This window comes from Silene latifolia, chromosome 4 (genome assembly GCF_048544455.1).
Source record: "Silene latifolia isolate original U9 population chromosome 4, ASM4854445v1, whole genome shotgun sequence".
Taxonomy (NCBI): domain Eukaryota; kingdom Viridiplantae; phylum Streptophyta; class Magnoliopsida; order Caryophyllales; family Caryophyllaceae; genus Silene; species Silene latifolia.
The window spans coordinates 10,202,118-10,272,190 of record NC_133529.1 but is presented as its reverse complement, the minus strand read 5'-3'; the positions used below and the strand labels follow the sequence as shown (position 1 = coordinate 10,272,190).

Sequence of the window (70,073 nt, the reverse complement as noted above, 5' to 3'; positions counted from 1 at the left end):
GGTTCGACCGACATTTTTGATGCTTGAACTGGCAAGTTTTGAGAGAGCGTCGGCTCGGTTGTTCTCGGACACTGGGATGCACTTTGTATTTGGAAAGATTTCAATTTTGAGGTGTCAGCTTTTACCCTCTCTAGGTACTTTACCATCCCATCGTCTCGAGTCTCATACTCTCCTCGAATTTGATTAGTCACTAAGAGCGAGTCTGTTTTCAACACAATATGCTCCGCCCGAGCAACTCTAGCTAACTCGACTCCTGTTATCACCGCCTCATATTCGGATTCGTTATTTGAGGCCGAGAAGGTAAACTTCAAGGCGTACTCAAACTCGTTTCCGTTAGGGTGATGATAAGGATGCCGCTCTCGAGCTGTTCGCCGTGGAGGACCCGTCGGTATACACTTCCCACACGCCGGATGTGATTCTTCTTGATACGTGCACTCGGCCGGAAGTCTCGCCGCGCTTGCCCCTTTATCGAAGGCCTCGGCTTGTCTTGACCAACGCCAAAGCGGAGAGCTCCACGCCCATTTGATAAGTCTGCCGGATTTTTCGAATTTTTCTAATGCTTTCTCCAAGGGCTGGTCGGTTAAGACCGTCACGGGATGTGCGTCGAAGTAGGGTTTCACTTCCTTGCGGCAACGACGACGGCGAGGGGTCGCCTTTTTTATTAGTGGGTAATTTCTTTCGGCGGCCAGCGGTGTGTATGGTGATAAAGTAAATTGGGTATTGCTTTGCTTATTTTCTTCCCGACGATTACGACATCGACCGTGGGCCGAGGTAATCTGCTAAATATAGATATAGCGTCTCCCCAAATAAGCGTCGGCCTGGATAGGGTCGGCGGTGTCGAAGGTGGGCTTTCGATTGCACAGCCGTGCTCTGTTCCTCCCCCCAGCTAAAGTTTTTATTCCCCTTCAGCACTTTAAAGAATGGAGTGCTCTTGTCGGCCGACCGAGAGATGAAGCGGGCAAGAGCCGCCATCCTTCCGGTCAGCGTCATAACCTCTTTTCGATTTCTCGGCTCCGGTAGGTCTAGTATTGCTTTGACTTTCTCCGGATTGGCATCAATTCCCCAGCGCCGACAAGCACGCCGAGGAACTTGCGGCCCGGACACCGGGTTACATTTCTTTGGGTTAAGCTTCATTTTATATATCCTTAGTGAACAAAATGTCTCGCCCAAATCGGCTAAGTGCTCGCTGTCAGACTTGCTTTTTACAATAGCATCGTCGACGTAAGCCTCGATATTTCGCCCTTTTTGATTTTGGAACACTTTATCCACCAACCTAGTGTAAGTTGCGCCAGCGTTCTTCAAACCGAACGACATCATTTTATACATGAATGTGCCGTGACTGGTGATGAATGCGCATTTAGGCATATCTTCCTCGGCCATAAATACCGATGATACCCGAGAAGGCGTCTAGCGGCTTAGCATAGTGTAGCTGCCGCCGTGGCGTCAATTAAACCATCTATTCGAGGCAAGGGATAGCAATATTTAGGGCACGCTTTATTAAGATTGGTAAAATCAACACACATCCTCCACGCCCCTGACAATTTCCTCACCATTACAACATTTGCTAGCCACTCAGGGTAAGTACAAGGCATGATAAAGCCCGCCGCTAATAATTTGTCTATTTCAACTTTGATGGCCTCATCCTTCTCGGCCGAGGAGTTCCTCATCTTCTGCTTGACCGGCCGAGCGGTGGGGAGTACGTTCAGCTTGTGAACGATCACCTCCCGGCTCACGCCTGGCATCTCGGCAGGTGAGTATGCGAAGACATCTTTGTTCTTCCTCGGTAGGTCTAGGAGATCGACCCGAATTTTGGCTCCAGTTGACACCGACGATTCGGTGCGCCCTGGGTTAATTTCCACTTCCTCGGTCTCGGCTCCTTCGACCATGCCGACATTAGTATTCATCGGTTCGCCCTCCTACTGCAAGGATGGGCTCTTCCCTTTCTCCGATTTCTTCGCCACTTTGAGGGATTGCATGTTGCACCCCCTGGCAGACACTTGGATATTGACTATTTCATCTTTCTCGTCCTTTGAGACGAGCTTTTGTGCTTCCCCCCGGTCCGAGACGTACATCAATGTCAGGGCCCGGATGGACATCACTTTATCGGCCTCGCTCAAAGTGACCCGGCCTATGAGAACATTGTAGGCAGACGAACCATCGATAACCACGAACTCGGATAAAACATTTTTAGCCGCATCCCCTTGGCCGAACATCACCGGAATCGATTGACCCCTGGGGTACCAGTAGCCGGCCCAGAGAAGCGTATAGCGGGTTAATGCGAGGGCTCGGGTCTCCAATCTTCAGACCGAGATTAAGAAAGCACTCCCCGAACATGATGTTCGTGTAGGCGCTGTGTCAATCGTGCACCTTTTGACCAAGTGGTTGGCTATATCCGGGTGGACTACAAGCGGGTCGTTTGTGCGGGGCGACGACTTCCTCGTAGTCCTTCTTTCCAATGGTTATATCGGGGATGGTGGAAGCGGGGATCGCTGTTTTAGGCACAAAGTTGATGGCTTGGTATAACTCATTTAGGTGCCGTTTGTGCCCATTAGCTGACCCACCGTTCTCGTTTCCCCCGATGACAACCTGGATTACTCCCATCCGTTGGAAAACTGATTTTCTATTCGCCCCGTCGGCGCTTGTTCCTGGGCTACATACTTGCTGAGGCCCCCTTTCGGATTAGCTCTTCGATGGCGTTCCTTAGATGTCGACAGTTGTCGCTTTATATGGCCGGTGTGGCCGTGGTACTCGCAAAATCGGCTTGTGTCACCGTCCCCCTCGCCTTGGGGGCCTTGCCCACTGGCCATCATTCTTGCTTAGGGTAAAGACCTTGGCTGGAGAGGCGACCGGGGGGTGAGACTACTGCACCGTTTCGGTAGTATGGTCCCGAACTCCCCGGCGCCGCCGAGTGCCGCTCCTATTAGATCTCTCAGGCCGTGACCTATTCCCGTCACGACGACCTTCATCTACGTTGTCCCGGCGGCTCTTCCTCTCGGGTGCCCACTTCACTGTGGCCTACCCAGGTTTTGTGATAGTCTTCCACCTTTACGGCTCGGTCGGCCATCTTTCCGCGAAGTCTAAGTTGAGGTCTTCGCACTTGATCGGCTCGTTTTTAACTCGCCTTTCGGAAGGCCTTTCATCGCGCGAAGGCCGCCGGTTCGGTGTTCACTCACGGATCTGCTGAACCTTAGCGTCGAATCTTTTCACGTAGCCGGAGGGACTCGTCCTCCCCGCTTCGGATAGTTAGGAGATCGATGTTTCCACGACCCTTCTCTTGTTGCAAGCATCTTGGGCTATGAAATTGTCTCTCGGTCGGCATAATCAAGATACCGAGCCATTAGGTAGCCCCTTGTACCAACTCGAGCCATCCCATGCGGGGTCGTTGGGAAGACTCGGCACCACACCTCATCAGTCGCTCCCATACCGACATGTACGACTCGAAAGCCTCGGCATGGTCGGTCGGGTCGCTATCCCCTTTGTATGATAAGGGCGGCGGCTTCAAACTAGTCGGCACGGGGATCTCGAGGACATAGGTGCGAGGGGTGTCGACCACGTGTCGAATGACACGCGGCGATCGGCTCCTCGCAACCTTAGTCCGGCTTTTGTCCCTCTGGCGGGAAGGGCTTCTTGTCCGACTTTGGTGAGTCGGACTTCTTTCATTCCTTCGGTGGCCCTCGTTGTTGCCGCGGCGACGCTGTCCTCCCGCGAGTGGGGAAGGACTCGGTGTCTGCCCCGGCACCACGGGCTCTGCTGGCGTTCTAGCACACCCAGCTCCTTGTATCGCTCCGGACAAGTTGTTCGGAGTCACTCTATGGGCCCTGGTCACCTGTGGATGCGCTGCCGTCCCCGTCGTCGTGACAGGGGTAATCGGCGTACTACCCATCAGGTCCAGGAATAGCTTTAATTTGGCCGCATCGACCACATGTCGCATGACAATGACTTGGTCGGTAGGCGCGGTGTTTCGCTCTTTCGGCATCCGGGCGCCGTGCCGTGACTCGGCCGGTGGGGGGATCGCCCGATCTCGGAATTACGGAACGTGTCATCCTGGAAGAATGCGGTTCCTTCACTCTGCTTTCTTGTTGCTTTGACATCTTCTTAGCTCGCTGAATGGTTTTTTTTTTTTTTTTTTTTTTGGTAATGTAGGTGACTAGCTTTTAGTACGTATCCCCACAGACGGCGCCAATTGTTCCGGGTGTAATTCCGTAGCAGGATTGTGACCACTTGAGCTTGTAGAATGATGTCGTTGCTCGTCTCTTCCTTTCACTCTTTCCTGTAAAGATGAACAAACTGAGGGCTCGGCTTGGTGCCGAGCGTACTCACTCCGACGCTCAAGTCAGTAAACTTATAGAGATAAGTTGTATGTTTAACTTGGCAAAGTATATTGTAGAGAGATAAGGGAGTTTTATACCAGATTTTCCAGTTTATTTCTCAATGAGAGATGTGGAGTATTTATAGACTTTCACCTTTTGTCACGTAGTGCCAAGTGGCGTAGCGGTGGAAAGATGTCTTACCCTCGGCCGAGGGACCCATGACAGGCGGCAGCCTGGTTGACTTCATGCCGAGGGGACCGGATGCGAGTATACGGATATGCCTCTCGGCCGCTAGTTGTCGGCCGAGACCAATGACAGCCGACAGGCTTTGTCGGTTAGGCCGTTTTTCTTTTGACTTGTTGTCTTTTAGCTTTGACCTTGGTCAATATGTTGACTTGGTCAGCGGGTGCAGAATATGCCCCATCAATTGGCATGTTACATATTCATTTATCATGTTGTGTCTTAAATGTATTTATTGAAACTGCGTGTTGTGTGTCTGTGTAATTGTCACCTATTTTTAGGGTGGCCTGTGTCGATCCATATGATATTTCCGATCATATGGGGAGCAGGTTGAGTTGGTGTTACGTTGGAGACGGGACGAGCTTTGGATTTGGAGTCGAGTGTCACCTCACTAGCTAGAGTAGTATAGTAGTCATGAGTTGTATTATTTATTTTATTCATTCGGTTATGGTTATGTAATTCACTAAATACTTTAATTATATTAATCTTTTCTTAATTGCAACTCCGATTTCACCGCCTCGGGAAACCGCTCTTCCAATTACCTTGGCCGGATAAGAAGGGGGTGTTACAATACCATCCTTCAATTCATGCACCTTCCTACTACAATTACAAATTAACACCGCCTCGGGAAACCGCTCTCCCAATTACCTTGGCCGGATAAAAAGGGAGTGTAACAATACCATCCTTCAATTCATGCACCTTCCTACTACAATTACAAATTAACAAAGCACATGCCAACTTTTCAACCAACAATTCCAAACCGCTACGGTTCAAGTGATGTACTCCCTCCGATCCCCACACTAAAGGTAACATTCACTTTTTCGTAGTCAAACATTGAAAACCCACCACGAATTCCGTTAAAAATATGAAATTTTGAAAGACGAAAATTATATATATAGATTTGGTATGAAAACGCCTTTCATAAAATTTTTTTTACAAAAAAGTCACGTATAGGTGAAGAAAAATACGATCAAAGTACCGTTCGAAGACCACTCATAAGCAAGTGTTACCTTTGGTGTGGATCGGAGAGAGTATTATGTCATCAAATACTTAAAATAGTAATTTAAAGTGCGGGTTCCTAATAGAACATGCTTAATTACAACTTAGGAAAAAATAGAGGAGATGATCTTAAACTCTCAACTCTAATACCATCGAAAACATAAGGGGAAGGATGTACATTGTTCCATAGATGTTGGGGCTAGACCTGGTAAAACCCGATCCGATTGACTCAACCCAAAAAAGCTTACCCAAGACCCGAAATTGACCCGAACAGCAGCCCTCGACTTTGACCCGAAACTCGAATTGACCCGAACCAACCCGAACATGACCCGAATTTTATTGACCCGAAACTTACCCGTCCGAAATGACCCGATCCGAAACCACCCGACCCGAAAATGACCCGACAAAACACAACTCTAATTGAACAAAAAAGACTTAAAATGATTAATTTAAAAGCATACATAATGTTTTAATTTTGAAAATCAAGAATCAATTATCAGAGTTGAACTAAAAATAAATAATAACACTAAGACCACCCCAAGCAGAAGGTCGAGTTAATCGGGTCACCAATATTTTTCCTCATTATCACACCTTAATTATCTTGACCCACTTTCATCCTCCCAAGCAGAAGGTCACGACCTAGGTCACCAACCCAATTATTTTTCACTTTTTAACCAATGAGAGAGTGCCACCTACCACTCAACCAAATGTCACCTTCTCTTTATTTTGACGGTTGTCCTTTTTTTTGTTTTCAGCCAATGGGAGTATGCCACCTAATGGTCACCAACAAGTCACTAACTCAACTCAAGGTCACCAATTGACCCTGAGTAGTTGAAGGTCACCAAAATTAACCCCTTAATCCTAATTTAAGGTGTCATTAAGGTGACCCAACAAGGTCACGACCCAGTCGGTGACCTTGCTTGGGGATAGTCTAAAGGTACTTTTTTTTCTGTCTTAATCGTTGGCCCAAAATAACCCGAACCCGAAATAAGGGGGTCCGCTTGACCCGAAAAATGACCCGGCCAACATACCCGAAAAACACCCGAAATGACCCGGCTCAACCCGAAATAACCTGATAACATGAGAGACCTGAACTAACCCGGCCCGACCCGACCCAAATGACCCGGACTTACTTAAGGAATTATTCTACCATATCAAAAACTTGAAACTTGTATTGTATATGTATATATGTCAATGCTTCTGAAACTCTGAAACTGTTTCTGGGTGGAAATGGAAGCAGAGACTCACAAAAACTTGCCAATATGTTGGGACATAATTTTCGACAAGCTTAACAATCCAAGCGATCGGGACTCGATCTCGTTAGTCTGCAAGGAGTTTCTGTCAATCACTAATTTAATCCAGGAAAGCTTAACTGTTATCAGTCCATCAATCAATGTCCTGGTTAATCTACTCCATAGATTCCCAAATTCGAAGAAAATACAACTTATGAACTTCCAAGGAGACCTAAACAGGGCTATTCAAGTAATTTCACAATCCGGGTTAAACTTGGAAGAGTTGGATCTCTCCCACAATGAAAATTTACCTGATGTTTGCCTGCAGAATCTGAGTTCAGCCATGAAAAATTTGAAAATACTCGACTGTTCGCATTCGTCCATGAAAGATCCTGACCTTCTAAAAATAGCAAACTATTTTCCGCAGCTTGAGGACATAAACATCAGCTACTCTTGCGTTGACTTGACCGATCAAGGGATCGAGTTTTTGGCATCAAATCTCAAAAGACTGCGTAAAGTTGATGTTACAGGAAATACATGCATTACAGATAAGTCAGTCATTTCATTATCATTAAATTGTCATTTTCTCGAGCAATTTATAGCTGATTCTCCTGGTAATAGTATAACAGAATATTTCCTTTCTTTTTCGTAATTGTCCTCGATTGACGTCCTTGTGTATAGTGGCAAAATTTGAGATTGGATCATTTGGTGTTGAAAATTCAATTGATCTTCCAAAAAACTTAGTCTCGTTGAAATTCACAAATCTGAAAATCTCCGATCAGTTTCTGCAGTCGGTTGCTAAAGCAGAAATCCCTTTGACAGAACTCAGTCTATTATTCTGCAAAAGTTATACGTTTTCAGGGATCTCATCGCTTCTTCGCTCACACCCGTGTTTAAAATCATTAGCACTATTTGGAGCTGATTTCCTCACAAATGAGCATATAGATTATTTGTGCCAGTTTCTTGCAAACTTGAAAACGATAAAACTGAATTGCTGTCCGCTTCTATCAGATTCAGCTTTTGTTACGCTCTCAGAAAGATGTAATCTTTTAAGTCGGCTTGAAATTGGTAATACCTGCCTAGGAAAAGAAGAATTGATCAATGATGACCATCCTGTGAAGAACTACGCAGTTCGTTTCTTGAGGTTATGGTCTATTCAATTCCTGTGCAGTGCTTATCTCAGAAAGGTCCTACTGATTTGCCCTAATCTAGAGAAACTTGACCTTTCTAATTGTTTTCGCGGTACTGAACTGCTGGATGTTGCAGACATCCTTGATTACAGTCCTAGAATCAATAGTTTGGTGTTGAATCAATGCCGTCATTTGAGGTTTTGTAGAGAACAGGCGAAGGCATCAAAACTAGAAAAGCTGGTTGCAATGTATTCGGGGATAAATGATGAAATTCTTGCTATGATCGGAAGAAACAGCCCTGGCCTGCTTTACTTGGATTTGGAAGAGTGCAAAAACGTCACAGAGAAGGGGGTAAAGGCGGTGATAGAATCGTGTAAAAGACTGAGGTACTTGAACTTAAGTGGCTGTTTAAATGTCAATGTTGATGTCTTGGAGTATATAGTACAAAATGAGCCGTCTTTGAGAAGATTAGTCTCGCCATCCTGCAAGTATCCCAAGGAAGACGATCAGAAATACTTCTTGCAACGGAATTGTCTAGTAACTAGAGCGGTGGACATTATGGAGAGTTTACCTAAGTGTTTGTTTGTATATCGGTGAAGCTTACACATCATCGGAAAACAATCTCTTAGCAGTCACAAGAGCCTGGGGTCAGCACGGATAAGATATCGAATCAGAAGTGTCTGTTCGGATCACATACAATATTACTCCCTTTGTGCTAGTCGCTTATTTACCTTTTTTTTTTACATCAAATTTACTTCGTATATGTCTTTTACTGTTTGATATAGCTGGATGTAATGGCTGATTATGAATTTGATACTGTATAACTTATGCTTGGTTTATTGATTGTGTGGTTTGTATATCACTATAGGCAATTGATTTTTGCTATAGAAGGGAGTCGTTGATGCATTGGGATAAATGTTCGGAAAGTAACACACAATTGTACATAAACACGTAAACTTATTTTTAAAAGTTGCACAAAATGGCTTAATATACAGCACAAATATTCATTGGTCCGCACCCGTTATTGGGTTATAGTATCATTCATCTCCAATTGTATTAATGTTGTATTAATGTGCGTCTAATTTGTGAAAATGAATGATAACAGCTATTTACTTCTGATTTCTGAATGAGCGGTCCGGAGAGAAAATTGAGAGACAGTAATAGAGAGGATCCAAATTTGCATTAGTGTTTCACTCCGCAGAATCACTCTGCAAAAGGAAATCTCCATTTTACTCCCAGTCACCTCTATCCTTCGAGATACGACACTCGACACTCAAATAAGGGTATGACACTTTATTTCAAACCAAAATCATAAGGATTTTTCATAAAATAATTGGTTCCGTCACTGGACCCACTAGTGTACAACACATCTAACCAAGTCTGGTTAACATAGTATAGCTAATACTAGCAACTCGAACTGGACAATGCACATGAAAACACTTCTACAACTAGTCTCGACTCTTGGAAGTATCCCAAACCAGCTTCAGCTTGACAGTTGACAATAACAGAACAACGCTGCTCCGTTTGAAGCGTCTTATAATTAGATCTTCTTGATAATTTGAACCACATCTTCATCCTCAAGTTCATGTTCCTGAAGCAAAAGAGATGATTAATATAATACCAAAAGATTTCAGATGTACGAGATATTTACCATTGTTTTAAGGAAATGCATAACGTAGACAAACCTTGCCCACTTTTTGTGGCTTATGCTTCACACTTGATCCCCACACAAGTGCACTGTAATAGAAATCAAAATCATTCTCACTTTCAATTATTTGTTTTCAGATAATTCACAAATAATAGAAGCAACTTGGACATAGAAGAATAAACTACAGGCGAGACGGATAGAACACCTACGTCCCAGGGAAGTTAAGTCACTCGAAGATATACTCATGACGTGGGATTGGAAACTATTACATGAAAAAAAAATGATCACGAAGTACCTATGAATACCATTTACTATTTTTGTCGATAGGTACCCAGCCGGCCAGCCGGACTTTTCTGTCAAAAAAGTCAACTCTGTCTTTGACGAACAGAAGAGGCTCTTATTTCCATTTTTAATATTAACATGAATTTGTATATATAAAGCAGTAGGTCTCCCTTGCGACAGGTTGGATATTGCGACGGGTATTATGTGAGTGGAAATGGGTAGAGGGGACAAGGTGGGCATCCACCCCATGTGGTTTGTCTCTCACCCTTATGGGTTTTTTGTGAGATGATATGGTATCCGTCGCAAGTTTGCGACGGATACCCTCCGTCATAAGGGAGAATTTGTGTATATAAAGATGGTCTTAACTCTGACATCTTCTTCCCTATTATTTATATTTCCCAACAACTCCAATCCAGGCTTCCACCATAACTAAGATATCACCTCCATTCTCCAACCTCTTTTACTCAACCAAGACAATCATCATTATTGACATAAAGGATACAACACCATCACTCACTGCTCACTACTACTCCCTTTTCTTTTATCTCTATACCACTCACCGACTAAAGGTATTAATTTCATCATTGAATATAACACCCCTAATTATTTATTCAAAGGATTCTCACTTTAACATTGATTTGATGAAACCCCTAGCCAAGTGTAATCATTTTAGCGTTGCTTTGATAACCCAGTAAAAAAAAGCTTTCTAATTACCGTTCACCTATTAGACCATCAAAGTCGCCATCATATTTAAGATACTTCAAAGTTCAAACCACCAAGAAAAAGGAAGAAATGGCCAAGGAAGGAGAAATGGAAGACAGGGAATAAGAGAAAGACATGGAATAAAATGAGAATAGCCAAGGGAAGAAATAGAAAACATTAAGAATGGGAAAGAGGAGGAAGACAACAATGAGGATAAGAATTGTTCTTGATGCCACAATTGCATCTCTTTCTACTTTTTGTGATTTTTTTGCAGAGGAGCTTGAGGTTGATCTGATGGGTTAACCGAGGCTGGATAAAGGAAGGATGGAGTAAATTGGGAAAGGATTGTTCTTTGCCATGCTTGAAAAAAAAAAAAACCAAAGCATGCAGAATCAAAATTGACCAGGCAAAATTTGTCTAGTCTCATCTTCCCAGACTACCAATCTAGCTCTGTTATGCTTGCAAGTGACGAACAAAGCTTCAAGAAGACAAGGAGAAATGTGATTATAACAGTCATAACATGAAAGCAAATATGAAAATGAAACTTACTACTTGAATTGTTTGATGAAGTCTTTGTGAATTCGACAACAGAAGTCTTCTATAGTTCTTGTCCTAGATGAAAGGATGACAGGGTCATTATAATCTGGATTCATTCCCTTTGGTTTTGTGTAAATACGAGTAAGATTTAGGTATTCCCAGATCTTCTCCAGCAGACCATCAAGGTTCCACTCTAGATGAGCACTGCAAACGATATGGATCAGTTCGTCAGAAAATATAGACAATAATAAAAACATTCACTTACAATTTAAAAAGGGGATTATAGCCTTCAGACTTTTTCCCACTTTCCATTTGAAGGTCAGGACCCAGGGGGGTAGTAGAGCAAGCAACACAGTATACTGCCACCTTAGTAGTTTCATCTCAGAGCATCCGCAAAGGAGAGAAATCACCTCCCCTTTTGCCTTCTCTTTCCTCAAATGAGCAACCCCATTGTTGCACCAACCTCCCCATTATTTGGGGCTCCACTGTTTTTAGGGGAGGTCCCCAAAAAAAAGGCAATTTGTATTACTTTGGGGAGGTTCCCAAATTTTTGTGTGTGAATTGGGGAACCCCATTGTTGCATAGATGTAGTTATGAAATGGGGAGGGTAAATGGAAAAGTCAGTGGAAATTGAGGTGGACGAAGAAGAAAAGGAAAGAGAAAATATGGGGAGCCTCACCTTTGTGGATGCTCTCAAATTCTACATTGAGGTATATAGAATGGCAAATAAAGAACCATAGAATAGTCTTAAAAGAAAACCCAGTCAAAAATAGTAAAACACAAAAATCTGAAACTGATCGTGAAAATAATACAAATGTGCCCCAGTTGGCCAGTTACCATTTTAATCAATTTGGTTACTCATCTTTTTGAAGCTATGCATCACCAGAAGTCCAGAATAACTACTTCAGAATATTTTTGTTCTCTTTCTTGATAAGATTTTAGAATACCGTCTAGGAAATCACCAAATAGGGATAAAGCAGTCGGCTACAATTACGTCACCATTATGTTAGCTTAACAGTTGGTCCAAAATCCTATGCGCAAATGATGTATAAATGTATAACTACTGAGTGCCAAAGCAAATAATGGTGAAAATGACGATTACAAATGGTAGAATCAGAAGCAGCCCAAATAACAAAAAGAACACAAGCACGCTTCAAAAATTATAAACCTTGCAAACAAAATAAACAAAACAAGACTGATTTCCAGTAATGAGGCATACCTGATAGGGCAATAATGCGGAAGCCTATCTAGAATCTCCAATTCCTCCAGAGTAATCTGATCAATTTTGTTTAGAACGTATATGCAAGGAATATAAACTCTACTTCCCTCAATCACATCAATAAGATCATCCGCGGTTGCATCCATTCGAAGAGTGATATCAGCGTTGTGAATTCTGTATTCGCTACAAATTGCCTTCACTGTTTCCAGATCTAGATGAGTATTAGGCACTGTCGATGTGAAATTAATACCACCCTTTTCTTTCCGGCGAAAGGTTAAATTCGGAGGTTCCTTATTCAGCCTGATTGAAAGTAAAATATATTTAAGAGAAAAAAAACATAATATATACAGCAGGAACATAGGAAAGCTAGAAATAAAACCAGACCGTATAAAGTATATATGGCGTAAATACCCAAGACTAGTCCCCCACTAAAGAACCAGGATTGTGACAAATATATGATACTCACTCCATCAATTTATATTGTCTCTATTTGACTTTAGCAGTCAACCAACATTAACTCTGTCCGATGCTTTCTCGTAATGTACACTATTACATATATTTTCAAAAAAGACAATATGAAAACACACTTTCTTTTTACATTTTATTATTTTAACATGCCAATTAATGATAATTTTACAAAATATCTTCAAATATACACTAGCTAATAACGTTCAGGTAACGAAATCTAAGATTACACTAAGTGTCACTAGATAAATGGACTTTAGCTACATGTTAACCCCTGTATTTCGTACAATATCTTGCTTATGTTAGCTAAGAATCATGAACAAAGAGAATCTTTTATGTTAGCTGCGAATCATGAACCAACATATGACAACACTACACTGGAAGCCGAAAGCCTGTTGCCAGGCTTCAAACTTACAGAGCAACCACTGGTTGCTCGCATACTCCTCCACCACAAAGGCAGGTGAAGGGTAATACCCACTGTATATGGCCATCACTCATTAGTCACCCAGGGAAAAAAATGATAACGTGGGATAGAAAGGAAGCCATACGTTAGCTTAATGCACATGGTTCCGAATATAGAGGTCACAAATACAGCACAATAAGCCCTCATTTACCACTTAAAAGGAGTTTTTATCATTTTTTTTCTTATGATCAACTAAAAAAGTCACCCAGTAAAGAAAACACCGCAACCAAGCAAAAAGCAGGGCCATAATCCTCATCTGCCAAAAATAAATAGATACTGATAAATGAAGAAATTTTACCGAATGCCAAATCCTTCCAGCTCTTTTTCTATCAGACGCTTGTGAGTAATTGGTTTTATTGCATCAAGAACAATTAAAATGCAGTTGCAAGTTCGTGCAGTGCTGATAACCTGGAGAAAAAAGAAAAACAAAGCAACATTTACAACTCCTACAGTCACTTTCAAGGGACAATAGAATTAGATGCCGAGCCAACTTCAGGTTTGTTGGGCTCCTGAAAAACGTAGCACAACATGACATTACACACTGGACAGTTTTTAAAGGACCCAGAGGCACCAGGAGAGCGAGTACCCGCGACCACAAGGCCCAAGGTCAAGGCACCCATAGATGCATATCACACATTTATCTTCTCCTAATCTATTATTTAATTCCAAAAAGGACATTTTCAGGTTATTCAAAGAGAGTTAACATTTAAGGTTGGCCAAAATCCTGAAGAATTCAAAGGCAACATGACAGTATATACCAAATAAGGTTTTCAAAGCAGCAAGATGCACGAAGAGAATGAGTAACAAAAAAAATCCACTCTTCCTTGCCAAAAATATAAAAGGGGCAATTAACTTGGACAAAGTTGAGAGGATAACGGGGAGAATAAAATTGGAACAGAGGGAGTGGTTATTGCCAAAAAAATCATACTTCCACTTCATTGTAAAGAGAATAAATGGGCAGATGGAAGTATAGAATAATAGAATAAGAAAATTAGGCTGCAACATCTGCAGGCCTCCACCTTGGCTATGCCTAGTGTGGACAGTAACGCTTGAGTTTCAACTCAGACACCCTGTAATCAGAGGTGCTCCAGACATTTTTGCTAGTTCCTTTGCGCATTGCACTTGGGTATGCCCAAGGGTTGTTTTTCAAAACTAAGATACACAAGCTAATGAAAGGCTGGGTTAGCCGCATCACCCACATGGCCACATGTAGTACAAGCTACTTGTCCAAGTGCTCCTTGTGAACTTCTAAAACATGGAGATCACTTAAACCTCGTGGATAATAAGGTGGACTGCAGTCTGGAGTCTAGACTCTAGAGCTCGTATTTGCATTATAATACTCCCTCCATTCTATTGAATTAGAATCATTGGCCCACTTTTGCCCTCACAAGAAGTAGTCAACGGGCTATTTCAGTAACATGGAGATAGTAATTGTAAGCCTATAAGATATGATTTGTAAGCTTTTGAAACTCGTTACCCCTTCCATCTGTAAACTTACTGGACCTCTTGCAGATGTAAAACATGTCCAATCATGTAAAATTCCTTCTAAATAGTGATAGTTGATAAAATAATATTCTAAACATAAAGACAACTCTTAGGCATTCAAACAAATAAAGGTCTTTAATAGTTACAAACTTACAATAATCTAAAACTAGATTCTTTCCCTTTCTGGTTTTCTTCACAAGGTCTTTAATAGTTACAACAATTTGGTGGATAAATTTTACTCCCTCCGTCCTTATGAGAAATTATCTATTTCCGTTTGGTATTATTCCATAGTTACCTACTTCCATTTTCAAAGGTTTTTGAGGGTAATCTTCCATGTGCAAGTGAAGTTATTATATTTTGTGTGGCCCAAAATCGATCATTTTTCTTCCATTGATCTTTCTGCCAAATGCAATAGATAATTAGTGATCCGGATGGAGGGAGTAACTTATCATAATTTTTGGAAATGTCAAAAAAATATACTGTATATGATAAATAGTAAATGTATGAGTTAGACAAGTCTAACACAATTCTATTTCATATAAAAAAAAATTTAAATGGTAAATACAAGTAGCCCAAATAGGGTCGCGTACCAAAGCTAGTAACAAAAAGAGTCTTGTGGTTAGAGGTTGTCACCTGCAAACAGCCTCTCCCAACCTCTATAGTTATAGTTATATACTGATAACTTCCAAACATATACTCCCTATGTTTACCTGTTTTCTTCTCACTTTCAGTTTTGGGAAAGTTTTCTTCTTTTCTTTCCACTTCTCATTCTTTCCTTTTTTTTGAACTATTTTGATGGTCTTTTCCCAAATTACCCACATAAGCATACTAAAATATTAATAAACTAACCTTACTTGTACTTAGAATCACAACACCACCTCCAAGCCGCTAACCCCAACACCCCCACCTCAGCCCCTCTTCACTCGACAACCCAGCCCCACAACCCACGACCTAACAACTCCGGTGAGAATTTCAAGTCGGCCTTCTCCATCTCATTCTCATTGCATCCTCCCCTCACGACACCTAGAAGTCACCCATTAGCATCTCAATCACGTCGACTCCTCACGGTACCACCTTCATGTAAGCCACCACCTTTTGTCGACCTACTGCCTCAAATCTATGATTTATGGAGCTAGATCTTGGGTTAAGGTGGGTAGGTTAGATCGAGGGTTGTCTTGCAATCTATGTAGCTAAGACTCGGGTACGGGTGTGGGTGTGGGTGTGGGTGTTGGATCCTAGTACAGTTCCGAGTTTCGGGTACTCCATCGTAAAAAGAAATTCCAACCTAACCCTATCCGAATTAAGACACTAATACTTTTATAAAATGACTTATGCGACAGTTACCTTTTAAGTGCTTTATTTTAGGGAGGTAAAACAAAAAGATATTGTTTGGATGGTTGACAGCTAGTGGCTAATTTTTCAAAATTAGTTCCTTTGTGAAATAGGGAAGCATGGAATAACAGAAATAACAGTTTATACGACTTAGATGAACGCATGGCAACTAGTAAGTGAAGCAGTTGACCAGCAATAATTATGTCATTTAGCCTGATATACAAGCATGTGTGCCATTGGAAAGGAGATAAATAAAATTATATCGTCCAGATGAATAGCTTAAGCCCTAAAGCCAAAGTAAGAGAAACCCAAAGCGGAACCCTAGAACAAACAACGCAGTCTCTTTCAAGCTCTTCCATTGCTAATGCAAGGCAGCCGTGTCGGAGTGCCACGTGCCGGTTACGTTACGAATTCAATAACGAGATCTCTGTCTGGTCGGGCCGACACGGGTGTGGCCGGAAATATGACGTGTTGCAGCCACATAGCTGGCAGGGTATTTAGTGGTGGTTCCTTGGTGGAGTGGGCAAGTGCAGCGTCATGGTGGACCTTGTAGTGCTCCATGGCTGGGTAGAGGAGTAGCAGGGCAGCCATGGTGGTTGTATTGGGCTCAAAAATGGAGTAGGTCGTTTTGTGGTAGAGCTTGGTGTATGTTTGTATGGTGGATGAAGGTAAGGGAAGGTGTTGATAATGGTGATGCAGGGATGACTATCGTGGTCTTCTCGTTGGTGCTGTAATTTGGGTGGTGGTGCTTGGTAAGGTTGGTCTGATTTGACAGCTCTCGGTGGTGTTGGGTTGTTTTCAAAGGTTTTAATTGCGGTCGGTGGTGCACCCTGCTGGTGATGTTGGTGGTTGGTTCTATTCAGGCAGTGGTGGTGTGTCATGTCGTGGTTGGGAGGGTATGTTGGTTGGGTTGGTGAGGATGAGTTTACTGTGAGAAAAGATAGTGGGGGACAAATAGGAAAAGGGGACTCTTTAAAGGGAAAAAAAAAGGAGTTACCAGTAACCACCTACTCCATTATCTTATAACACAATAGGTGATAATGCTACAAGGAATTACCATAGTACGGCTACGGAGTATAGTTTTGCGAATATCTAAAATCAGTTTGACCAACTTTCCAGAAAAGTTGACATTACAAAGGAAAACCCCAAACATCAACCCATTTGGCCTTTCTATCACAAAATACCAAGATTAGAAACAAAGCAAAGTAGAAAAGACACGTTTCAGTTATGCCTCTTTCAACTCTGTTACAAAGCTTGATTGCTCGCACGAAAAACGAATAATCAGAGTCTCGACTTTGCATTGCAACACTCACGCTACTTGCCACTGTAGAGCTGAAGCTGACCTGACACGAGGAACCCGACCTGACCCGCCCAAAACCGGACCCGATAGAACCCGAAAATTGGGTGAATCGAAACCTGCCTGATCCGAGGCTAACCTAATAACCGATAAAAGCCTTAGTTTTTCCAACCTGAACCCGACCCGTGACCCAATATTGACTCAACACAATGGATGCCTCGATAATGAACTAGCTTAATAATGATGTAAATAAGACAAAATTGACATTCATCTTAATTGTTTTCACCTAAAACTACAATTAATACACCTACACATTGTTTAAATGTGAAATTAACCATCAAAAACTAAATACATAAGATAAAATGTATGTTGATAACATGACCCGGTACTGACCCGACCCGACTTGCCACCCACTGATGACCCGACATGAACTGTTACCGACCCGAGCCTTTCACTAACCTAACACAACCCGAACTCAATATGACCCGACCTGCTTTGACCCGACCCGATTGGCACCTCTACTTGCTAGGTTCACCCTGAGTGATGTTTGAGTATTAACTATTGAGTGACTGTATATAATTAACTTATAGAGGACATGAGTTGGTTTAAACTCTGATACCATGCAGGCCACGACTATGTAAAGAGGTGGAATTCTTTATCACACATTTCAAAAAAGACATTACAGTTTAAGCATTGAATAAACAAATTATGAGTACCAAGATAAAACACTAATGATGATCAAGTCAACCGAAGTCATAAAACTAGTTCTGACTTCTGAGCAGTAGTAGACATATTACCTGTCTTCCTCTACCTTTACCATCCTTCGCACCCTCAATGATACCTGGCAAGTCCAGCAGCTGCCAAAAATATTGATGAAAAGACGATAAGATAGAAAGGAATACTAAAGAACCACAATCTATAATAATGAATTATCCAACAGTAACACCATTGGCAGCAACAACAGCGAACAACAGCCATTAGTATAACTCGTGCATGGAAGGCACGAGCTGACGAGATGAACAGGGGAAGGAACAGCTGGATATTGTTTACGAATAAGTAAAGCATTATCAAGTGTGACAATTAAGAATTTCCTCTTAATGCTTTTGTTTTTAAATGAATGAGTTTGTTGATGGATAAAGTACATTCGAACAACAGTACAATAGTACAAAGAGGATGCTAAAGCTACTTGGAAAAAAAAGCAGAATGAAAAAGTGCATCAGAGCAAGGATCTACGTTTTACCTGAATTTTTGCTCCTCGATACATTATAACCCCAGGAATGCAAGTCAGGGTAGTGAATTCATATGAAGCAACCTGTTAAAAACCATATAAAAACGACTTATGAAATTGACACGATATTCACAACCATATCCATGACACAAAAACAGAGCAGACAGAAGTATACCCTTGAAATAATAGCTACGGGGACAGCCATGAAGGACTAAGAGCCAAAGCGGCAACGAAAGTACATGGTTATCAACATACCTATGAGGCTATACTATTGTGATCTTTAAGGACAAGAAATTGCAGGTGTGTACTTGCAATAGAGATCAAGATATTCTCCGGTATCAGCCAAAGCAAAATAAGATATACAGCCAACACATATGAGAAGGGCTTGTAACTGGATTCATATTGGAATAGCTTAGTTTAAATAAATGCACCTAAGGGCAAGGCACATAAGAGGCTACCTAGAACATGTAAAGTCACCTTACATGCAGCTAGCGAGACGCGGTACTATGCAATTTTCATACTCCGGTTCGTTTACTATGCCCTCCATTAACCCCATACCTCTTTAACTTCTGGAGTCATTCTTTAGATGTTAGCCCTCTTTAATTACGTTCCAAAAGGCGTTTAATTCTACACAAATTATGTTCATAAATATAACCTTGTTTGCAAAAACAATACGCCTCATCTCCGTGAGGCACACCCCTCTGTCTCAACTCACAGGCATTGCTTAACAATTAAATGTGCCCTTGTCACCTTTGTGTGCCACACGCCTCTTAAAACCGTGTGAAACTAGAGTTCTATGAGGACCAGCACCAAATCATGAAGAGGTTAGACTGTGTGCATTAGGACACTGAAAATAACAAATTCACCATATCTTTCACCACTATCTTGTATGCACGATAAAATGAGATAGGATTGAAGGATATAAACCTCAGAGAAGGTGCCAGTCAGCTTATTTAGCAGGGTTGATTTCCCCACAGATGGAAAGCCGACCAATCCGACTCGGGCATCACCACTTTTTGTAACATCAAAACCTTCACCAGCACCAGCACCCCCCTTAGTAGTGGGTGTCAAAAGCTCCCTCCGTAGCTTTGCAAGTTTAGCCTAAAACAAGGAAGTGGATATCAAGCACTAAACTGTTCACAATGAGAGAGAGACCCTATAACCTTTTAATGCACAGGGAAGCAAACCATGCACAAATATACAGTGGCGTTCTAAATATGAGCACAAACACAGCACACAACTAATACTGCCCATTTGACATTAGTCCAGAATTTATATCAGCAATAATTTAGATTTGATTGATACTCCCTCCATCCCAATCATTTGTTTACCTTTTCTATTTTTTGTAAGGAGTATTTTAATGAAAGGTAAACAAATGGATGGGATGAAAGGAGTAATAAATTACTATTTCTGTCTCAGTCACTTGTTTACTTTCATATTCATTGTCAGGGGTATTTTAATCAAAAGCAAACAAATGATCGGAATTTGGGATGGAGGGAGCATCATACACCGATACAACAACAACATTACCCCAGTGCCTCAATGGCTCCCGCAAATTGCGGGGTAAGGCCGTAAGGGGGTCGGATGTATGCAGCCTTACCCTTGTGTTAGAAACAGAAAGAGGCTGTTTCCGAATGACCCAAGATGAAAATTGCGTCGAGAACTGCAGCGAAAGACTGCTACTTCACAAGAGAATGAAGCACGGCCACTTTGTACGCATCATACACCGATACACGCCCACTAATTCCCCCCTTAATAAATAGCAAGCCATTAGAACAATCAACATTTCGTTTTTGCAATTTCTAAGATGCACATATTCAACCAACTAAACACACACTACCGCAACAACGACAACATTACTCCAATGCTTTCGAGTCTTATCCTTGAGTCGGTAATAGACTAGTAGGCTGGTTCCAAATGACCCTAATCAAAATTGCAATTTCTGCCATTTTGATTTATTCCATCATACGCCCACACTCGAAACACTAACAATTCCACTAATATCAACTACAGCAGAATGAATATATTCCCTTCGTCTCAATCATTTGTTTAATCAATGAATAAACAATTACCTTCAATAAACCAAGATGATGAGCAGTAGCTTTGTTCTTCTGGGTCTTGGCCATCTGCACGAAATTGCAATTAAATTAACAAAAATCAAAACACAACACAACACTAATTTTCCAAATAATACCTAATTCAAACACTGGTTTAAGTATATGTACCTCATCTTCGATATCTTTGATTTTCTGCATAACGGTCGACATTTTTGTTGTAGTTTTAGCTTTCGAAGGTGATTAATTAATTTTATTGAGTTAGGGCAATTGATCGGAGAATTCTGGAAATTTCAAGGGAATTTGGGGAAATAGATGTACCCGAAAAATTAAACCGGGGAGTGAATGGAGTGATGGTTTAAGAGTACAAGTTGAAGTAGGTTACTAAAACCCGTTATAAACTCTCCAATTTCGGTGTCGGGCTTGGACTCTTTATCTTAAGAATGGTCTAGTATGCTGTCGCGCTTATGGAGCCCTTTTTGGGTTCAATCGTCTTTTAGAACCCAATTTTTTATTTTATTTTTTATGACAAGGAACTCGTAGGCTGCAGCCGCAGCCGCCACCTTTGGTATGCACTGAATAAACCGTCGGATACAGGTAATTGCTTATAAACAACGTATATCAGGTAAGTCACCCTAGGATGACAGGCATTGTTATAACAATATAACTTTTTTTTATTAAAAACATGGTATATATTGTTACTATTATCATCAATTCATCATCCTCCTCTCCAAGGAGGGACGTGTAGTCTAGTGTTACAAAAGAATGAATTATCTCAAGTCTTGGACCTACCCGAATTCTACTAGAGCAAGTAAGGAGTAAGAGATGTGATATACCTAACCCGAATGGGACGCCCAAATGAAGCTAACTAATCCCTTTTGTCGAGCGATTTATGTAACACCCAGAATAATTGAATAGGTCTATTGATAAGCTTAAATAACTAGTGATTACAGGGACTGAAAGTATTACTATATCAACAAAGTATGGTTTATTGAAAAGGACTCGTTTATGTAATTGGGGCAGGTTAGGATTGGGGTAGTGGTGTCCCGTTTAAAGTTGACACAAGCACGACACGACCTGATCTGTGTGCCTTACCATCCTAAGAGGTATGAACAAACAAACAAACTGAAGCATATGTTGACTCTATAGCTAAGGGAGATTATGGTGGTAAGAATATTGAAGATGTCCTTTTTTCTTTGAATGGCTTGCTCTTGAATGCATTAAACCCACATTTTCATTTCAGTCAGACATGGATGAGGGCGCGGATGAGACCATAGAACCGTTTTAAAGAATGAAAAATATATCGACAAAGCATAGAGGAGGAGACCATATACTCAGTTGATAACCCCTTCTTTGAGGCTAATTTAGATCCCCTCTACGACAACTTTAGAAAAAGTGAGCCACGTGAGGAAGACTTGAAGGACCCCCCTAGAGAACCCTTTTTTGTGAGGAGTTATGCGAAAAAGAGATTAAGGATGTGCGAAGGTCTTTGGGTCAAATGGGTCACATATGACAATATAATAGATGGGCTTATTATGGGAGATCTCGTTGACACAATTGACTTTACCATTATAACAACCCGACCCGCCACCGTCGTAATACAACCTCAATAAGATGGGGTGTGTACCTTTGGGCCCATAGTTTGTCCTCACTTAAGCCCAAAAGTACAAGGCCTTGTTACTAAATGGTGGGTGGAATCCGAGATAACTACTCTCAATCATCTTTTGGGGTGTTACAACCATCCCTTGTATTTGGGATGACTACCCACCTTCTCTTATTGCACACTTGACTCCTCTACCTCACATAAAATACTAGTCTAAACGTGTTGTTTCCACTCTCGTGTTTTCAATGTTATATACTTCAGTAGTGCTGCCTAATTTTCCCCCTTACTTTGATAGTAGCTGAGGTAGACCTCCAGACCCATATGAATTAGAGATGAAAAATACTAATATGTTGGCTACCGGTGTGGGAGTGAGTTGTTTGTCTTTTGTGCCTTATGGTTTGAACTTTGATGTTTCATGATACGTGCTATTTATATAGACTTTTTAGCCTTTTATTGCACGTATTTCTGTGCCATTTGTATCGCTTTGTATTGCAAAATGCCCCGAATTGGCTACTTTGGTTTGTTTTGTCTTAATTACATAAATGGACTTAAAAGTAGTGGAATCGTGCCTTAGTCGTCCCACTTTGCATGCATTTTAAGGAGACGGAGATTTGGAGCAGAAATCATACATCGGGAAGCGTGAAGGAAGGTCTTTGGAAGCTGACCAGACGAGTTTGGTGCTGATCTATGTGGAAGACACTCGATCGAGAGCTTTTGATGGTCGATCGAGTGATTTGGCTGCTGCAGTTGGTCGATCGAGTATATGCTATGCTCGATCGAAAATGGCTTTTTGGGAAGTGTTCGATCGAGAGCTTAAAGTGCTCGATCGAACGGTTTGGCTCGAAGAATACTCGATCGAGTGATTTGCTATGTTACACGGGTTAACTAATCCGTGATGGGTTTATTTTGTTAATAAAAACACTTCCCTATATAAGGAAGTCGTCATTAGGTCATAATCATCTCTACACACTCTTAATTACTCTTAATCTCTGGAACTTTGCTCTTAAGCACTGCTACTTGTTCTTTACGCCGGATTTGCTTTATTGTAATCTTTCTCTTCCTTTTAATCTTAATCCAATATTTTGTTTCTCTTAATCCTTGTTCTATTATTCTTTTATTATCGATTCGTTTAGTTTATGCTTAATCTTATTCTCTCTGTTATGTCTTTTCTTAGTATATTCATGTTTATTGTTGTTGGTATTGATTTCAAAAGCATGAGTAGCTAATCTCCCTATGTTAGGATTAGGGGAGCCATGGTAGTAACGTGACGATGTTGTGAATAGGATAGATGGTTTATTTGTGAGAATCTGTGACCATAGCAATATAACTGTAACATGTTTAGTTGAGTGCACGCTTCTAAATAACTTTAATCTGGTTAATTTCGTTCCTGGATTGGAAGATTGGAATGAACAGACCTGCTATAAACAGTAGACTACCCTAATGAGGACGGAAGTTAAGTTAGTGGAAATCTAGGGTGGATAGCGGACCGGAAGGACCTTTCCCTTGCCCTTCTCACGAGTAGATTGTCTAGATTATTTATGACTGGGTCGATGAACTGCCATGGTGAACTGAAATCCTGACATACCTCTTTTATCTGATTATATATCTCGAATTTTCTTACTTTATCGCGCTTGTCTCTATTTCTATTGCCTTTAATCTTTAATAGTTTAGAAAACAAATTTCAAACCCCTAATTGTGACTAGATAGACGGACTTACAGATAGATATCTTGCCTCCCTGTAGAGATCGACCCTACTTATCGTTAGCTTCTGTTAGTTATATCTAAGTATTTATTTTTGGTACATAACGACCATATCATTTCATACTTAGCTGACGGGTGGAATAATTTGGTGGATTGTTATGCATGAGAGCTGTCAAAGAAATTCCAGCAAGTTGAGACGGTCTCTAACTTTGATTTTATATGTTCACATTATATCTTGGTGTTGCTTATACTTTTGTGTAGCATATGCGCAGATTTATAATAAGTTTCTAAGGCCCTTAAGCCCTTACTTTTACTCACACTTAGATGAAGATTGTTGATTAGTGGCACGCTGACCACGACCTCCCCTTGTTGTTGGCTGGTTTGAGGAGGTCTTTCTTGTGTACATTTTGTAAGTTTGCATTCTTGTGTTTTAGTTCATTTGCATTCATCTCGTTTTGCGTATCTCTTTCCCCGTATTTCCTGCTGAGATTGTTTGCTGAACATAATGAGGGCATATTGTGTGATTTGGTTTGGGTAGGGTAAGCATATGTCTGTTTTCGTCCATTTGCATAATTATTGCATTTCGCATGAATTGTTTGAAAAAAAAAAAAAAAAAAAAAAACAGAAATTCAAAAAAATATTCAAAATTATGCTTTGCATTTAGATAGAGTCTGAGTTAGTCGAGTCGGAATAGTTGTACAACAATGATGAAAATTGCATTTATGCTTTTGTTTCTTTGCCTAGGCCTTGCATAATTGACACCTTCTTTAGTATAGTCATTTGAATAATCTACGGGTTTTTGACTAATTTTGCTGAACGAATAAATTTGACTTAAATGTCGGCAAACTACTAAATTTTTAAGGAATTTTAGCCTTCATAAACCGGTGACATTCATGATCGGTTTCATTTATAGGATTAGAGTGTTGGTGCGAAAACGAAGCAGTAACAATGAAAAACAAAGGAGATCAAAAAATATAACCGGTTTCGTAGTGACGTGGTGTGAGAGCCACTGCCTTGAAAACTATTTCGGCACGACCGTGGTGGCGATCAGCAATTGCTGGTAGTCCCCCAAGAATTTACACTACAACGCTTAAACCCACCCACTCGAGAATAAGAGCCTTGGAACGATTTAATTACTTTACCCATAAATTATAAGAGACTAAGAGAGAATGAGAGTGATGATTGTTGTTATTGGAATATGTGTCCTCCGACAATAATGTGATCACAACTGTTGATCATGATGATCACATGTTTAAGTCTCATTTTAAAGAATACAGTTGGGAAGTAATATTTTACTGTCAACTGGTCCACACATATCGGTAATGATTGGCTGACTAGAGTTTGACATTACTGTCGTGCGACGGTGGTGATCAGTTGATCCCCTTATGTCATACCTAAAGGGTAACACTCTTAATTGATCATTTAATTGATCGTATGACGATACGGGTTAATTAAATTACTTCAAATTGACGGACGATTTTGGAAGTTATATTTACGTGTCTCATTGTAATTTGATTAAATAAGATACGGTCTAAGTAATCGAATTGTTTTATTGCCTAGATGAAATTATTGTTTAAGGAAACAATTACATTTGAATGAATAAATTATTATAAATACAAGATGTTATTTATAATTGGTAAATTATTTTGGTACAAGTAACTATGAATTACTAAGTCGATTTTGTATATGACGTATTTTTAATTAATGCGTTGATTTTTAATATGTTAAAAATATATAACAATTTTACATGACATGTGACATGTGACAAATTGACAATTTGACAAAGATAAAATAGAGTCCATTTTATCTATGTTAACCGAAATAATGGGGGTATTAGGAAAATATATTATGTTAATTAAGTGAGTGGTAAGCATAATCATTTTGCCTAATACTAGTCATGCATACCTACTTGCTCTTGTGAAGACAACCTTTTGCATGCATTGACCCTAAAAACCTCCCCCTTCTACCCGGTTTTTTGAGTGAAAGACCATGGGTTTTTTCCTCTAATTTTTACCATATACATTATATCAAATGTAAAAAGATTATTCATTCTTTACATCATCTAAAAATAAGAGTTTTTAGAGAGATAAAAATCCTTCATTTTCTCCCTTCTCTTAGCCGAAATACTAAGAGATCAAATAATATTTTTGGTCAATTTTATACAAAATTAATATTGTTCTAGTAATAATAATATTAATTTTATTAAGTTGTTACTTTGGGTATTAATCCTTGGGATGGATTCTCTACTTGAATCCTTGTTCATCCACTTAAGGAAGCTCAAGAACAAGTGAGTAGGAGAACTCACTTGTGTCCATTAAATCCGAAATCTTCAATGTAAGATGATGATTTCTTCTTTAATTTTATTATTGTTTGCATGCATAAGATCAACATTTAATTTTATGACTAAATTAAATCATCACATATATGAATATGTCAAGTAATGAGATATAAATTTCTAACAGTTGTGTGTTTAGAAGGCTAAGGAAGTGCTCTATTTATACCGAAAAATGGAGCAGTTGAGGAGCCAGATAATGCTCCTAAGCAACAGTAGTCAAAACGTAAGTGGGGGAGAAAAACCCTCAACCCACTAACAACTCCTTTGACTGACTGACTAAACACAACAACAGAAATAATGAACCTGGATAACAAACTCGGACCAGGCCCAAAAAGATAGACACAACCCGCCGCAACCCACATGCGATTGCCAAATCCCGGATCGGGCTCGGGTACAACGCCCGCGCGCGTGTGCGAGCTGAATTAAGCAACTCGAAAAGCCTCTACAAAAAGGCTCCCTTGACCAACTAGTGATATGGTAATGTGTTGTTGGATATATAAACACCAGAAACCAAGTAAAATCTACCAATGTGGGACAATTGGAAAAACTACATAAGGGAAAAGAGCCCTTATTTCCAACATAGAGTAGTACTCCTTATGAGGCATGTAACATCAAATTGCATAAGCATGAAATTGTATAAGCATGAAATTTGTCTCTTTATACCTTTATACTTGTTTTGACCTATTATATCAACTACATTCCTATATAGCCTAACTTAGTCAAGCTAGTTTAGTTGATACACTTGACGCGCGTTTTATAATCGATTTTGGCATCTTATTGTTATTACGAGAAGGGTTTGAAAAAAAAATGAATTAAAAAAAAAAAAAAAAAACAAAAATATGAAAAAAAAAGAAGTGGAAAAATGTAAAAAAAAGATTGATAATAAAGAAAATAAAAATAAAAAGAGATGTTAGACTCTTACATTTTATCTTCATGTTTACATAAGGGGAGTCGTGTTTGTTGTTGTGAGTGAGTTTATGTCGCATTTGGCATTGTATCTAACTTTGCATGTTAGGTTTATTAAACGGAATATGTGTAATTTGCTTATGGTTGTACTAACTTGGCTCTTACCTCCATTTATCCAAAAACGTTTGACCCTTTTTCACCCAATTACCTCACCTCACACTATATATAAGTCCTCGGCATGTGTCTTAGTCATGTATGGTTATAATGCGTATGTACGCTTGATAGAGATCGATATCATGTTATATTGCATGTTTGTTTTTATAGGTAGCTTATTTTCTTCCTATCTTACGGTATACTCTCCATCTACTTAAAATAAGTGATGAGCGACTCGTGAAAGTCAAACATAAAGTATTGCAAGGTCAACGGTTCATTGTTTTGTCATTGATTTAACTCGTTTGCATCTGATTTCGTACTTTTGTGTTGATTTGTTGCATTAAAACGGTTTAGGCAAGTTAAAAGTGTAGTTCTCTGAGTTGTATATACCGCTCCATTTGTCCCCAAATCTGTTATGTGCATGTCTATTACTTACTTGGGGACAAGCACGTGTTTACTACTTTGACAAGCATATCTATGCTTTTTAATTGCTCTTCTAAGCTATTACATTTTATTTTCCCCGCTTTTTCTACTTTGGATTTGTATTGTGACTTGCATAATTAATATTAACGATATCTTAGCCTTTAGATAATAGGCACACAATAACTAATGCAGTAACAATAACTCAAACCCACTACGCACCACCACTATAAACTTAGGGGGTTATAAAATGTCGTCAACGTTTTGTAACGAATCGTCTACATTTTTTAGAAAAAAGACTAAAATTACCCTTGCACTTTCTCTCTCTACCCTATTCTCTCCTAAATTCTACCAAACCGACTTAAACTAACCAATTTTAAAATAAATAAAAAAAAGACAACATTTTCAAGATCGAAATCAATGTCGGACGAATAATCATCGTTAAATTAACTAACTTATTTAATTTAATTTAATTTAACTTTCAAGATCGAAATCAATCCCTCAAAATTAATTTAAATTTGAACACAATTCATGAATACGCATTTAACTACAAAAATCACGGCAAAACTAAATTAAAAGTCCGAACCACGAATAGAAATTGAAAAGTCCGTGGTCGTCGTTGTTGGATAGCAAATTAGCAACGTTGGAGATGGTAAGCAACGACGGCTTTCAACGTTGAAGGGGGCGGAGGACGTTGAGTGCAACTATCTGGGCTGGTGCTAGACGTTGACACTCAACGTCTGGGTTGGTGATGGACGTTGAATGTCAACGTCTGGGCTGGTGCTGGACGTTGACATTCAACGTTGGTCGTGGGCTGACCCATGTGAAACGTTGACTATCAACGTTGGTACCACAGCTAATATCGAATCTCAACGTCCCTTCCACAATCCGACATTGAAGATCAACGTTCATGCCAACTTCAAACGTTGATCTTCAACGCTCCAACTACCCCACGGCAACAACTACAATAGCATGGCTAACAACACCACCACCATCATCAACAATTAAACCCGATACTTTTATGCTCCGACAGGCCAACAATTGCAGCGAACACGAGCCCAACTCGGAACGAATTTCGAGTCCAGAACTCACCTCCATTCTCGCACCTTATCAGTTCACACCAGCACCATTTATGTCGCCAAGGTGCCGATTCCGACTCAACAACTTCGTAAAAGCTACTATTAATTGAATTGTTCGTTGTGAATATGAACTGCCCGGATGGAATTCTCAGTGTATAAAATTCATTAGCTGAATTGCTGATTGATTATTTTGATTAATTGGATTTTTTAAGAGATTAATTGGATTTTGGTGGTGGTGATGTTAGCCATGCTATTGTTGGCGGTGATGCTGGAATTCAGGGGGAGAGTGATAGATAGATTAAAGGCTTTTTTTTTTAAAAAAAAGCGACAATTCGTTATAAAACGTCGACGAGAGTTTGTAAAACCGGTAAACTTAATATAGGTAAGTAAATTAACAAATTTTGGAGCACCAACTCCAACACACCCTTTTGATCCAAAATTTGACGGATCCATGTTCAATTTCTTGCCCTGCCGAACCATACGCGTTGTTACGTCCTTGTCTTAACCAAAAATTTAAGAGACCTTTATATTCTTGTTTTCTCCGGTCTTCATCCATGCGAAAGACAAATTTTCTCCGATCTTTATCCATGCCAGTAGCATAAAGATCTTCGCAAGACTATGTCGTACTTGCATTCAGACGACCATTTCAATGCCATCACTTAACCTCGATCAATCGGATTTTTTTTGCATATCCACCGCCGATAAAATTTCACTTTTGAAACTGACTTGACTCCCTTGAATCTCTTGTTTTTCTAAATAGTGACAGGACGACACCGGGTAACGCCTAAATTGAATATCACCCTTACACAACAATTTTTTATTAAAGGGATCTCCACTCACCCCATACCCCATATGAGAAGGTGACGCCCAAATTGAATGTCACCCGATGACGCCCTTTCATTTTCCTTTTTTTAGACTCAGCTAAGGACTTTATCTCATAGACTTGCTTGCCGTGACTACTTTTTAAGTTGGCCCTCATTTTTACTGTGTGACACACTCTTCGTCACCCGACTTTGTTGATGCCCATTATCATCAACGCCCATTGCTATACTTAACATGTGCTTATTTCGCAACACATTCCGTTAACAGGTCCGTAAAATAATGATAGAGATACGGAAAGTTAAATGTCCATTTCCTTCTAAAATTGGGTCAGAAATAGCATTATCGAGTTCACAATCTCTTCGTCGATTAATAAACTTTTGGCATGACCACCATTGAAACATCATCAATTTCCGTCCAATATAATTTACCAAGTGAAAACTGCAGAATGGCATATTCTTAACATTCCTTTAATAATTTCTCATGATTCTAAAGCTATGTCACCAATTACGCCAACATCTAAACTCATATTGAAAAATATGTATGGGAAGATTACAATATACTATACCCGCATCTTCCACTCGACAAGTTATATTGGACCAAAATTTATAATATGATGTTTCAATAATGGCCACATCAGAAATTGATTAATAGTTTAATACCATTATAAGAGACGATGACTATGAATGAAAATAATAATATCACTATAATTGAATCTATTGCAATGCGACTAGATACGAGTTTTGTAAGAAACTAAAAAAAAAAAAGAAAAATTGAAGAAAAAAGTTTTAATTTACAAGAGGGAGTCTCAGACATCCAAGGAAGGATAAAGCAGCATTAGCTCTCAACCTTTGGCGAAAGGGAAAGCTCTTAGGCGGCAACTGCGAATGTTCTTGAGAAACAAGCCTTTCCTTTTATCATCATCGACAAAATATTATTAAAATAATAAATGATAAATAAAAAAAAAAAATGTGGGTCTCATGGCCTATCTAAGTGGTAATAGCAGCAACGCCGCTCGAGGTATTATAAAATACTCCACGAAGCGATAGAATATGAGACCACCACCCCTCAACGGAGAAACCCTAAGATTTCTACAACGTTAAAGGGATTGATTTGTGACGTTTTACTTCTGGGATTTACAAACATTGATTATGTTTGCCCCAGTTTTTTAAGTTAGGGGATATCGGAATTATCCCCCGTCACGATTAAAACTGAAATTAAAACTGAAATTCCTACAGAGTTTGACAAATTTAAGGAAAACAGAGTAATAAAAACGGTGTTAAATTAATTTGAAAACTCAAAATTAAAAGGGAATTAAAGATGTCAAAGTCGGAGTAATTAGAATTGGAAAGGGGAAAGAAGAGAAAGACGGATTGATTCGTGTGGGGATGGTGATGTATATATAGGGATGGTGAATGAAGAATACCTAAACTAGGGTTCTCTATGTTGCGCCGACTTTGATGATGGGCTCGACACAACTAGAATGTTCGAGATACTCTCTATTTTCATTTATTTTTTCTTTAAATCTATCACGGTTCTCATTTAATTTTTTTTTATAAAAAACTTTTTTACATGTTATTAGGAGGTAGGAAAGTAGTGGACCTACAAGTTCGGTTATATTTTTTTTTTTTTTTTACATCTGGGATCTGCACTGTAACTGACTTTATATTAGTTTATTATTGTCAAAAAAAAAAAAATTAGTTATATTTTGATTATTTTTTTGGATCTCCTGTGTAGACCTAGCTCCTCTACGAAGTTACTGGGTTTTATTTACAAAATTTCTTTCACAAAGTTATAGTAGAACTTATTGTTATAGATAGCTACAAATTACTTCAGTATGCAACTTGATTATCCACAATCATTTTGGTGCATTTTCAACTAACAAAAAGGGTTTTTTTGGGCAAAAATTACCTTATATTTAGAGGTATTTGTAAAAAGACTATCTTATATTATTTTTCTTGTTTTAAACTACCTTTGTTTTCTCCTTTTTTTGGTCAAAAACTACCTATGCTGAAAATATGGTGAAATTTGGTCGATTTAACGACATTAACCTATCCCACATTACTCTCTTAACACCAAACAACAATGATCAAGTGCGTTCAAACCACAATTTAACTTCAAATAAGCCTAATTTATGTTTTTAACATTTCAATAATAACTACGAACATCTCTTAAAGTAGTTAAGCCTAAGTACATCATGACTTCCCAAAATAGGGTCTAAGCAAGTTTGAATCATAAAGGACTCATGCGAGATAGGTTAAAGCCAGAAAACTAACCAATTCCGTCTAGCATAGGTAGTTATTGACCAAAAATAAAGAAACCAAAGGTAATCGAAAACAAAAAAAAAATAATGTAAGGTTGTATTTTTACAAATACCTCTAAATATAAGATAGTTTCCAACAAAAAAAACAAAAAAAATGATATAAAAGGTCCCTGATAAAGGAATTACATCTCTTTTTTTTTTTTTTGTTTCAAACGATAAATAAAGGTTCCTTACACGAAGCACACCTGCATCTCTAAATCAGGTGCAAACACTACATTATTATTACAAAAACTTAAACTAGGGATGGTGTTACTTAAAAAACGGTGCTTCTTCGAAGAGTTGCTGGAGTAGTACATTGAGGATGCCATATCTTTTCTTTTCATCGGTAATTGAGCTTTTGGGGAGTACCTGCAACAAGACACACTTACGCCACGAGGACGTAGAAATTTATGGGAGAGAGATCTACTTTCGGAGAGAGTAGATAAACTGTGTCTTAGAGATTCATCCCCTTGGCTATGATTCTTCTTGGAAATGGCCATTCTCCATTTCTCATGCACACGATGAGTAGAGGGGTACCTGCAAAGTGTAGGTGTAAAATGGGAGCATGGTGGTTTCTCAAACGAGTAAGTCTTACACTTCTTGGGGCGAGCTGAGAAAATGAAAGGTTGATGGTCATTAGAAGCCTTCTGTGGAGAGCAAGTGAAAGTAGCCTTTTCATTTACCAGAGAGACAGAGACACTTGGGTCATTTACAACACCCCTAGTGATATTTTGGGAGGTAGGAGTACTCGGAGGGAAAAAATTGTCACAAATTGAAGACGCACTTGAAGTCACGGTCTCAGTAGAGGACACGTTCAAACTTTCGCTAGGAAAAGTAAGTTTCACATTCATAAAATCAGGGGGAGTCATGGCTTCGTTCATTACCCTCATCATCTTAGGTTTCCACTTTTTAGAACATCCGCTCTTCTTCTTCTTCTTCTTCTTCTTCTTCTTCTTCTTCTTCTTCTTCTTCTTCTTCTTCTTCTTCTTCTTACATCGTTCACTTATAGTGTCTCTCATAGTGTCTCTCTCCTTAGTAGCCTCACCCTTAAGAATCCGAATTGTTAAAGTTGACAAGTCATGTTTAGAGTAAAAGCTCACCTTTTTACCATCCATCAATTTTTTATAAGATTGTGCGGGGATCCTTAGACGGGAACTACTACCTCCTTTTTTGGAGAACTCAATAATTGACTTATTATCACAAGTATTTTGATCCTCCTTCACCTCCATATTTACACTCATTTTCCTTGATACTTACATCCCTTTGAGATTCCATCACCTCCGTGATCACGCTTTCACTATCTTTTATACCCACGTCAGATGCCAAGATATGAATAGGCCTCTTATTGTTTCCAACCATGTCATCTTCAGTAGCAACCCCCAACACTCTTTTACCATTTTCCTTGATGAGAAGGTGACCTTTTACTACATCTAATTCCCTTAACACATCCTTATTTCTAGGTTCAACAACTAAGGCCTCAACCAAATCCAATTTAGCTAACGGAAACCTTTTCAACTTCATATAAGCAACCGCCCTTCGAAACAATGCCTTAACATTTCGAGGAAATGTGTCCAAAATCATGGAGCACATACCCGCAGCAACTTTGTATTCCTCTAATTTTAAGGCACAAGCAACCATATTAGAAAGAAGGGAAATAGCAAGGTCAGATAATGATTGAATATCTTCACCTTCACTATTTCCCAAGCTTAAACTAAGCAGTTTACAAGCTTCATCGTAGCACGCTGCAGCTATATCAAAATCATTTTGCCTAAAAAAACTGTTTGCCTTATCTTTAAGCTCTCTCACCTCAGCTAAGGCTAACCGAACTTACCCCTGAATTACATCTCTTAAACATCCCAGATCTAATTGTATTGTCAATCATGTACAAAAGTTTAGGAAAATACAACCAAAGAGAATATACAAGTGATCATGAGCAATATAAGATGAAGATTATATTATCAATTTCAGTCAAAACGAATATGACCTTTGTCTCCTGTAATGTGACCACATTATTATCACATAAACAAAAGCACTTGTAAGCTTAGGTACATTACATAAACCTTTATCACCATCACAGCTTCCTAATTTTCCAAACAAATGTTATGAAAAGCTATCCTGCCACTTTTGGCTTGTGACCTGCATCTAATATCTGAGAACATTTGATCTCAGGATCATAAATATTGAACTAAGACGACCTCGAAAGCTATGAAGATAAAAAACTAAATAATTATGATGTGATAATAACATCCCAGTTACTAACAGTCCATTCTGCAACTTCGTCTTTGGCGCTGACAAAAATTTCAGTTCCCATGTCGACTGAAGTCCATATTCTTCTAGCAGGAGGTGTGCCGGGATCCTGAAACAGATGCATAATTTGTCTGAGAGTGATAAAACCAGACGAAAAATACGTCTAGTTAAGACTTAAAGAGCTAGACTTGATGGTTACCTGATAGAAGTAGAGCCTGCTAGATAACCTGCCAACATCCAAATGCCATGTTCTAGGATCCCCGATCCATCCTTGTCCGGGTTGAGTAGGATATCCATACTCCGCCCAAATTGGATGAGGCAACAACTGGACTATCTCTTGCGCTTGGGGATTGCTGTAAGGGTCACATGTATCCACCCGTTCTTCCAAATACCGGGCATTTCCAGGAGCACAGTAATAATGGTATGCACCGTATGGAAAATGGAGTGTGTCATTCCGGTAAATCTTGGTGTTATTGGGTGTAATGTGGTATGGTGGGCAGTTCTTTATACCACTAGGATTAGGACTGCACCAGGCTGGTGTTTCCGGGTTGATGATCATCTCACTGTATCGGGTAACATCAGTGAGCACATCTCCATCACATGGACGGCCGTTGTTTTTCCAACAACTTCCAATATCAATCAAGTAGAATTGGCTCTTTGGCCCGCCGCCTTGTTTAATGTCCAGGTGCATCTTCACTTTGAAATTTGGTGATTCAGGAAGCTGCATAATCGAGTACAGTTTATTAAGGCCCTATTCTTTTGGACTGAAACTGATCTGAACTGAACTGAACTAAACTTATAAGATCTGAACTGAACCGAACTTATAGGATCTGAAGTGAACTTAAATTAAGTGACTTTAAGTCCAAAAGAACAGGGTCGTACTCTCAGTTATTTGAACACTATCTACTGCACGTGTACAAAAAACTGATGTTTGTTTAATAATACAGGGTTGAAAGGACTCACAATTTTGAGCATTCCGCGAGTGTCATAGTGGTATCCTCCAGAGAAGCCACGAGTAGCATCAGCTCTGAGATACAACATCAGCCAAGGATACTTTCTGGACGTCTTAAGCTTATGTTTAAACCGCCAACTTCCATGTCCAACTTGCTTCTCCCAAATTACTTCATAGTATGAAATGCTATCAATTCCATGACTGATATCGGAATCAAATTCATATGTCCCACGGAAACTACCCCTTAAGGTGCCATTATCACATAAGGAGGTGGGTTGATGGTAAAAAGAAGGATGATTCATACAACCAGTGCCAAAGCAAGGAAACCTAGGCTCATGAAACGGTCCGACCTTTTTACCATTCTGTGGACAGAGAGCTGCAGTGGTATCAAAGTTTCCGTTTTTAAGCATAACCATCCAGAAGCTCCAAGGGTTAGGGGTATCATCAACTTGGCACAAAGAGCTCAGATAATGCTCCTTTTCAACTGCATATAGGTCTGGATTCATCAGTGCTTCGCCTTTCAAGCCTGGAAACGGCGTTCCAACCCCTAACCTGTTTTTATCCTCTGTCACTTTGTGCTGAATGGAGATGCCTGTTTTTGTACCTGGTTACACAGTGTGCAATGGTAATCACCCCATATTTTTTTAACATAATTGCTAAATCCCGTGCATTTTCCCCTTTCTTCTGAGTATACCACTCTCATTTCTCACTCCACTAAGACAGAAAAAGATTACGATAAGAATACTCCGAGTTGGAAATACTCTCCCTAATTCTTCGGAACTGCCAATTTTTCCACTTTTGGTCTATTCTTCAATTACCCCAATTCTATTTTGAGCATATTTTCGTCAGTAAAATGACATTACTTTAGTAGCGAGACCTACCACTCTACTCACGTAGCTTAATATTTGTGCCAAAAACAAACGCTAAATACAAAAGAATTGGAGGAAGTAAATGAGAAATGCTAAAGGAAGAAAAATGAGCTAAACAATGCAAGGACATACTTTTCGAGTTAGCGGAGAGAGAATTAGATATCTGGAGATCAAAGCAATCAGCAGCGCGAGGACTACCCATACCGGGAGTTTCCTGTCCAACCTCATTGCAGAAATTCCATGACTCAAATGCAACCCTTAATGAATCCCTCCTCATGCCCGGGTCTCCGACAGCAGACACTGATTCCCCATTCGCAATCGAGTCAGACAATGCGACATTCAAAACCAGCAATACCAATGCTAGTACACCCAGTCCAACTCCATCCTCCATAACCAGTAACAAAACAGAAGAAATGTACCAACAGTATGATGTTGCTTTTTCTTTTGGAAAATGTAAACTTTGGTTTGTATTTAAGTGAAAGCAGTAAAGAGTACTGAGTAAGTGAATAAAGTGATGCGTGACAACTGGGAAATTGTAACCACTTGCTTCAAACAGAAGTACAGGTCCCGCCATTTAATGGCCATCTGTTTCCTGCTATCTTGGCTTTTTCTTCTACTTGACAGTTTGTGGTTTGTTTCCCGCCCTTGATTTTGTTTCTGTCGCCTTTGTCGACGTCCCGGCTGTACGATGAAAGCAATGTACTTGGAAAGCATGACTTGGGTAAAGTGGTCAAGTAGTAGAGCCATGTTTGAAATTACAAAACGGATTTTCTAACGTGTGCCTAAGGGCAGAAGTGCAGAACACACGTCAAGAATCCATATAAGGCAACATTTTCAAGATTACTTCACTAAAGTCCGGAATAATGAGCATATCTTTCAATTTCTCATAATAGAATCTTAAAAGTATTACTATAGACGTGTCATTGTCTCGATAAACGTTACTCATTGCGGAAACAGAATAAAATAGAAAAAGCAACAAGTAATGTTGAAAACTTAAAATGTAATGAATACACTTAATTTGAGAGGGGCCAAACGAATAGAAACAAGATGAGAGTGGGTGATACTTAATTGAGAAAGAGCATTAAAGCAAGATGTCTGCCCAACAGCAAGACCCTGTAACAACTTTCCACTACTATGAATGTACTCGTATCATGTACGTATGGTACTATATTCGGTAAAATCAGGAAAATGTTTTAAAGACTGTTCATTTAATGCCGAAATTTAGTTAGTTACAACTCTTGCAACTTGCTAGCTCCGTTACTCCGACTCTTCTGATTTCCCAATATACCCCGTGTCTCGATCTTTAACACTTGGATAAAGTTGACACTTCGTCACCTCATTTTAAGCTAGAACATGCATATTTTTCATAAACTTAGACACGCATTTGTGTCGAATATTTTTGTTGAGTCTTATCATTGTATATGCCACCGTTTGCCAGATGAGATAAATAACTAGTTATGTTCCTTGCATTTCATTCATTTATTTGGATTTCAACGATGGTACAAACATAATAAAAACAACAAATAATACGGAGTATACGAGTAGCGAAGAAACGGAACAAATGGTTATCTACATCGACAACTTGTATCTAACTGAGCGTATGTGTAATTTTTCTAAGCTTTCTTAAAGTTTACTCCGTATTAATGTGGGTGAGTTCAGAAACTTTATAGTATAGCTCAGATTCTTTAAAACAAAACTCGGAATTTTTAATATAATAATGCTCAGATTCTACACCATACAACTGGTTAAAGACTGCAACAAAAGAAAGTACTCTCAAAGCCCCAGTCATTTGTTTACTTTGATCAAAATATCGCTTACAAATAATAAAAAAGATAAACAAAATATCGGCACAATGGAATCTTAACTTAGCAATCACAAGTTTTAATTAATTTTTTTTCCTAAAAAGAAATACATTAAAAGGAACAAGGCGTACAGCGGTACAGGTCAAGAAGAAGATGAAAGGAAGATAGAAATATGATCCAAGAACGTAAGATGCGGCGGCCGATCATTCCGACTAACATAACCTTTCGCTTCATTCTCCGAATAAACAACATATCCAACCTCCCCAGCTTTCTTCCAAAGTTCGTCAGCGTAGCTGCTATGAGCGAAATAAGCCTCAGCATCGATAACATCAACATCAACATCCAAATCCAATGAATTAACAAGAGTGACGCGGATTGGGAGTCGTTGGTAATGTCCACGAGACACACCCTCGAGCTCATCAATCCGCGTCAAACTGGTCGGGGAGATCTCGTAGATCTCCCCGACCACTGCCCTTCCTCGTCCTGGAAAATTCAAGAGGAAGGGCACCCTGTAGGGACCACATACTAGCGGGAAACGGTCTTCCGTTTGATATGTCCCTAGATATCGCGCTTCGCCTGCGTTTATCAGCTCGATCATTAGTTTGTGATTTGAGAAACCCTTTTTTAAGGTGCCGTATGTGAATATCTTTGTCCACTCCATTATTTGATTTACTCTATTATTTTTGACAGTAATTTGATATCAGCAAGTTTATGTGTTGAGTAATTTATTGGATTGTTAGTATGGTAGGTAGGAGATGATGACGGATTACTCTGATTAGAAAATGGAAAAATGAGTTTTTGGGGGACGGGGAGGTTCCGTCTGGTTTTGTTTGCAGATTAGTAATGATTATATTAGATTCTGTTGCCAATGAAGATCTCATAAATGTGTTGCTGCAATCCTTTGTGGGCCTTTTGGCTGATGAGTTTGGGCATGCGTGAGTACCATATGATTTTCGGAATCATTGTATCCATCTTAAGATTAAAACGGGTTAAATATTACCTCATTTATGCACAGAGACGGTTCTAGGATTAGATGGACGTGGGTGCATAAAATTTTTTAACAATGAAAATATCGAGTTATATGAAAAAAAAAATTGTTTAATTGGACAAAATGTATGGTGATATAACATTAAATAAAAATTGTTCAATACATAGAACTCATAACCTCTAGCTAAGAAATAGTCTAAATAACCACATAATTAATGTGCTCTTTTATTAAACAATATTGTAATTATTGTTCGGAAAAGGGGTGCAGATGAATCCCCTGTACCCGCCAGAAACGCCCCTGCTTGTGCATATAAGACAACTCTGTTGCTTTTACGTGTGCATGACTGCATTCTACTTTCGGAAAATTCACGTGGTACCCTTGAGGTTTGCCACGTCCGTAACTCGTATTTCCGAATTTAGAAGATGCTGATTTTTTTTATTTTTTTTTAAAACGGCTCGTCTTTTCGAGAATTACAATTTTAAAAAATGTGTTGCGTTCGAAGCCCGTAGGTAAGAGATATGACCACTCAAAGTTTAATCATTGAAAAATACTTTTGACATACAATACCTCTGAGCTAGGGGTCCGAATGCAACAACATAAATTCTTGTTTCAGACGGACATTTTTTGTCTTATTTTTCAGACGGATATGTGACCAGTTTATAGTTAAATGTAACCACAATGGTATATGCAGTGTTACAGCTTATGATGACTGGTTTTTCAATAGTGGTCACATTTAACTGTAAAATAGTTACAAAATCCCGTCTTATTATTTTAGACCAAAAATGTCCGTCTAAAGCAAGACGCACTAATGCAACAATTATCAACAAAACAAAGATGGACTTATAATTGTAAAATTCCGAGATGAAACCATGTATATAATGACATTGATAGCTCAAGTTTCAACTTGTGATAATAATAATGGACCAAAGCTAAGAGGTTAAAACAATTTATGTGACATCTTTGAAAGCATTACACAAATGCGATCCTTATGTTGTGATTATATATATCACTCCGAAATTAGGCTAGATGGTTCATCTTATCTTTCGATCTTTGCTTGGCACTCTCGGAATTTTAGCAAGGACCGTCTCATCAATCCTTTTGTACCATTGCTTCATTTCTCTATGTAGTTGTCCACCAAAATGATCAACGTCGTCTTCATATTTCTCGTACACAAATGGCAATAATTGCGCGCATATATAACCTTCATTATGAAAATAAAAACAGTAAGTCTCTCTTTAGATGACAGTATCCTCAAAACAGGTTAAACAGATGTCAATTACCTATAAAGAGAAGATTCAGGGTGCTGAGATAGTTCCCAACAAGCGACAACATCAACAAAGTACCTATCGCCTGAAAAATAAACAAACGACTTGAATGAGTCGAATAATCCTCGCTCCAAAACGAAATAAGTAATGAATTATAACGATACACTAAGGCTCTGTTTGGTAAAACTAACTCGAAAGGTAGCTGAAAACTAGGAACGGATAAGGTAGCTGATTATATAAAAGAATGTTTGGAAAACTAACTGAAAAGGTAACTGATTTTGATGAAATGACGTAAAAGGATATGATAATTATTTAATAGTATAGATTTAAGGGGTAAAAACGGAAAAACGAATCAAATGAGGTACCTGAAATCTCAAATGCTACTCTAGGTAGCATTTCATTTCAGGCAGCTTATTTGGTTAAACAAGCTACTTGTCATACGCTTACAAAAAATTAAGGTATCTGAAATTTTGGTCAAATAAGCTACTTTGACCAAATCAGATAACTGAAATATCTTGCCAAACGGAGCCAAAATGTTTGGCTTGAAGATAACGATATTAAAATCTTACCAAAAGGAATGTCCTGATATCCTTCCCGCTCGAGATTTCAAGCAACTTTGACAAGAACTGATTACATTTTCCATGTAATACAACGACGACATGCTGAAATGTTGATTCATCCATTACAATTGCTGGTATTTCAGGAAGCTTCCTGTATGATAATTACGATTTTATCACAAGGACATTTTAAACTATTATAAGGTGACATTCAAATTATTTCGCTATGATTGTGAAAGCGTACCATTTGAAGAGTTCTGCAAGAGTTCGATAGATGAACGAGGCGAGCATGGCAGTTATGCCAATATGACACACAAAGGTTATGAAATTATATTCAATAACCTCGAACAAGAGCCAGATGAATGTGATTCCTAGTAGTATAACTCCTGATACTTTCGGGTTTCTCCATAGTAGTATATTTGCCACTGCAATCATCCAAATATAAATTCACAAAAACTCCAGATAGACGGTCTCTCAATAGCTTTATTGGGAGACCTCTCACATGATGGGGTTAGGGACCCACTGAATTTCTTTTTTTTTTCCCCTATTATGTCTCCCACTAAATTAGTGGGAGACGGGCTTTGGATATTAAACAGTCGATTAGGCCTAGACCATCTGTGTAAAACTTTTGACTGCCAAAAGACTTCGTCTCAACCTTATTGTTTATATAAAACGAAGCAAAAAAAGTAATTAATTGACAAACCTAATCCGCCACCAAGGATATCATGTATGGGCCTTTGACGACCAAGGAGCCTTGCTGAAGTGTTCTCTACAGAAGTCGACATTTGTAAAATTCCCGGATACAGAGACTGTTTTCTGAACTCGGTAATGAGTAATGACCTATATGAAGAAAGTAGGGTTCTATACTTTGTGTCTAAGTAAGATGGGATACCAATTAGATCAAGTAAAGAATGCCTTGAGAATCATACTAGAATATTAACATGATTAAAGTTGGCTAAATTACATGCTTATGTTGTAGGTTTCCCTTTTTCACCTTTGCTTCAACTTTCTAATTTTTTTTTTTTTTTTTTTTTTTTTTTTGACAGCCGTAAAGAAAGGTTTACACAGTGCTTAGCCGACTCTCCGAGTCGGACTTTATTAATACATTATTAGCAAAGGAAAATAAACTAAGAGTGGGGTTATCAACTAGAAACTGCTTCTTGAAGGGGCGATATGAGTCTGCCAAATGAGTGAAAGTTTCTTTTCTCTTCTTTATCAATTGGGCTTCGGAGGAGTACCTGCAACAAGACACACTTACGCCTCTAGGACGTAGAGATTTACGGGAGAAAGACCTACTTGTAGAACAAGTAGATACATTGTGTCTTGGAGATTCTTCCCCTTGGCTTTGATTCTTCTTGGAATTATTAATTCTCTTTGTCTCACTCACTTGTCGATTAGGAGGATACCTGCAAAATCTACGTGAGGGGTACCTGCAAAGCCTACGTGAAGGCGGGGCACGTGACATTTTACCAAAAGGAGGACTCTTGTACTTCTTAGGACCAGCTGAAAAAAGGAAAGGCTGATGATGATCAGTTGAATCATTATGGGCTTGGAAGCAACCGGTAGTGTTGGTCGTGTCATTCGTCCAAGAAACAGGTAAGCAGAAATTAGGGGCGACAACCGTAGGGTCTCCTTGGAGAATTTGAGTACCAGCAAGAGACAAGTTGTCACAAAAAGAGAAAGAACTCGAGCTAACGCCACCAATTGAGGACTCCCTCGAAATAATACCATGAACCCCATCGATGGCCCCCGAACAGGAAACCGTGTCATCATTTACCATCACCGTCTTCATTTTTTGCTTTTTAGAACGTCTTCTTCTCTTCTTTCTCTTATAATGATCTCTTGTAATTCCTCCCTCCTTGGTGACCTTGATGTTAAGTATCCGAATTGTCATAGTAGACAAGTCTCTTTTATTATAAAAGCTCACCTTACTACCTTGGAGCATTTTTTGATAAGCTTGTCCGGAGATCTTTAGCCTTGAATTTCCTCCACCTTTTCTTGAGAACTCGAGAATCGAGTTTTTAGGAAAATGCTCATTATCACCCATTTGAGAGTCTTTTTGATTGTGTGCCAAATCAAAATTAGGAGAAGAAATTTCTTCGAGATATAAAGGAGTGCCATCATCCGAAATGCATGTATCCATGACAAAGGAGTCGAAAAGTGGAGTAACGCAAGAGTCACAAGAAGATCCCCGTTATCGTTTACCAAGATGTCCCCAGTATTATCATCAGGGATAGGTCTTTTACTCTCCCTAGTCACCTCACATAACAACTGGTCATCAAAACTTCTTTTACCGTTATGATTAATAGCCCGTAGACTCTTAACAACATTCAGTTCTCTAAGGATATCTTTATTCTTAGGTTCAAGCATTGACGTTTTCAAGATCGGTTTGCGCTTCCATGAGCATATTAGTCTTCATACAAGCTACAGCTCTACGAAATAGAGCTTTAGCATTTTTAGGGTAGGACGACAAGACCAAAGAGCAAAAGTTTATGGCCGCCTCATACTCATGGAGCTTATTAGCGCAAGCCGCTAAATTCAAGTTTAAAGAAATTGCTAATTGCAAAACAGATTCAACGTCGTAGCCCTCCATGGATTCCAAAACTAAACATAAGAGCCGACATGCCATTTCATAGCAAACAATCACCAAACCGATTCAAACAGATTTTGCTTAAAGAAGTCATTACCCCTCTCCTTAAGGAATTTAACCTTATTCAAATGGGTTTCTTCCATTGGTAAGAAAGAACTAAACAGTGACCAATCATCATCCTTAAGCTCACCATTTCCATGTGCAATAACAAAGTGTCTTAGAAAAATTTTATCAATAGAAATGGTAGCCATAATGTTTCACAGAACAACCCCAACTCGAAAACACTAAGATAGAGCACAGAATTGATTACTAATCTAAATACTCTTCTAAGAGTATATTATTATGGGAAAAACGAGAACCAGAGAAAAGCTTATAAATTAGGAGTACCGGACAAAACGTTATCGGAAAAACCACCGCACCTGACCCGACCCTCACCACCGTAAACACCCATCCCGAGTCCACCCAAAACCCACTCTACTAGAAAAACCGACTATCAACACCCAAAAACCAAAGAAGAACACCCCGACTCCTCAACACCAACCTCGGACAAGATCATCCAAAAAAAGCAGATCAAAATACCATCAAACCAGACATACCACAACCGACGACCAAAGATCACTCGGTCATACACATAAAAATCAAGACAAAAGGGATAAGAAACATGAATCCCAATCAAACCCTCCAAAAATGGTGAAAACAAGAAGTTATAATTATAAGACAAAGATCACGTGCTGCTGCAACCATACTCATACTGGGTAAATACCTTTGTTGTTGGCAGCAATGAAAAGGAAGGATGGCTAATTGGTTGTCTCAAAACCACACAAATATCAAACCTGCATTATTACCGCAATATCCTCCGAACAATGAAAGGCAGACAAAAAAATGGGTGTATGACAAAACCGGTTTATCTAATTAAAATAGAGATGAGTGAACGATCGCCGGAGATAGAGCTTGAAGACGGCCCTATCTCCGGCGATACGGTGAGACTCGAGAGGGACGGTGTGCAGACGGGCGATGCGGCAGTTGTAATAGCGGGGTTTTAGGGTTGTTGATTTGGGGGTTTTTTTCTCTTTCTCTCTCTAGCGATAAAGGACTGTTGAGGGCACCTGTGGGCAGCTATCTAAAATCGACAATCGTCCACTGCATTTACAAGGACGCGGAATTTGTGAATTCACACCTATGTTCTTTGAAAGTCGGCTTAAAAAAAACACGAGACCAACTCAGTAGAGACCGTTGATGGAGTTTAGTGCGTCTCTCAATGAAATTTCGAGTTGGCCAAAGACACTGCTGTTATCATGCTATCATAGGTGTCACGGTCAGGTACTCGCAAAACCCCCGCACAATGCCTGAAAATTGCGCGGGGCTTTAAGCCAGAACGCAGGAAGCAGAAAGATGCAGTATTAAGACTTCACGGCTTACCTGAGCCGAGAATGAGCAAGCCTGGATATGATAACCAGGAACATAAGAATGTGATTTTACTAAAGCACAAACTTATGAATTTTGCATTATTAAACATAACATGCATACAAATATGCTTTTCAAATGAGAATAATAATAACTCGAAAGAGAGCACATTGAATTATTTCATATAACATGCATGTCAATAATCGGTGTGCTTTTCAAATGATACTGAAGAATCATAAATCTAATATCAGTCCAACATTCTGAGCTGCGAGCAGAACTACATAATCATTTCTCGAACTCGTAAAATTATCATAAGAAGTACTAATTCATGATAAGGGGAGATTCGCTCATTACAAGGTAACTCCTACCATACCAGCGAATCGCAAATTATCACACCATAAGATTCCTTTAATAACAAGAGGGAATGGAAGAATTACATGGACCAATTTCCGTCTTGTAAGACAGTTAGATATGTATGTGTATCGTGTTGCCTCAATGTGGGAGTGTATGTGTGAGTAGAAGGGCTCGGCTAAAATTTAGGCGAGCAACTGAAATTTTCGCTATGGACAGGCGCTTCACTGTATCAAAGGGTTGATCACATTTCTCTTGTGCAAGCAGTATCTGATTGATCCATCTCATGATCCAACAAGACCTTTAAAGCGAGCATATGTGACTATAATCACAAAGAGTATAGCGGAAATCACGCCTGAGAGAATAACCACCTTGCAACAGAAATTTACAATGTCAATTTTATATGTTTGAACAGACAACTGGGGAGTAGCTACTAGGTCAGTAAGTTATGTACCCATTTAAACATGTAGCCGTGATGGTCATTCCAATGATAAGGTATGTTCATGCCAAAAATTGCAGTAACCAACGAGTAGATAGATATGGCAACAGTTCCTGAACTTAGGAAAAGCTCAAGCTGCATGACAAGAAGAAACAAAGTCATTTAAGTGACCACATTACGCCATAATATTGAATGCTCCTGCGTGTAGTAAGTACGGTAAGGGAGAGAGGGATGTATCATTAATGTAATTCCTACCCATGTGTTAGAAACATAGATCGGGGTCTATTTCCAAATTCTGACCTTTGCGTGTTGTTTCCAAATGAACCATAATGAAAAACGCGTCAGAAATTGCATAAATCGGGGTCTATTTCACAATATAAGAAAAGCAAAATGATTTGGTAAGTCATTTTGCTTTATTCCCTCGTATTCCAAGGTCAAATAAACGAGTCTTTGACATAGAAATGGAAATCCCATACATAGGTAATTTGATCTAAAATGACAGCTTGTCCACAGAGAATTAAAAACCACACGCAAAGTTCAGAATTTTATATGCCTTCTTATCAAACTCCAAGAACTGTGATCAGTTGATCACTCCCATCTGATACCCTTATTCTTCTACCTAAAACATTGAGGTTGGTCTATCTGCTCTTCATTCATGTTCTAAATTGGAGCAAACAAATGTAATATCAAGGACAAGGAAAGAAATAGAGTACCTGAATCAACTGATTACGATGATTGTCAAGCTGCAACAACAGAAGTTTCAATCAAACTACCGACAGTCACATTCAAGGCTTTCAGTCTAGAAAACAAGCAAAAGGAAAGACTGCAAACCTGAATGTTGATGTAATCCTCAGTATCATCAATGTATTCACGGAGCTGCAAGTTTCAATTCAATACTGTCAACCGAATGCAAGCAGAAATAGTGATGATCTAAACAAATCAGATTCATTTGATTACCATAATACTTTACAGATTATCCTGTCAGGTTTTAACTTCTAACATGGAAAATGAAAGTGTTTATCATTGCGTTTAAAAGTGGACATGAAAATTACTAAGTAAGGGACGATGATATTATGCTCAACCCGCATCTTCCACTTGATAAATTATATTGGACGAAGATTAATGATGATGTTTCAATGGTGGCCACACTAAAAATTGATTATATCATTGTAAGGGACGATGATATTACGAAGACGATAATGGCGTTGTTATAATCGAGATTCCTCCTACATGTTCATCATCAAGGGGTGGGAGAGGGAGAAAAAATAACAAGAAGTAGCCAAGGATGCTGAGTTTGCAAGAAGATATGCTGATACCCATTGCCTAGTTGGTTACAACTTACAAGTCGTTCTGCAAATACCATCACAAATTCACGACATTTAGCATATTCTTTCATTAGTACTCCCATATATATGTACTTGATTGGCTGGTTGAAATGGAAGAAATGGATTTGATCAATTTCATTTGGTTGGTTGGGGTGTTTTGGAATGAAGTTAAATATCTAATAGATTCTAACTCTACCTCCAATCCCTTGGAATCCCATACCCACCCTCCCCACCCTCTAACCTAGGATTCAAACTCCATTCCCCCACACAAACTTATCTCAAACCAAACATATCTCCAACCAAACAATTTTAAGAAAACCAAATATAATATCCCTATGGTATCATATTTCATTCCATTCCATTTCGTCTTCGTGAACCAAACGACCCATTATTTCTTACAAATAGGAGATGCTGACTATACTGTGACATATTACAATTTTACCGGAGTATTTGAATATATTTCCTATTGTGCACTGGCAGATGTGATTTTGAGGACTTCATTCCTCACACCATTATCGGATTCTAACCCAGAAACGTAGAATTGCTTCCCCCCAAAAAAAATCAGAACAATTGCAGAAAAAGGAAGCTCAAAGCCTCAAACAAAAAAAAATCATCAATTTATAGTAAGCCGCTATCCAGCTACTTCAATTACTATATTAGAAGTCTCTGTTTGGGACAACATCTAGCCGATCTAGGTATGTTTGTTAAAAAATAAATTACATTTAACCCCATTTAATAAAATAATTCCTGATAAAACCCCGAATTATACTGGTTGAAGTGGTTATTGGATAACAAATGAAGTCAGAAACAAGTGTTGAACGATTTACAAGGAAAGGTGTCGCAAAAGCACCTAGTCATCATCAAATTAAGAAGCTGTGCTACTACCAAGGGATGTTCGATTAGTATTTCATGTCCAATGCTAAAAAGCATTGCGTACTAACTCATTTGGTATTTGAAATTGAACTACTAGATTGATTTGACAGCCTATCATAAGTAACTTGTGGCTTTGTGCCATTGGTTATACTAAACAACTTTTCTCAATAGGAGTAGAACAAGCACTTACTCTATCCTCATGAATAGTTTCATGTTCCATTTTAGTCAATCACCACCAATAATTTACATTTCTCTTTTAAACATGTTTTGTGTAGTGGAGCGTAGGTATTCGAATTTCTACTCACTTTCATATGCTTCGGTAAAAAGTTGATTCAAAACCAAACATAAACTATTTGCAGGGACATACACTGTATACAATGAAAAAAATTGCATGTGTTTTAAGAATACATACCGTTGTTAATTTGTTTAACGTCCCATCAATTTGCATGAAGTACGCCTGTACATTATATGTAAGATTAAGTCCAGATCCCAATTGACACACCTTTCGAACAACTTGATTCCTTCATAGTGAAGATGAACTTTACATAAGTTTTGGAAGGCTAACTAAACAGATTGAATGTACCTCTAGCAGCATTTCAAGTTCCTCAACGTCATTCTCGTCACCACGAACTGTGGCCATACTAGCTCTACTTGCTCTTGATATCTTAGAGCCTATAGTAGGAGAACTCGCGAACCACACAGCTCCTGATCCACTAACAGGTGAAGCAGGAGCAGCCAACTTTCTGGACAAGTAAAGATCTGCCATATCATCATCATCATCCAGAAGCTGCTCAAGCTCATCCCTTACCTACAGCCAGTGAGATATCATAATTACACAGTTTTCAGATGCGACAACAACAACATCAGTGGTTTTCGTTCCTGTAAACAACGAAACCAAAAACTAAGCAACAAATACCATTCAAGTTGAATCAGTATGTAACAATTCAACATGCAATGATTATATTGTGGGCTATGGAATTCATGTCAGAAAATACATCACACATTATTGTACTGCCTGGCTTGGAAAAGTTGAGGGCGTCATCAGATGATTATAGACGTAGCGTACATCCAACCGCCCTTACCTCACAATTTGCGGGAGCCATTGAGGCACTGGGTTAATGTTCTGTAGACTAATGGAAAAAGATCCACCTAAGTTTACCATTGACCACGTATAAGCCTATAAGGCTATAATCCATCTCTCACCTGTGACCTGTCTTTCGCCAAACTCACCCAGCCCTGTACATATCATTTCAATATAATATGCACAACGCCGGCTATTCAAGCACATATATCTACTTTGATCTATCCAACAAAAGTGACTTCTATTAAGGATTAAAGATTCAGATGCAACGGCCTCCATGAGTAAGTGGAAAAGTTCCAAGGAGACGAGCTGTAGTTTACCAAAATCCAAGGGAAGTTTGGATGTTCAAACTAACGTCATGTAGACAAAATGGGATCATTTCCCACCGAACCAAGAGGAAAGAGAAGATAGTAAAAGATAAAAGAGAATAACAATAACGGACAGTAATGGCTCTTAGTTTCTTCTTTTTTGTTGACACATAATTTATTAGAATTGAAAAAGGAAGCTTGTGGCACATCTCCAACATATTAAACTTCAACCCCAAACAGGAAAACCCATGTAGGAGAACCAAGGCCTTAGATGGATGCATCGCTCGTGTATCTTTAGCAAAAAAGAATCCACGTCTTTCATCTAAAATGCTCATATAAGTGAAACGTGGATGTAAGTTCTACACGGTTCTTTTGGTGTACACGTTTAGAGAATAGGGTTTAAATTGTGAATCACACTAAAAATAATGCAGTGCAATCTGAAATAATTTACCCCTAAAACAGGGATGGACGGATAAAACTGACGTATGTCGATGAGAGTGAAGTCTCACAACCCATAAACAATTGCTATAAATCATATGTGAGAATAGGAATACCTTCTGAACACGGGCAGTCAATCTTGTCATTGCACTCTTAAGTTTCCTTACTCTATCTAAATTACGGCTGCTAATCTACCAAAAAAAAAGACAATACAATTGGTCAGAAATACACACAGACTGCATAATATTGTAACAGATTTTTTGAGAGCAACTTCACTTTACATGAGATTCTCCATCAAATTGTTAAACTAAATAACATTTCTTTAAGGCAATTGGGCCAGGAGACCCACCTTGGAGGTCAGCTCATCCAATGCAGGATAAGCAGCGGTTTCTAGTTCAGTTGTACGCGCCGCAAGAAAGCTACAGATTGCCTCTAAAGCAACTTCAAGAGCACGAAATTCGAAAGGGGATTCTACACATTCAACAGAGTTGATCAGGGGAGAAAAAACTTCCTGGTACAGAAATGGAAATTAAAGCACAAGGTAGAGCCACGGTGAGTGGAGAACACTAGCACAGAAGAATATGAAGCCGTTATCGCCGCCGGCATCACTCTCAAAATGATTATTAATTATCCAAATTACCAAGGTCATTATTGTGGAGTAACCTTGAATGTAGCTGTTCTTTAAAATTAACATGGATGAGTTGCTTACCATCTTCTTCAGCCGCATCAACATCATGCCCACCTGACTCTTTCCCGTCTCCTTGAAGACATAACCGCCTCTGAAGTTCTTCAACTACAGGAATTACATTTTCTTCTAAAGGATCTCGAAGTAAAACCTAATAATAAGGAAACACCCACATCTTTTACAAACCTACACATGACTACCTCGTAAACAGAGCTTAAAACTCAAAGATCATACCAAACTGACGTCAGAGTTCAGACAGGCAAGCCTACTGTAGCATATACTCCCTCCGTTTCAATCATTTGTTTACCTTCTTTATTCTTCGTGAGGGGTATTTTAATCAAAGTTAAACATATGATTGGGACGGAAGGAGTACTATACTTCTTTAAAACAATTCTCCGACACAACTAATTTAGTCAGATTGCTGGCACACAATTTCAGCACCATAAGTCAGTATCTAATATTTCTTATGTTGCTGCTAGCATTAAATGAATCACATAAAACCGTCTTAAAGAGACTACCCTAAACTTTACGAACGTCCAAATGAGATTTTGTGAGGGTTCAATCTCAGTTTGTCTGCGCAATTACTCCCCTAAATACATGAGAGTAACATCAGTGGCATAATTACACACGTTTCACAGTCCGTGAGGTTCTTACCAAGAATCCAACACTCAAGTCACTATTAAAACTAACTAAACTGGCAAGAGTAGAATCAAACTGAAGAGGAAAATAATACCTCATCAGCAGTTATAATCGCCTTGAGATGCTAATCAGCCGAAAGAATCAACAAAATCAAAATCACCCACAAGTCAGTAGAAAGAAACACAACGAACCAATATATAAACCGAAACCAAAATAACAAATTAAAACAAAACGAAAAGAAAATAACCTCCAAATTTAGAACAATGGCTTTCTCACGACCCAAAATAGTAGAAGGATAAGAAAGAAGAGGATCCAAAATCCGAAGATCACGAGCATGAATATTAACCCGTTGCATAATAGCATACTTATCAAGATCAAGTACAGTTCCTAACCCAGTAGAATCAAGTAGGATCCAACTTCTCGACCCGGTTGTCTTCTTCTTCATACCCACTACCCCCATTTGCGGGTCCACTGGTACTACATATCCTTCCCTGCCCATTTCTCTGTACAACAATTTTCACAATTTCAACATTATCATCCTACATCGATTGCGATTGCGATTATCAACTGCCACCCCTCTCCGTCCTAGTCAATTGCGTAAACAAATGAATGGGACGGAGCGAATATATCACAGCAATTATAACAACCCAGTTAATACCTCCCTCCGTCCTAGTCAATTGTTTACCCCCTTTTTCTTATTTTAGTGATATTTTCAAAAGGTAAACAACTGATTGAGACGAAGCGAGTAAATCACAACGATTATAAAAACAACCCAGTTGATAGTTTGATACCTCACTCCGTCCTAGTCAATTGGTTAACCTTATTATTCTTTGGGAACGATATTTTTCAAAAGTAAACAAATGATTGAGACGGAACGAGTAAATCACAACAATTATAACAACGACGACTTAGTTGATAGCAACAGAATACGAAGTATTGTTTAGTTGAAGTTGTAAAATTGACGAATCATGGATCAACACACTTGAATAAAGTAATGATATTTGGTAACTAATTTGAATAGAATAATGCATTAATTTAATGAAGAACATGGTACCTGTGCAAATTGCATGAAGACGAACAAGCCGGTGAAGAATGAGACGGGAAAGAGAGAGGCGGCTACATCCTATATGTTGCGTACTCTTTCCGAATTGCTTTGGGCTTTCGGGACTCCCTAATTGCGAAAATGGAAAGTTTTTTTTTTTTTTTTTTTTTTTGATGGTTTACCAGGGTAGTTCGGTGCTAATATACGGTACTCCCTCCTATTTACTATTTTCTTCCCTATTTTCTTAAACGGATTATTCAGGTTTTTTAACCCTTTTTAATTTTGGAAATTTTTACTGTTATTTTATTTATCCCTCTCCCTATCACCAAACCCCACCCAACTTTTTTACCCATATTTTATTACTTTCCTTAATATTTTGGGTCAACAATTCCTTATTTAACTCTTAATTATTCATACAATCATAGATCTCTCCTATCACCAAATCTCACCTAACTCTTTTACTCTTATTTTATTACTCGTCTTAATACTCGTGCCCACAAACAAAGGGAAGAAAATAAAGACTAGATTTCATGCCCGTGCGATGCACGGGAATAAAACAATGTCTCTAATTTCTTGTACTCAAGCTCAGGGCTAGCTCAAATTGAATATATAATGGAAAATATAAAATAAGCGATAGTTTTTTTGCTCAATAAAATAAGAATAGGTAGTATTAAATTGATTGGTTTTAATTTATATGAACTAAAACGGTTTTAAATTAAAATTCTCTAAAATACAAAAAAAACTATGAACCTAAAAAGCATCATGCAAGATTGTAAATACGATTACGGTACGATGTGTCACCTAACACTATAACTTGTGGTTATTTTTTATATGAAATGTCAGTGAATGGTAAATCTGATTTTGTACTCCACCTCGTTTATTCGACTTATTTTGTTACGATCTGATAAATGGTTACGACTCCTTAGAATTTTTTTTTCTTAGTAATCTAGTGGTTAAAATTTGGGTGAAATTTTTATGGGTCTTAAGTGAAAAGGCTTATAATATACAGGAGGATGATATAACGCAACCTTCTATATACGAGGTATATTGCTAATAATGCTTCTGTTTTAATCACAGCCAAAGTCTAATACCTTGACTTTTGTCTTTTTCTTTAATAAAGCTAAAACTCTACCCGGTATTTATATGCTTCCATAATTCTGTTACGTATACAATTTACACAATTTATGCCAATTTAAACTTCTACTTTCAAATATTTAAATCATATTAAAAATAAACATACAAATGTTTGGCAAAACCAAATATGGTGAAACAGATCGTTAATTAAAAAATACTCCCTCTATCTCTTATTGTTCTACCCATTTGCTTTATACACGGTCTTCTAGACGGTACTTTGACCATCGTTTTATCCACTTATATATATTTTTCTGGGGATGAAAATAAATTTTTTTGAAAGAGTTTTTTTATAACAAAGTTAAGTATGTAAATATAATGTTATGAAATATTATATTATACGGAGTATACTTTATTAATGGTCAAAGTTTCTAAAAGTTGATCTCTAAAAAGGTAAATGGGTAGCCTTCATAACCTTAACTTTCAAGATTTTTTTTCCATCTAGGACCTCAACATCTATATTATACAAGTAATGACTCACTAATTTCTGTCATCTTACCGTTAATTTGCTTGACTGAAGAAAAAAGGTACTAAAAACTTCCAGGATTTTATCACCATTTTTTCTTCATTGTATGCTTCTGCGAGTCTATCTGTGACACCCCCATATACCGAGGAGCCTTAACCAGACCTTCCTTAGCATATAAGGGCATCACCATCTCGGTTACCCGAGGTAAGTAATCATCAAAAGTCGATAGAAGAACAATTACAGTTATTTTACAAGTGTTACAGCCAAACTACTAAATAAAAATACAATTCATCAACTATATACTACTTCTGCCATAACTCGTGAGTCGTGAGTAGGGCTGAGCAAAACCGGTTAATCGCTCCGGTTTTGCAAACCGGTTTTAAAATTTGTCTTTTTTCCTAAACCGAATTCGCTCCGGATTAATCCGGTTAACCGGTTTTTTTTTTTTTTGAGTTTAAGGGTACTACACTATTATATGTGTTTTTCAAAGAAATACCAAACTAACCCAAAATACTGTTAGAGAGAGAAAATCTTAGAGAGAGAGAAAATCTTAGAATAATCTTTGAAAATGTCCCAACCTTCGGCCGGCCTCCCGCCGGAACCAACTCCGTCTTCTCCACCCTCGGTGTTGGTGCAGACGGTTAATGTACCATATACTACAACCGTACACCCTAACTCCACATCGCAAAAGAATTCAAAGCGCAAGACGATGCATTTAGGAGAATTTTTATCGTCACCTTCGTCAAACCCTAATGCGCCTGGTGGTAGCATCCACACCGGAGTACATCTACCAGCAACAGGAGCGGGTTCGCCCAATCAAAATGCCATCCCATCGTTTAAGGAAATGGTTCAGGGAGCCTCCTTTGGGGATTGCAGAGTCCCCGAACCTTATTCAGAAGAATTCGAGTCAGATTCGGAGGATGATTTAGACTTCGACATTGAGGATGAAGGTGAAGATTCATGCCCCAGAATTTGCCTTACTAAAGAAGAGAAGATGATGCTACGCAGACCATGGAGAAACACGCTCATTATTAAAATGTTTGATAAGAAAATTGGTTACCTTGCCCTAATGCGTAAACTCCAAACCAAGTGGGCAATCAAAGGTAAACTTACTCTAACTGATTTAACGGAGAATTATTATGTGGCTCGATTTTCCTCGAAACTAGACTACGAGCACGTTTTAACTCAAGGTTCGTGGATGATTGATGACCATTATTTAACCATTAGAAAATGGGTTCCTAACTTCATTCCAACGGATGATAATATCAAGTATCTAACTGCGTGGATTCTAATACCAAGACTACCAGTTGAATACTTTAATGAGATGTTTCTCAATAAGATAGGATCCAAGGTAGGGAAGGTGATACGTATCGATAAAAATACAGCCTCAGCGGAAAGAGGCCAATTCACTCGGTTAAGCGTGGAAGTTGATATATCAAAGCCTTTATTATCAAAGTTTCGTTTAAACGGAAAAGTATACTGCATCCAATACGAAGGTTTACGAATGATCTGCTTTCATTGTGGAAAATTAGGTCACGAAATGGACAATTGTCCAGGTCTGAAAATTCCAAATGCAGAGGACAGGGACGGAGGAACAGAGGAGAATTCGGAGAGTTTGCCTCGTGATGTTATTAATCCAGTCATGATGCCTCTACGACCCGAGGAGCGGGATGATTACGGGGATTGGATGATGGTTAAGAAACCTCCAAGACGGAAGTCGAGTCCTCGAACAGAGACCGTACAACCACAACCTGCCAAATCTATTTTCAATCTCGGGAATAATTCTAAGGAGGGTAGTACGAGATTTGATATATTACAAAATCTTACGGAATCAACTACAAATCATTCTCAGTCCGTTGGAGCAGCTAGCAACAATCCTACTGCTAATCGAAATCCCACAAGTTTAGCAACTAATCCTAGTTTCCATAATAAAAACAAGAATATTACCTTTACATCACAAAACAATCAAACAAAAAAATCAACCAAATATATACCAAAATCCAAAAAATCACAAAATATTCCCTCTACCATTCCAAAAAACTCAAACCTAATCTTGACCGATATTACCAACTTCACGTCTACAAGTAGCAATTGTGTCTCCAACCCATGCTCAAACACCCCTGCCTCTCAAAATCACAACATAGCTACAGTTACAATCGAACAAACAGAAGCAAATAAAGAAAATCATGGACACTCCACCCTACATATCCTACCTCTTTCACCCTCTTCCCCAACCCAGATGCCTATCCCAATGCCCGGAAGTGGTGATGATCCCGCCAACCCAAACAACGAGAGTACGAACCCAGCCGGAGATGCTCGCTCCTTATATGGCGGTGATGACTTCGGCAAGCCCGATAATGGATGTCAAATTCGAGACAACAATGAACAATCCAACGGAACTGATTCTGGAGCTATCGATACCATGGAGTGTTGATAGCATTCTCAAACTCGTAAGCAGAGCCTATCTAACATCGTTACCTTATTTACCTGATTTTATGAATACACAAATCCCAAATTTGGTTCCAAATTTACCACAAATCTCTTTCTTGGTGTGGAATGTCCAGGGTACGGGTAGTACAAAAAAAATCAATGCGATTAAGGAAGTCACGAAATTATTTAAGCCTACTGTTATTGCTTTAGTTGAAACCCATATGAACAACGAACATGCTATCAAACTGGGGAATATCATCGGTTACAGTGGACAAGCCCGAGTGAACGCTCAAGGTTACAGTGGGGGCATATGGTTGTACTGGAAACCTGATATAGTTACTGTTTCGACAGTGGCAGAGCACCAACAGTACATTACTATTGAAATAGCGAGAACAGGGGAAGTACCGTGGTTCTTTTCGGCTGTTTACGCAAGCCCGGATCCGACGAATAGGAAGGAGCTCTGGGTCGAATTACAAAATTTTGCTAAAGCTAATAATCACCCTTGGCTCTTAGCGGGAGACTTTAACGAAACCCGATCTCTAAGTGAAAGGCACGGAGGGGATGCCAACATGGCCCGTAGGTGCGACAACTTTAATAATTGGATTGACAATTGCGACCTTATCGAGCTCGCTTTCTCAGGCGCGACACATACTTGGGCTAGAGGTAACTCTGTTGAGACACGTCAGAGTGCAAGATTGGATCGTGCCCTTTGTAATGCTAGCTGGAGTACTATTCATGAAGACGCATTAGTGAAACATTTGCCGGCTTTTCAATCGGATCACTGTCCCCTTCTTATATCACCTAATGGATTCGCACCACTATCTACTATTAATAGACCCTTCCGATTCCAAGCCTGCTGGATGAAGCATGAGAATTTTACGGAGTTTGTAGAGGAAAGCTGGCCGGAGGAGGGAATATTTCCTCAAAAACTGTCGACATTGGCTTCGAAACTGAAGAATTGGAATGAACAAATTTTTGGTAATATTTTTCGTAAAAAGAAGGAGTTGATGGCGAGAATTGGTGGTTGTCAGAGAGAGCTATCGCTGCGAAGAGTTCCGTATCTTATTAAACTAGAAGCTAAATTACGGAGGGAGCTAGACGAAGTAATGGAGCAGGAGGAATTATTGTGGTATCAAAAATCAAGACTCGAATTTATTAAAGACGGGGATCGTAACACTTCCTATTTTCATGTGAGTACTTTAGTCCGAAGGTGGAAGAATAAAATAACTTCACTAAAAAACAGTGAAGGGGAATGGACTGAGGATGCCGAGGAGATTAAAAACACAATAGTCCAATTCTACAAAAACCTATTCACGGAGGATCAAAACGAGCCGGTTGAAGATCGTCTGCCGTGGGACCTATTTCAGGCATTTAGCAATAAAGATTGGGATTGGTTGTCCCGGCCTTATAGCATCGCGGAAATTGAGAGCGTAGTTCACAATATGGGTTCGTTAAAAGCACCTGGGCCAGACGGCTTTCAAGCTCTCTTTTATCAGAAAAATTGGAGCCTAATTTCGCAATCCTTGTGTGAGATGGTGCTCAAAGCCCTTGAGGGTAAAGGCTTTCCGGAAGGTCTTAACGATACACATCTTGTTCTTATCCCTAAGGTAACGAGTCCCGAAACTATATCTCAATTCAGGCCTATTGGTTTATGTAATGTCTCCTATAAAATTATTAGCAAAATCCTGGCCAATCGAATTAAAAAAGTTCTACCCCATTTAATATCTGAAACTCAAAGCGGGTTCGTTCCGGGCAGACAAATTACCGATAATATAGTGGTGTTCCAGGAGGCTATCCACTCTATGCGAAAAAAGACGGGCCAAACTGGGTTCATGGCTATAAAAATAGACCTTGAAAAAGCTTATGATCGGCTACGATGGTCTTTCATTAGGGATACCTTACAAGACATGCAATTCCCGATTCTTATAGTGGACGTCATTATGGAATGTGTGACCTCTACTCGGCTACAAGTTCTATGGAACGGAGAAGCGACTGAACAATTCATTCCGACTAGAGGGGTTCGGCAAGGAGACCCTCTTTCATCCTACCTGTTTGTAATGTGTCTTGAAAAATTACAGCAAGCAATAGATGTCGAAGTCTGCAACAAAAATTGGCGGCCAATCACATTAGGTCGAAATGGACCCTCGATAACTAATTTGTTTTTCGCGGATGATATGGTTATTTTTGCTGAAGCCACAGAAGAACAAGCATTAGTTATTCGTCATGTGATAGATAATTTTTGTTCGGTCTCTGGGGAAAAAGTCAGTGCACCGAAGTCACGAGTGTTCTTTTCGAAAAACACAGATCCCACCACGAGACAAGCAGTCGGTCAAGCTTTGGGTTTTGAGGAAACAGATGACCTTGGAACCTACCTCGGCATGCCTACTATAAATGGAAGAGTTACCCGACATACATTTGCACATCTGGAAGAAAAAATTCATAAGCGTTTGTCCGGGTGGGCCACGAAAAGACTTTCTCTTGCAGGAAGAGAGACCTTAGTTAAATCTACTTTAACTACTTTAGCCAATTATAGTATGCAGACGGCTAAGATCCTACGGACACTCTGCGATAATATTGATAGGAAAACTCGACGCTTCCTATGGGGTGGTACAGAAGATAAAAAAACTATCCATTTGGTCAGCTGGGAAACACTTCAAAAACCGAAGTCTCGAGGAGGGCTCGGTATTACTTCAGCACGGCAGGCTAATGCTGCCTTTCTTACGAAGCTTGGATGGAGGGTTATTTCGGAACCTCATAGCTTATGGTCTCGAGTTTTACGGGCTAAGTATTGCAAAAATAGGTGTGACATTGACATATTCCAACCGAAAGCAGGTATGTCAAATGTATGGGCTGGTATCTCATCGCAAGCTAAAACTATTGTCAAAGGAACGGCTACAGCTGTAGGTAATGGCCGTCGTACTCTTTTTTGGGACCATGCTTGGGTAGATGGCATATGCTTAGCTGATCATATTATTTCTCCTATTCCCGAATCTAGCTTGTCCTCAACAGTTAGCGATATGTGGATCGAAAATCACGGATGGAATTGGGACCTATTCTCTAATTACTTGCCCGAAGCTATTCTTCAAAAAATTGCCTCAGTTTCGCTTGTCCCTGACCCAGACCAAGAAGATACACTCTATTGGCGTGGAACGACTTCTGGTAAATTTTCTATTAGCTCAGCACTCGGTTACCTCCGAGAATCGGACCTTGTTATTCCATCCGAAACCTCGTGCTGGAAGACAATATGGAAATTACCCGCTCAACAACGACTCAAAATGTTTTTATGGCTGGCTGCTCACGACAGGGTTATGGTTAATGTAAATCGGGTTAAAAGAAATTTGAGCGATAATCCTATCTGTCCGAGATGCGAAAGTGCGGAAGAGACTACTGAACATTTACTTCGAAGCTGCCAAGTCTCTCGCTCAATCTGGTCGTTAGTTGGTATTGACCACAATAATGCTTTTTTCTACAATTCATCTTTCAATGATTGGCTCCTAAGAAATGCAAGCAATGACGTAGAGGTTAGTGCCCCTGATTGGCCCGTTTATTTTACAGTTACGTGTTGGTGGATATGGCGGTGGCGCAATAATATTGTTTTCGGCCGTGAGAATGAAAATCCTCTACATCTTCATATATTCTTATATCAGCAATTTGAAGTAACTAAAAAGGCTTTTGATAAATTCGACTTCCTAATTCCTACACCACGGTCCCGTCATGTGGAGCTATTGATTCGGTGGTCTCCGCCGCCATACGGATGGGTATTACTCAATACGGATGGTGCTGCTAAGGGGAATCCGGGTCCAGCTGGAGGAGGTGGTATTTTCAGAGACCCGACTGGTAATTTTATCTCAGCTTTCTTCTTATCTTGCGGGAATTGCTCATCCATGAAGGCGGAGCTCTTAGCTTTACTAACTGGTTTGGAGCGAGCTAGGGAACTACGCATCCCAAAGCTCTTAGTGCATATGGATAATTCACCATGTGTGGATATCGTCAATGGAGAACAATTGGTTAGCAATAGCCTAAAATTTACTTCCTCCATTCAACTCCAAACTACCATATTGGTTTTTGCATACTATTCACAAATGAATCTTCAATTGCAATTTTCTCTCAATATATAAGTGAAAATATATTCTTGTGGGATCTTATTTGATTCGTCTTTACGAGTACATTAAAAATATGTAACTTTTATAATTTTTGCATATACGTAGCTAATGATATTTACCGCGCAAAACATGCGTTGACAAACGTGAAAAGTGTACTATGGTAGTTTGGAGTTGAATGGAGGAAGTATTATACAGCTATGTAAGAGCCTTATCAATGATCCCACATGGTCCGTCAAGCTGGAGCATATATACAGAGAAGGAAATAAAGCAGCCGATCTGCTCGCCAATCGAGGAATAGAGTCTAGCATTACTCCTACTTATTTAGATACCCCTTTTGATAATCTTCGTACCATTCTTAGAGATGATGTTTTCGGAGTTACTACTCCTCGCTTTGTAACAGATAATTAATTTTCGGGGCCTAGCCCCTCTTGAGCACCAAAAAAAAAAAAAAAAAAATATGTGTTTTTCAAAAACCTAGTGAATTCGAAAAAACACCGGAAAATCTTAGAAAAACCCAAAATTGATTATGTCAAATTTGCTGCTCCTCTAATTGACTGATGGCTCTTCTAAGGTATTAAGAAAAGCGACTCAATTCCCGTTTTACTAACCCTAATTACTCGATTACGGCTAATTATAGATCAAGAAATCAACGAATTCGTTCAAGAAATCAAGAAATACACCGAATATTGATGGACATCTGACTCTTCACTGTAAGTATCCAAATTTTGTTTTTGCATTATACCCTTGGCTACTGATATTGATGTTGTAGTTAAATACACAAATTCTTGTTTAAGACGGCCTTACCCAAGAATTTTGTAAAACGTATCCTTCTGAGAACTACCTTTATTATTTATGGATCATTTTCTTGTTATTGATCAGGGGCGTCTCAAAATAAATGGAGGTCCTATGCTAAACGGAAAAATGAGGCCCCAAATATAATGCACCAGTGTATTTTACTTTAAAAGTTTGGATTAAATCCTATTAGTAAAACTCGTAAATTTGATCACCAAAACCGGAGGCCTAGTTTGTGCTCATGGCTGAATATGTCCTTAGACGCCCCCGAGTTGAATCCGTTTTACACAATATTATTGTAAAACCGCCTATCTTTAAACTAGCTTAGATTGCAGTAGTGAATTTCAGGCAGGCTGGTAGTTAGGTTAGATTAGCATAATTCATGTCAACAGCAGAAATATAGACAATTATTAAGAGTCAATTTTAACAAGATTTGGAATTTTGCAAAATAATGAATAATTTCATATGCCTGCACATGAATGGAACAAGAATTTTGAACGCGCTTCGGCAATTATAATACACAACATGATCAATTACAATAATCATCACTCATTATCATCATTATAATACAATTTACAATATTAACTTGGTCATACATTTTTTTATTTTATGGGAGCATATGAATTTGGTCATACTCATACCTCTATACAACAACTCTTCATTTTTAGACCTGATCAAAACATTTTTCTGTATCCCGAAAATCCCAATCTAAATGTATCAGCATAACCAAATATTGTTTTCTTGTATAATTTCCATCATTTTACTGGTATTCAACAATTTGATTCATCCATCGTCGTCTGCAGTTGTAGACGAAAAATATGCAAGTTGTGCTCCTCTTAGCTCAACTTGCGGCCCATCCCTAAACATCACGTATCCTTTCTATGATGCTGCTCGCTCCAATTACTGTGGTTATCCGGGTTTTGCTGTTGAATGTCAAGGCAATTCTCTAACCATTGAGATTGAGAAACAAAGATACAATGTACTTGATATCAATTATAATTCCCAAATCTTCATTGTTTCTAAACTAGAATTTTCTCAAGGACCTTGTCCTACAAACAAATCCGAGTTGACCAACTCAAACTTGGATTTAACCCTTTTCAACTTCACATCTAGTTCCGAAAATGCAACCCTCTTTTATAAATGTCAAAGAAAACAAGGTGAAATTGCGCCATTTAGTTTTCAATGTCCGCTAGATGGGTATCTCGAAATAACCTCTACCGTGTTCACCAGCGACCTCAACTTTCTCGTCATAGATGAGACATGGAAGGCTAAGGTTAGTAAACTATGTGATATCGCAGTAGATATTCCTGTCTTTAAGACTGCAGCAGCGGATCTAGAGAACGGTAAAGCAACTGTCGTTGGCGTTGTTACTAAAGGTTTTGAGTTGAAATGGACAATTGATGAAAGTCAATGCAAAATTTGCACTGATACTAAAGGAAGATGTGGATTTAATCATACATCGGGCCAACCTCTTTGCTTATGCCAAGGAGGATCGTTAAGTAAGACTTGTTCGGCCTCTAATACTCCTAATAATGCCTTGCAAGGTGCTCCTCCTCCAATTTCTCCAGGTACGTATACTCCAATTAACGATTATGTTTTCTCCGTTCATTTCAATACCTCTAATTAAGTCCGCTCACATAATAATAATAAAAAAAAGTTTGGAGATACAGAGAGAGTATTATTTTTTTTTGTCTTGCATTTTGTTCGATTGTTCTGTTTCATTTTTTCCGTAAGTCTCTTATGGGTGCGTATATAATCACATTGACAATATGGCTCAGAACAGGTGCCAGGTTCGAGTGTTATGGGATTTGAACCTTAGATCTCAAGGTAGTAGATTAACTTATTAACCATTGAGCCACTTGTGTTTATTGTTTATATTTGTACTAGAAAGTATTATAACTTATCATACAAGATCTTATTTATCATTAACTATAACTACATTTATTTTAAATTCAAAATAATACTGTATATTATTTATCAGATTACAAAATAACACCGGATCAATTACTTTTCACTTTTACTTTAGACAACATTAGTTTAAGAGGAAAAAATTGAAAATATTTATTTATCAAATTAATTTTTTTTTTGGGTGCCCCCCTTACTAAAAATTCCTGCGTCTGCCCCTGATGTCACCGTATGCACATTCTGCAACCACATGTTCCATGTTTAACTATTCAACCTATCTTCTGTCATACTCTGTAATTGTTTGCAAATAAAATAAAATTTTATTAATTTAAATCTTAAGAATTTCTTTCACAATGAGTTAATTTAGAAATTCAAAAGTTTTTCATCTAGAGAAAATACATGGGTTGAAAATTGCGTTACTTTGCCATGAATGTTTTAGGAAATTCAAGTTTTTTTTATTCGGAGGAAGAAAAAAACTTGACAGAGACGGTCTTTCAATAAGTTATTGAGATACCAATGTTCCGTACCCTTTTATTTGTATTTCGTAACCCTTTTGTTGCTGATCATGACAGACATAGTAATTTCATACCTATTTACATAATAAATGTACTCATTTTATCTTTAATCATAATTTGTACCTATTTTATTACCTTTAGTACCACTTTTTCTTAAAATTTTAAACTAGTCTCTCAATAAACTTATTGAGACCTACTCGATACATAGATTGTAGGTCCTATGTATAACATTAGAAAATGTAAGTGATTACTTTTTTTCAAAATTAAGAGAAAACATACCCGTAATTCTGAATTCTGACCCATTTTCAATAAAAAAAATTGTATTTTTTTTAATGAAAATAGATTACAAACATTATCTTATGATTGCCTTAGTATAGTCGCAATTATATAGGTAAGGGAATCATAAGATAATGTTTTGAAAATATTATCTTATGACTGCCTTAGTATTCTGAATTCAGAATACTAAGGCAATCATAAGATAACTCAGTATAGTCGCACTTGTTGCACCTGTGTCAAAGACTCAAATACGACCTTGCTCCCTAAAATAAGGTAAATAAGGTACCCGCAATTTTATAGTCGAATATCTCCAAGGTCCAAACTGAGAACAACACTTCTCTACGGATTTCGCAAATTGCTAGGTAAGGGAACGTCAGATGTATGTCGACTCGATTTATTACCTATGAAGTAAGGCCCTTTTCATTTTTTTAAAAAAAAATTGTGGAATGTGTCTGTTCCAACATCCAACTAAGCTTCTGAGATTCCCGTTGACTTGATGCCACTGTGCATGATATCAAGTAAGACCACAGTTGTAGTTAGCCGGCCCATTGTCGTTCCTTTCCTGCATCAGCTTGATTCCGACTGAGGAACCGACAATGTCTCCCAATTCCCAAATAGTTTAAGTACATTATCTATCTGGCTTGTCCTAACTCCTACGTACTACTACGTATATTTTAATATTAGACGAGCACAATAATGAAATACAGAGTACTCCGTATTACAAAATTAAATACTGCAATTTCGTATATTTCATTTGAACAATTTGATTGTGCATCTAGCTATAACTAGCGCTTGAGCCTTGTATGATTTAATTATGTCTTCTGTTTACTGTTGTAGATCAAATAACTCCGACCAAGAAGACTACTTCTACTGGTAACTTCTTAATTATTCTATAAATGCAACAAATTAAATACCGTATTTCTTATAACTCATATAAACACTACAATCAATTTGTATTCATAACATAAAAATTCATTTGTAGGAATTGCGGGAATTACAGCAGCAGCTAGCGGTCTCTTTCTTTTAAGCATGTTAGGTGTCGGCTTGTATTTATATAAAAAACATAGAAAGAAACGATCCTCCTTGGGTGGTTTTGGGTCCGACAAAATATTGCCGAGGACACTAGATGCAAATGTAAGTACCTATTTTGGTGTCCAGCTCTTAAGTTACGCTGCGCTTGAAGAGGCAACTGAGTACTTTAATCCTGCTAAGGAGCTCGGAGCTGGCGGGTATGGCACCGTTTACCATGGTAAGTATATGGTTTAGTAATCAAATTCGACTTATAATTTTCAAACTACAAATAATTATAAATAGATTAATTGTTAATAATCTCATTAATCAAGAAATTATTGGCTATGTCTTAATTAGGTTTTCTTGACGATGGACGTGAGGTAGCTGTGAAACGCTTATTTGAAAACAATAGCAAAAGAGCCGAGCAATTTCTTAATGAGGTCGAGATCCTTGCTAACTTACAACATAAGAACCTTGTAAATCTTTATGGGTGCACGTCTCGTCATAGTAGGGAGCTTCTACTTGTGTATGAGTATGTCCAAAATGGTACAGTTGCGGACCATCTTCATGGTAAAAACGCTAACCTTAACCTTTTACCATGGCCTACAAGGCTAAGTATAGCTACAGAGACAGCTTGTGCATTGGTGTACCTTCACGCTTCCGACATTATCCATCGTGATGTGAAAACACAGAATATCCTTCTTGACAAGAATTTCGCGGTAAAGGTGGCTGATTTTGGATTGTCACGTTTATTTCCCTTGGATGTCACCCACGTTTCAACAGCTCCCCAAGGAACTCCTGGTTATTTGGATCCCGAGTATCATCAATGTTACCAGTTGACAGAGAAAAGTGATGTCTACAGCTTTGGAGTTTTGTTGGCTGAACTTATGTCATCTAAGCCTGCGGTTGACGTCACTAGACGTAGAGCTGACATCAACTTGTGTAACATGTTGATAAGTAAGATACAAAGTAATACCTTGGATGAATTTGTCGATCCATCACTCGGGTTTCAATCAGACTTCAAGGTCAAAACGGAAATTACAGCTTTAGCAGACCTAGCATTTCAGTGCTTGCAAAGTACTCGAGAAATGCGGCCAACAATGGAAGAAGTACTACAAAGGTTGTACAACATTAAGGATCACAAAGACAAAATCGTCGACAGGCCAGAAGAAGTTGACATTTCATCCGATGATGCATTTATATTGAAGGGTGAATACTCACCAGCTTCATCATCCTTGGATGACAGTATGGTAATGTCTCTTAATACCTCATATTCTAGTGTTTGATCGTCATTTGGTTTGTGTTTGAACACAGAGTGTAGTTCGTCAAGCTACGGAAAATGAAAGACGGGTTTTATAATTACTGTTTCATAATTGTATAGATCAACTTACAATTATATACTTTTAAGATTACTTAACAGTATGAATATACTAAGAAGAGGACATCTGATTTGTATACAAAATAATTGATTTTTTTTTTGTTCGATATACGCCTTCCCCGGTGTAATGTTCTGAAATTTAGAAGGATTTTGAAGTATATGTTTACCTTTAATTAAATTATTTGGCACAATTAATATAAAAAGTAAATAGCTGGGAGCATAGGGCAAATGGAGTATTTATTATCTATTCTAGCATATGACACACCGAGAAAAATGTACTACCTCATAGTTAATGATTTTTTGAGTTTTTGTGTATTTGTTTTGAGTTCTATAGAGTATATAAATTACATTTTAGTTTTATGATGTCAAAAGTCAATTTTTTCTGAGTTTATATGTAATTTTTTTGAGTTATAATATGACTTTTTAAGATTAATGTTTAAGTAAATAACTCAAAAACTTTATACTTTTCGGAACATCGTTTCTCACACAGTTTTTTTACCGAGCTCAGTCCGGGTTTGTAGAAGTAATAAACTACGGAGTACTAACATCCAAATTTAGAAATCACTGATAAATCATCATTGATAAGACTTTACAATTATGAATAATTGAATATGTTTCAATTTTAACTTCAATTTGTGATTTACCTACTACGAATCGACGGATCGGAGCATTACTCATCATCACCTTATTACGGTAAACATCTTAACAAATTCTTAACAATTTTTTACTAATCATTAAAAACAACCGTAATATCAAAACAATTTATAAGAACTGACAAGTACAGAACAACTAACTAAATAGTTAAAATTTTATAAGCAACAAGTAATAATAATAATAATAAGAAGAAGAATCACTAGATTTTTTATTTTTTTATTTTGACAGCCGAAAAAGAAGATTCATAATGTTCACTCATAATAGCTAGGCAAACTTCTTCATTTCGGAATAGGAAAACTTAATATTTGTAATTAAATGGCGATATAAAACTAGGCTTGTACGAGGTTACTTTAACAACCATGTCGTTGCCACCCGACACTTGGACGTTCTTGATCCGTTTGGTAATCGGGTCGTATGTTATAAGCTTCAATTCTTCACTTTCAAAAGGAGACCGTACATGATGTACCCAAACTTCTCCGGGTTTTATTCCAACAAGATTCACATACTCGTAGTAATTTTGTATATCCAGTGACGGAATCTTACATAGATACGTCCATGTTTCAGGTTTTCCGTATTCTTTCATCACCCAAATATCGTAAGACAAATTTAAATTCTTTGTATCTTGAAGGACTATACCAAGTTGACGTTGTCCATCTAATGCACCCAACCCGAGTATCCGTTTATGTTTTTCTGCATGACCCGGTGCCTCCATCTCATTAAACGTCTCATTACTCGGGTCAAAGTAAATGATCCGCTTACGATCCCATAGATGGTCAAAATCGTCACAAGCTTTGACCCAATGAGGCACTCCGCATACAACAGTTCCAATTCCTCTGAGTTCCAATGCAGGGTCCTCTGGACTCCAATGAACCGTCTTAGACGTGTTGGTCGTAAAATTAATCAATTCGATACACGAGATATTTTCAAACCCGATCCTGAGCGTACCAATTACTACAAACATGTACTCATCATTATAACTATCATAACAAAACCCAACCGCGTCAGGACTCGTTACCAAACCCGGTTCTCCACTGAAATCCAACCGTTCTTGCGTTACCGGGTTCCACAACATGTAATCAATGTCATAAAAATTAATCCCAACTAACCCGTTGTATGAGCCTAGCACGGAAGGCATCTTCGGCCCGGCATTTTTGCATGAAAGATACTCGAACGGACTTATTGATTCTTCTTTATTAGCACCATTACAACGAATAACATCAACGTCAAAAGTATCTTTCTCATAAACGTAAGTACTTACGATTGCATTGTCGCCAACAACACGATGCTTGTCACGGTCGAACTCGGGATCGTTGATTAACATATGACATTCCTTGTTAATGAGCTTACAAGTTGTCAAGTCTAGTAATGACAACCTGTATAATATTTCTCGTAATATATCTTCGCCCACCATTATTTTTTTATGTTTTATGTGATGATGGATGTTATATATATATATTTATATATATACGGAGTAATATTTGTTGTCGTAATAATTTATGTTTTATGTGATGATCGATGTTGTATATATATATAGAGGGAGTAATATACGTTGTACGTTGTCCTAAATAGGTTCTGATTAGTAATTACCAAATCCAATTTTGCTGATTTCTTTCCTAATTCAACTAAGTGTAGAACTTACCATAATATTTGCAAACTTGAGACGCAAGGTATGTCCTTTTTGTTCAATTCCGAGTGATTTGATTAGTTTCCTACTAAAATTATGGGAATTTCAAAAATTTAGGAAATCGTTAAATTTAATTTTTTTTAACTGTGCAACAGTTTTAAAAAAAATTTAGGAATCACCAAATTTAATATTTTTAAAACTTTACTGGCCTTGCGCTTAATTAACACAAAAAAAAGTAAATTTGGTTATTACGACTTATGTTTATATCTGGTTGTGTAATGTCTTGAGAAAATTTTCATACTTTGGTAACATCGTTAGGACTCAAATACTTGTAATTATCAAACATTTGCAGTGCCAATTGTTATGTAAATCTCATCTGAAAAAGTTGCAAAAGCACTGCATTTGAGCCATCTTTGTTTTGCTGATGATTTACTCATGTTCAGTAGAGGTGATAGGCAGTCTATCATTATTCTCCTAAGGGCTTTTGCAACTTTTTCAGTAGCCTCTGAGTTAGAAATGAATTGTGCCAAATCTAATTAACATTTACTAGATGAGAATGATTTTGTGTTGACGGTCTCTTGATTTAAGATGGGGGTCTTTCCATTCAGATATCTTGGTATACCCATATTTTATAAGAGGATGGCTGTTGGGGACTGTACTAGGTTGGTGGAGAAGGTGGTTGAGAGAATTAGAAGATGGGGAGTCAGGAAACTTAGTTATGCTGGCAGATTGGTCTTCTAACTCAGCTTCATTCATTTATTGCAAGGATTGAGTGCATCTGCAGGAATTATCTATGGGCAGGGTCTGAACAATTCCTTAGATCTCCTTCTATGTCTTGGGAAAAGATTTGCACTGAAAAAATAGGTGATGGCTTGGGCATTGTGCATTGTAGGAACTGGAACCTGGCCATGCTTGATAAGTATGTGTGGCGGACTGGCGGCTGGTTGTTAAAGCTGACCACCTTTCAGGATAGGCTTTGTGACATGTGTGGAATTCAGTATGAGGACCATGAGCACTTACTTTATGGGTGTGATTTCAGTAGGAGATGTTGGACCTTAGCTGGTGACTGGTTAGGGATACAGTTTCCTAGCTCTGGATTAGTTCATTGGTCCCTTCATTGGAGGAATTAGTCTTTACAAAAGAAGTTCATTGTGTTTGCAATCATTGTGGCTATGTTTTATCATATTTGGCATGCCCGTAATGTATGTCTGCAGACTGGAGGCTAAAGTTTGTGCTCCTGGATATGTGGTTAATCAATTGAAAAAGGAATTACAGGCTCGTGTTCTTGGAATTCAGTGGCCATCAAGCCAGCCACTCATATGGGGACAATGGACTTAATTTGTTCTTTTTTTCTATTTGCCTTGTCTAAATGATGTATAGAGTATTATAGTCTTTACAAAAGTTTGTATTTGGTGTTGATGTACGAAACTGCAGTTTTGCTATATATATATATATAGAAATTGCATCAAGTGAGTCTAGGTATCTTAGGTGAGTCTAGCATTTTAATCTCAACCATTCGATTTTAAACAAATGAATGGCTGAGATTAATCCTAGCTCATACTATATAAACTTAAAAATCTAACCTAACAGCATCATAACCCAATATCACTTTATCTCTCTTCCTCCCATCTCTCTCTAAATCGTCTTCTTCTACAGATCCCCAAATTCTAGGTTTCCAATTTTCAACAATTCACGTTTAATTAATCTCATCAATTTTAGAAACTCAAGCAATAAGCAATTTTATTAGTTCAATCAATTCAGTTAATTCATGATTCTAGCAATTCGGGATTGAATCTATTCAATCGATTTAAACAACTTAATCAAACCCCGATTTAGATCTTTCAGCTGAAATCGCATTTTTCGTTCGATTACCTTCAATCGATTTCGTGTTAGTTCTACGCTTTCTAGTTAATTTAAAAATTGTTATTGTTGATTGTTCATACTATTAATGTCGATTATATGTTGTATTCAAACTATTTCTGAAACGTTAGG

General features: G+C 38.5%; 8 protein-coding genes and 1 non-coding gene across 11 annotated transcripts; 2 read left to right on the top strand and 7 right to left on the bottom strand.

The window, feature by feature from the left end:
* The first annotated feature begins 6,779 nt into the window (after window positions 1-6,779).
* On the top strand, window positions 6,780-8,508 carry LOC141651039 (F-box/LRR-repeat protein 14-like). The gene is made up of 2 exons (XM_074458767.1): window positions 6,780-7,395; window positions 7,463-8,508. The coding sequence occupies exons 1-2, from the start codon at window positions 6,780-6,782 to the stop codon at window positions 8,506-8,508; spliced, it is 1,662 nt and encodes a 553-aa protein (XP_074314868.1).
* Window positions 8,509-9,203: 695 nt separating this feature from the next.
* LOC141652869 (developmentally-regulated G-protein 3) lies at window positions 9,204-21,027 on the bottom strand. The gene is made up of 10 exons (XM_074460478.1): window positions 20,795-21,027; window positions 20,642-20,695; window positions 19,497-19,670; window positions 18,582-18,653; window positions 18,139-18,198; window positions 13,526-13,635; window positions 12,300-12,599; window positions 11,093-11,284; window positions 9,597-9,648; window positions 9,204-9,502 (listed from the first exon to the last, which is right to left on the bottom strand). The coding sequence occupies exons 1-10, from the start codon at window positions 20,834-20,836 to the stop codon at window positions 9,452-9,454; spliced, it is 1,107 nt and encodes a 368-aa protein (XP_074316579.1). The 5' UTR covers window positions 20,837-21,027; the 3' UTR covers window positions 9,204-9,451.
* Window positions 21,028-30,443: 9,416 nt separating this feature from the next.
* LOC141654135 (small nucleolar RNA SNORD14) lies at window positions 30,444-30,568 on the bottom strand. Its single transcript, XR_012547702.1, has one exon. It is a non-coding gene; the product is annotated as a small nucleolar RNA SNORD14 (small nucleolar RNA).
* Window positions 30,569-33,870: 3,302 nt separating this feature from the next.
* On the bottom strand, window positions 33,871-36,791 carry LOC141652868 (uncharacterized). Its single transcript, XM_074460477.1, has 4 exons — window positions 36,142-36,791; window positions 35,152-35,744; window positions 34,388-34,909; window positions 33,871-34,297 (listed from the first exon to the last, which is right to left on the bottom strand). Exons 1-4 carry the CDS (start codon window positions 36,581-36,583, stop codon window positions 34,169-34,171), a joined length of 1,686 nt encoding a protein of 561 aa, XP_074316578.1. The 5' UTR covers window positions 36,584-36,791; the 3' UTR covers window positions 33,871-34,168.
* Window positions 36,792-37,946: 1,155 nt separating this feature from the next.
* Window positions 37,947-38,472, bottom strand: LOC141652867 (putative gamma-glutamylcyclotransferase At3g02910). The gene has a single exon (XM_074460476.1). It carries the CDS (start codon window positions 38,470-38,472, stop codon window positions 37,954-37,956), a length of 519 nt encoding a protein of 172 aa, XP_074316577.1. The 3' UTR covers window positions 37,947-37,953.
* Window positions 38,473-39,639: 1,167 nt separating this feature from the next.
* Window positions 39,640-41,460, bottom strand: LOC141652866 (reticulon-like protein B9). Its single transcript, XM_074460475.1, has 5 exons — window positions 41,325-41,460; window positions 40,866-41,046; window positions 40,634-40,775; window positions 40,080-40,149; window positions 39,640-40,000 (listed from the first exon to the last, which is right to left on the bottom strand). Exons 1-5 carry the CDS (start codon window positions 41,404-41,406, stop codon window positions 39,831-39,833), a joined length of 645 nt encoding a protein of 214 aa, XP_074316576.1. The 5' UTR covers window positions 41,407-41,460; the 3' UTR covers window positions 39,640-39,830.
* Window positions 41,461-44,897: 3,437 nt separating this feature from the next.
* Window positions 44,898-51,944, bottom strand: LOC141652865 (magnesium transporter MRS2-I-like). 3 transcript variants are annotated; one of them, XR_012547266.1, is made up of 12 exons: window positions 51,809-51,944; window positions 51,002-51,257; window positions 50,849-50,878; window positions 50,140-50,266; window positions 49,780-49,901; window positions 49,547-49,621; window positions 48,187-48,411; window positions 48,016-48,060; window positions 46,237-46,301; window positions 46,119-46,148; window positions 45,421-45,540; window positions 44,898-45,337 (listed from the first exon to the last, which is right to left on the bottom strand). XR_012547266.1 is itself a non-coding variant. In XM_074460473.1 (12 exons), the coding sequence occupies exons 2-12, from the start codon at window positions 51,251-51,253 to the stop codon at window positions 45,251-45,253; spliced, it is 1,158 nt and encodes a 385-aa protein (XP_074316574.1). In that variant the 5' UTR covers window positions 51,254-51,257; window positions 51,809-51,944; the 3' UTR covers window positions 44,898-45,250. The 3 variants fall into 3 exon arrangements, 2 of the variants coding, with proteins under 2 accessions (XP_074316574.1, XP_074316575.1); XM_074460473.1 differs by having other exon boundaries at window positions 46,237-46,281; XM_074460474.1 differs by lacking the exon at window positions 51,809-51,944 and adding an exon at window positions 51,546-51,567 and having other exon boundaries at window positions 46,237-46,281.
* Window positions 51,945-61,338: 9,394 nt separating this feature from the next.
* LOC141652048 (LEAF RUST 10 DISEASE-RESISTANCE LOCUS RECEPTOR-LIKE PROTEIN KINASE-like 1.2) lies at window positions 61,339-65,795 on the top strand. The gene is made up of 4 exons (XM_074459705.1): window positions 61,339-62,286; window positions 64,252-64,287; window positions 64,397-64,663; window positions 64,783-65,795. Exons 1-4 carry the CDS (start codon window positions 61,431-61,433, stop codon window positions 65,709-65,711), a joined length of 2,088 nt encoding a protein of 695 aa, XP_074315806.1. The 5' UTR covers window positions 61,339-61,430; the 3' UTR covers window positions 65,712-65,795.
* A 960-nt stretch (window positions 65,796-66,755) lies between these two features.
* On the bottom strand, window positions 66,756-67,868 carry LOC141651038 (F-box protein CPR1-like). The gene has a single exon (XM_074458766.1). The coding sequence runs from the start codon at window positions 67,866-67,868 to the stop codon at window positions 66,756-66,758; it is 1,113 nt and encodes a 370-aa protein (XP_074314867.1).
* Window positions 67,869-70,073: the final 2,205 nt, after the last annotated feature.

What these genes read in the sequence shown, in the direction of transcription:
- LOC141652866 (XM_074460475.1), bottom strand. Translation starts at nt 41,406, where the DNA reads ATGTCGACTTCTGTAGAGAACACTTCAGCAAGGCTCCTTGGTCGTCAA. An exon ending in TATCCTTGGTGGCGGATTAG is followed by an intron (nt 41,047 to 41,324) that starts GTTTGTCAATTA and finishes GGATGATTGCAG; the next exon opens with TGGCAAATATACTACTATGG. An exon ending in CCTGAATCTTCTCTTTATAG is followed by an intron (nt 40,001 to 40,079) that starts GTAATTGACATC and finishes TTCATAATGAAG; the next exon opens with GTTATATATGCGCGCAATTA.
- LOC141652865 (XM_074460473.1), bottom strand. Translation starts at nt 51,253, where the DNA reads ATGGGCAGGGAAGGATATGTAGTACCAGTGGACCCGCAAATGGGGGTA. An exon ending in CGATTATAACTGCTGATGAG is followed by an intron (nt 50,267 to 50,848) that starts GTATTATTTTCC and finishes CCTTATTATTAG; the next exon opens with GTTTTACTTCGAGATCCTTT. An exon ending in ACGGCTACATGTTTAAATGG is followed by an intron (nt 45,338 to 45,420) that starts GTACATAACTTA and finishes TTCTGTTGCAAG; the next exon opens with GTGGTTATTCTCTCAGGCGT.
- LOC141652048 (XM_074459705.1), top strand. Translation starts at nt 61,431, where the DNA reads ATGTATCAGCATAACCAAATATTGTTTTCTTGTATAATTTCCATCATT. An exon ending in TCCTCCTCCAATTTCTCCAG is followed by an intron (nt 62,287 to 64,251) that starts GTACGTATACTC and finishes TTACTGTTGTAG; the next exon opens with ATCAAATAACTCCGACCAAG. An exon ending in CAAGAAGACTACTTCTACTG is followed by an intron (nt 64,288 to 64,396) that starts GTAACTTCTTAA and finishes ATTCATTTGTAG; the next exon opens with GAATTGCGGGAATTACAGCA.
- LOC141652868 (XM_074460477.1), bottom strand. Translation starts at nt 36,583, where the DNA reads ATGGCGGGACCTGTACTTCTGTTTGAAGCAAGTGGTTACAATTTCCCA. An exon ending in TCTCTCCGCTAACTCGAAAA is followed by an intron (nt 35,745 to 36,141) that starts GTATGTCCTTGC and finishes CTGTGTAACCAG; the next exon opens with GTACAAAAACAGGCATCTCC. An exon ending in CTCGCGGAATGCTCAAAATT is followed by an intron (nt 34,910 to 35,151) that starts GTGAGTCCTTTC and finishes TCGATTATGCAG; the next exon opens with CTTCCTGAATCACCAAATTT.
- LOC141651039 (XM_074458767.1), top strand. Translation starts at nt 6,780, where the DNA reads ATGGAAGCAGAGACTCACAAAAACTTGCCAATATGTTGGGACATAATT. An exon ending in ATTTATAGCTGATTCTCCTG is followed by an intron (nt 7,396 to 7,462) that starts GTAATAGTATAA and finishes CCTTGTGTATAG; the next exon opens with TGGCAAAATTTGAGATTGGA.
- LOC141652869 (XM_074460478.1), bottom strand. Translation starts at nt 20,836, where the DNA reads ATGTCGACCGTTATGCAGAAAATCAAAGATATCGAAGATGAG. An exon ending in TGACTGGCACCTTCTCTGAG is followed by an intron (nt 18,654 to 19,496) that starts GTTTATATCCTT and finishes GGTTTTTAACAG; the next exon opens with GTTGCTTCATATGAATTCAC. An exon ending in CCGCATTATTGCCCTATCAG is followed by an intron (nt 11,285 to 12,299) that starts GTATGCCTCATT and finishes TATCGTTTGCAG; the next exon opens with TGCTCATCTAGAGTGGAACC.
- LOC141651038 (XM_074458766.1), bottom strand. Translation starts at nt 67,868, where the DNA reads ATGGTGGGCGAAGATATATTACGAGAAATATTATACAGGTTGTCATTA.
- LOC141652867 (XM_074460476.1), bottom strand. Translation starts at nt 38,472, where the DNA reads ATGGAGTGGACAAAGATATTCACATACGGCACCTTAAAAAAGGGTTTC.